The sequence below is a fragment of the Lycium ferocissimum genome, chromosome 10, assembly GCF_029784015.1.
Source record: "Lycium ferocissimum isolate CSIRO_LF1 chromosome 10, AGI_CSIRO_Lferr_CH_V1, whole genome shotgun sequence".
Classification (NCBI taxonomy): domain Eukaryota; kingdom Viridiplantae; phylum Streptophyta; class Magnoliopsida; order Solanales; family Solanaceae; genus Lycium; species Lycium ferocissimum.
Window position 1 is genome coordinate 45,916,416 of NC_081351.1, and position 72,089 is coordinate 45,988,504.

A 72,089-nucleotide genomic window follows, 5' to 3' on the forward strand; every position below is an offset into this window, starting at 1 on the left:
TTGGAGTATCAGAAACATGAGCGGCTTGAACCAGTAGAAACTAGAGTTCGGAGGGTATGACATATCCAAAAATCAAAGGAAAAATCCTTCCGGATTGACGGGAATCAATTTTTAAAGTTGAGCTCCAGATCTGCATTTTCTTCTGACAGTTTCACGCAGTCTCACCAAAACGTATGTATCTTGGTGTAGGAGAGTTCAAACTATAAGAGGCTTGATTCTGAAGATTCTGCACTCATAGGGCTACGACATATCCAAAAATCACCATTGAATTCCTTCTGGATTGACAGAAATTAATTTTTGAAGTTGAGCTACAGATCTGCGTTTTTTTTTTCCAGAACTGAGCAGTCTCACGGAAAACTCCATATCTTGAGATTGGAGTGTTGAAATGATGAGTGGCTTGATCCAATAGAAAGAAGACATAGAAGGATATGGCATATCAAAAAATAAAAGCGAAACTCCTTCCGGATTGATAAGAATTTATTTCTAAATTTCAGCTCCAGATTTGCGTTTTTTTTTAGCACTGTGCAGTCTCACGGAGACTCCATATCTTGAGATTGGAGTGTCCAAATGACGAGAGGCTTGATTCTATAGAAAGAACATAGAAATCTATGGAATATCAAAAAATCAAAGCAAAACTACAGGAATTAATTTTTCAAGTTGAAATACAGATCTACGTTTTTAAATTTTCCAGCACTGGCAGTCTCACGGAAAACTCCAAGTCTTGAGATTGGAGCGTCCAAATGATGAGAGACTTGATTCTATAGAAAGTAGACTTAGAAGGCGATGACATATCCAAAAATCAAACCAAAACGCCTTCAGAATCGGCTGGAATATATTTTCAAAATTGGTGACACAATCTGGTACTTCGTTACTTGGGACAGCATTCATGGACTCTTTTTTTTTTTGTTTTCTTTCTTCTTTGTAGGTTTGAAACAAGGGTATAAATGGTCTCGATATCAAACCGATAAGATACACAAGACTTCACAACCATTCTCTGTAGTTATAAATATCAAGAAAAATTTCCAAGAATAAAACGGTCTTCAAAGTTCATCCATTGTTTATTGGCGCGGAAATACTTAGAGCGTTCATCCATTCGACTTCAGTGAAACTTGTTGATTGGCGCGGAACTACATGGAGCGTTCATCCATTCGACTTCAGTGAAACTTGTTGCATCACTCTGTCTAGCTCTAATGAGAAACTACTTGGCGTATCCTTCCTTTGTGGGTTTTCTACTATGGCGAAGAACCACTTCGTGCTTCATCCTTCCTTGCGGCCCTACAACTTTGTCAAGACATCACTTGGTGTCTTTGTTGTCACGTATTTGGATGGACTTCACTCCTCTTGGGAACAACACTTTGTGTATCCACCTTTCCTAAGGCATCGGAGAGATCACCTAAAGTATCCACCTTCCTTGCGACGTTGATGGAGGAGATTACATTAGCCTTTCAACCTTGGTGAGCAAGATTTTGTCTAGATGGTGCATCTCATCCATGCGACTTGGCAAAAGAAGTAGATGTAATTTTGATGAAGACATACAAAGAGCATTTCATCCTTCCAACGACTTGACGAAAGAATTTATAAAACGTTTCATCCTTCAAGATTTGGTAGAGAAGTGTGTGTCACCATCTCGCGCTAAAGCATTATGGATCTTTTTATTTTTTTGTAGGTTTATGACGGAGCACAAATGGTCTCGATATTAGACCAAGAAGACGTCCACGTGATTAGTGAAGAACCATTTGGTGTGACCATCCTTCGAGTATTTTTCCCCAAAACAACTTGGAGCCTTGAATTTCCTTGCGATGTTCGTGGGACAATTACATGGTGCATCTCATCTTTGCGGCTTAGTGAGATTGACACTTGGAGTAGTCCCTTTCCAACTTTGGCAAGAAAGTCGATGGTGCATATCCCTTTTCTGCTTGGCGAGAGAGACACTTGAAGTACCTCATTTTATTTTATTTTGCAGCTATGACAAGCAAGTACATGAACTAAGTAGATATTCCCCCAGACATAGTGAGTTAACCCATTGACGCACAAAGATCCATCTACTATGAAGAAGTTGATGTAAGAAAATTGTCATGGAAAATCACTCCATCCTCCAAAGTTGTAGAAGATTATCTTTAGATTATCCAAGTGTGTGAAAAGTACCAACAGAAACTTCATGCAAGCAACTTTTCTTTGGCTCCGCGTTAAAGGGATGAGTTTTTTTTTACTCATGTGACTGCTCTTAGAAGGAAATTCTAAATTACCTACGTACCTCGGCGAAGAGGATCAAGTCATTACGTAGTTCAGAAAGAGTATTTTATTTGAGTTTTTTTTTATGCGTTTTTATACTCGTGCATCATGGAGTGTAGAAACGCGCAGTTTAAGCTCGTATGAAAAGGAATGTTGCAACTTGCATTTAAGGCTCGTGCGTTGAGGAGCATTGTGATGTGCAGTTTAAGCTCTTACATCGACGAGCAGTTTGGGAAAGAACTCCAATAGTGTAACCGGATTTCGAACCCTTTGTAATGAAATCATTGCACCAACTCTTGACGTCAGACTTTGTGCTTCTCTATGTTTACAGGTGATTTGTGTTTGCTTTTGCCTTTGGGATTTGACGCTTCAAAACTTTTTGATGCTTAGGTTTTTTGTGAGAAATCAATGTCCAAGTTTCACCATCCTATTTATTGGAGTAGCCATTCACCTTGCAAGAGTTTGGTGTTTTCTTTAATGCGAGAACTTCAACTGGTTTAGAGCTCCCTAATTGCAACATGATTTTTCCTTGTCCAACATTCAGAGACGCAACAAAATTCCTACATCTTCAAGTTTCTGGCAGTGATTTATACTTGTCGTAAAGATAAGCACTAGAATAGTTTGCCTCGACTTTATCTTCATCATAAATGATTATTTTTCCATCCCTAACCAATGTCATAATATTCTCTTTCAGGATGAAACATTTTTCAGTTGGATGACTGATGATATGATGAAACTTGTAATACTTAGGATCGTTGACTTTGCTACCTTCGTCAGGTCGCTATGATGGAGGAAGTTCAATGACCTCCATGGTCAGCAATTTGTCAAGAATCGAAGAGACATCAGAGTCAGGAAAGGATAAACTTTTGCTTCTAACTCCTTCAACATTAGAAGTTTCTTTTCTTTTAGAGGATGTTAACATGTATCTTTTTCTTTCATTTTTTTGTTTAGCAGCATTTTTACAGATGTTGCTCCTACCATCATGGTATCTTCAGTTTGGTGCTTTGATAGTCGCTTGAATTCTTTTTCTTCATTCCTTGGAATGAAAACTGGGGAAGCCTTTCCATTAGTCGTAATGCTCAACTCCATGTCGTGTGCTCGCGTTGCTAATTCTTCAAAAGTTCGTTGCTTAAGTCCTTGGAGAATGTATGCAAGGCCCCAATGCATTCCTTGGATGCACATTTCAATGGCAGACATTTATGAGAGATGATCTTTGCGGTCCAAACTCAATGTTTGCCAGCGGTGATGTAGTCAATCACCGGTTCATCCTTTCGTTGCTTGGTGGCTATCAACTCTATCATGCTTACCGTTCAACGTATGTTGTAGAAGCTATTGAGGAACTCCATTTTAAGTTTCTCCCAACTATCAATTGATTCTCGCTCGAGATCGGTGTACCAATCAAAGGTGTTTCCCTTCAACGAGCGAACAAACTGTTTGACAAGAAGATCGCCATATGTACTAGCATTGTTACAAGTCTTCACAAAATATACGACGTGTTGTCTTAAGTTTCCTTTGCCGTTGAATTGTTGCAGCTTCGATGGTTGATATTCAATCGGCATAGGTAGACAATTGATTCGCTTGGTGTAAGGTTTAGAGTAGTACAATGAGCTTTGTGATGGTCCACCATATTGAGCCCTGATGGTGCTTGCTATCATGTCTTGCAGTTGTTGGAGAGACAACGTCCCAACTGAATCGACTTGATTTGCACTTTGATAGTTGGGCATCTTGGTGACAGATTCAACCTCTTTTTCTTGTGGTGTTGGGGTGTGAGTTGACTCGTCAGCGCTGTAGAGTTCCATCTTGTTCATCAATTGAGCTACTTGAAGGTCTTTGTCCTTCACGAATTTCTTCAATGCCTCAATAGTTTGCATCATCACGACAAGTTATTCCTCTGCGTTGGTCGCATTGGTCATCATGGCACTCACCACGTTAGAAGTTGAAGAATCCAGCAAGTCCTGGGACTCGTAGAAGTTAGAGCATGCTTGAGAAACTTCTCCAGACGACGAAAGTGAGGTGTTGCCCCCAGATCTTGCAGTTGTCGGTTCGTTCTTGTCTAACGTCTCCAAGGAGATGAAACACTTCGATCCCTTCAAATCACAAGCTTTGAACATGCTATGAGTCATTGGGCAAGCAAGAATAATAACACTTGTGGACGAAACTCCAAGGCTTTTCTCTGAGGCCATCACAGCAGTAGATCTTAGGATTTGCAGATTTGATATTGGAGATAAAGAGATGAAGGGCAGAGTTGGTCCCCTTTGGGCGTGCCAAAAATCAGCGATAAATTTTGCTAGCAGAAAATTGATAACTACAATCATAAAACAAATGTGAGGAAAAATCATTTTATTGATTATTTTGTGAGTACAACTCTGGACGTATCCCTTGATTCTAATCTCCGTGTTGTTCGCCTTGATTGAAGGAACAATATAGCGTCTTTCTCAAAATGAAGGATGTATTTCTGTTGATGTGTTGAATCTTGAAAGAACTTTGAGTAGCGCTTTGGATTGTTCTTGAGGGAAGACGTCTATCGAACTCTCTTTCTTGTTGAAGACCTTTGGAGAAGACTAATGTGGATGTCGTTGCTCTCCTTTGCCTCCAGTTAAGATGTTGTGAAACTTTCAAGTCTTGAAGTAGGGGGCATCTGTAGACATCGAAATTTTAATTGAATTAATCCATACAAAATTTGGATTAAATTCTAAGTTATTGACATGTTGACCAAGTCAAATTTTGGTTAATAAAGTCGGATTAATTATTTAAGTCAGAATTACATGACTTGAATGAAATCCAAATTACATTTGGGTTAGTCCATTAAATTGGGCCTCTACAAAGACGAGCCCAACCCACGTCTTTCTAACCCAAGGTCCGCTAGAATTACTTGGAGACCAAAATACCCCCAAGCTCTAGCTCACACCTATATAAAAGGGTCACTCACATATCCCATTTTGAAGACATCTGGAAAGTGGCATAGTATCTTGACTAGAGGCAAAGGAGAGCAACGACATCCACATTAGTCTTCTCCAAAGGTCTTCAACAAGAAGGAGAGTTCGAGAGACGTCTTCTCTCAAGAACAATCCAAAGTGCTGCTCAAAGTTCTTCCAAGATTCAACACATCAATAGAAGTTCATCCTTTATTTCGAGAGAGACGCTACATTGGCTCTCGAATCAAGGGGAACAACACAGAGATTAGAATCAAAGGATACATCCAGAGTTGTACTCACAAAAATATAAATAAAATGATTTTTCTCACATTTATTTTATGATTGCATTTATTTATTTTCTACTAGCAAAATTTATCGCGAATAGATTTTTGGCAAATAACCATTTTTCGAAGCACTAATTAAATCAATAGTAAAGTTTATTTATTTTTGTATGCAGAAATAAAATTTATTTTCAGCTAACACGAAATAACGTTAGGTTAAAATACTTTAAATTTGAAATGTGTAGTACAAATTTAAAAAATTTGAAATCATGATTTGGCGACACGTGGCTTATCTTTTGACTTTTCTTGGCCTCCGATTCTCATTTGTTCACTTGGGCCCCTATAATTAGTGTATAGTGATGCTATAGTACTGCCTCCGTTTCAAAATGTTTGTCCTACTTTTCTTTTTAGTCCGTTTAAAAAAGAATGTCTTTCTCCTTTTTCGGCACCTCTTTAATTCCAACTCTACACATGACATGTTTAGGACCACTAGATTAAAGGGCATTTTGGTATTGTTCTACACATATTTAATTTAAGATCACAAGATTTAAAAGTCTTCTCAAGTTTTTTAAACTTCTTGCCAAGTCAAAACCAGACAAACATTTTGAAACGGAGTGAGTAACTTTCTGTGAATTTTTTTTTTTTTTTGCCTTACTTCCCTCGATTCATATTATATGGTACTTTTAGCTTTCATATTTAGTACAAATAAATGTATTTTATATAATTAAGAAGGTATTAATAGTTTAATATACCAAATTTATCATTATTTAGACAAGTGAATTTTTACACAGTCAAAAATCATATTAAATTGACACTCTTTAATTAAGGTGATTTAGTGAAAATGCTTCTTACTTTCTAAGGATAAGTGATTTCCTAAGGGGTGTGCCCACGCTAATATGGACCGAGTCGAATATTAAATTACGCTTTACATTATTTGACATTATACATTTTGCAAATTTTAAGCAACTTTGGAGCCATATCTTCGTTTCCAACTAGAGCATTTTATTAGATCTTACTAATCACTCTTGGCCTTGATTTCAATTTGTGTGGCGCTTTTAGTTTTCCGAGAGTCGTTTTTGACTAAACTTTGAAGTTAAATTAAATTAGATCAACTTAAAATGTTAAATTAAAATTCGATATAGAAATTTTTACAAAAAATACTATAATTGCAATTTGAATTTAGAATGCATATTTTTAAGCATAACTGTATATAAAAAACTAAAATTGATTCTTGAGGTTCTTTAATAAATTTAGATTTTTTTTTGCTTAATTTCGTCTAAAATTAAGCTTAAATCACTACAGTTGACTAACATAAACTCTTGCTACATGAAATATTATGAGTGAAATTAAAACTTAATCAGTACCAAAAATAAATATTTCTATCTATAAATACATAAATTATATGCTCACAAATTCATAAAAATGTCAATTTTTTAAAATTTATATATGATATTCACTGAGTTATAATTATTTTACATCATTTAAATCATGTTACTTCACAAAATATCGAGTCGCTCGTGTTCCTGTGGTATTTGATAATTCTTCTACCGAACTTTGTTCTTCCTCATAAATAATAATTTGTTTAAAAACTATCTAATTAGGTGACTGAGAAACTTTAATAATAATGAAGACTTATCAACAGTAAATATTTAACGTGCCACTGGATTATATTAATTATACGATAGGAAAATATGATACAGATTATACTTCTTTAATTAAAATTTTACTACTTTTATATCTTGAGTTTGGGCCTGGCCTTAGCACGGGCCTAATATAAATAGTATACTCTATACATTATTTTGTGTGGATTGCCCTTCAAAAGCACTGGTCTTTAATTTTTTCCCTTTAAATTGGTCTTTAAATTTTGCCCTTCGCTAGAAGCCCCTTGGTTCCTGGTTCGAACCCCTGCTCAGTCAAAAAATCAAAAAAAAAATCGCAAGGCATAAGTTGGGATTCGCGAGGCAGAGTTTTGCATGCCTCAGGCGGAATTGTGAATGCAAACTCTACCTGCAGGTAGGGGTGCGCATGGTACGGTATTGAAAACTTCGGTATGGTATTTTCGATTTTTGATTTTTTAAAGTACTATACCATTACCATACCAAATTAATTCGGTATGGTTCGGTATATTTAAGTTCGGTTTCAGTATTTTGCGGTACGGTAAATCGGTACCATAGTTTGTTCGACTTCGACTTACATATACTCCTATAATAGAGAATTATGACTTCGACTATTCAAGAAACGTCTCAATTATATCGTACTAACACTTTATACATGTAAATGTATTCAAAAGAAAGCACAACCAATATATCGTCTCAATTATATCGTACAAACACCTTATACATGTGAATGTATTCAAAAGAAAGCACAACCAATCCTTTGTAATTAATTACACAAAAAGGGCATTTCAATCAAGGATAAATTACTCAAAATTCTAATGTCTAAACAATTAATCTTGTACTAATATTTGTTGGAATTATAATACTAATATATATGAATGTATATTTGACTATGTACTTCGGTATGGTATTCGGTATTTCAGTATATTTTTTATAAATACCAAATACCATACCGAATACCAAACTTTTCAAAAATTTATACCAATTACCATAATACCAAAACCACGGTATGAAAAATTTCGATTTCGGTATGGTAATCGGTATATACCGTACCATGCCCACCCCAACCTCCAGGCATACAAAACGATCCCTGCAAGTAGAGTTTTGCATTCAAAACTCTGCCTGAGGCCTAACTTTGCTATGCCTCAGGCAAAATTTTGAATGCAAACTCTACCTGCAGGCAGAGTTTCAAACTCTCCCTGCAGGCAGATGTTTCAAACTCTGCCTTGCGATTTTTTTTATTTTTTTGATTGAGCCGGAGTTCAAACCCCAAACGTATTAGGCGAAGGGCAAATATTAAAGACCATTAATTTAATGGGCAAAAATTAAAGACCACCCCATAAGAAGGGAATTCCTGCGAATTGCCCCACTCTGTATAAATTGACTCCATTCCGATTAAAAACTCCTTATTATTGGAAATACTGTACAAATATATTCTTTTCTTCCTTAACCTTTTAGGACTCGTTAGTTTGAATAAATGTACTGTATGACATAATAATGGTATACATATAATTTGATTACTATTACTTTATGTTGTTCTTTTTGGAGCATTTTAATATTATAAAATTATTATTATTAAAGTGCCTTTTATCTAAATTACTCCTACACGTTGGTGGCCATAAAAATGGCCAAAGTGGTTTCATTTCTTACATTGAATATGGGTGAATGTGGCCATAAAACTTTTGTAACTGTTTTCACCATTAACTCATTATTCTTCCATATTCTTACAAATTGAATATCCCACTAATTCACTCTTTCGTCCAATTCAATATGAGGATGAATTTTTCACCTATAAATAGTTTGTCATCCTTACCTTATGGGGTGTAGAGAAAAATATAAAGTGCATGAAAAAGTGAGTTAAAAAAGCGAGTATTTTTTATGTTGACGGAAGGTGTTTTTTGGTGGAGCTTTGGATTATTCACCTAGTCCGGAGTTGTTTGAGTACCACGACTTTGACGGGTTGTTGTATCCTAGAGGAGACAATTCAAAGTTGCATTCTTTGGATCGGTGAAGGTTATGCCACAGTAGGCTTGAATCTCCTTAAAGAGAGCGAGATATCCGCGCCTCAACCTGAATATTTATTTATATTTTGTTCATTTTTATTGTATTATTCAACTGTAATTATTATAATCTGTGGTATTTTCACCAACAATTTTAAGGAGATTCATTTTTGGTGCAGTTGGAAAAATCGCGGATATCAAGGTAGGAGATGTCAACATGATTCCGCTTTGACATCGCTAGATATCTTTAAGAGATGAAAGGGTAAAGTATTTTCTACTTACTCAACTCAAGCGGAGAAAAGGTAAAAAATAAAAAATAAAAAAAAAATTAAAAAAAAAATTACCTAATATTTTTGTGAGTAAAGTGATACTACTTTTCAAGAGTATAAATTGTTATTTAAATTCTCAAAATAGAGGGGGCTAAAGAAGTGAGAAAATTATGTATCATGAAAAGTGATTTTTGCATCCTTGAGAATGTTTTAAAAAAGAGTGGCAAGTGCTTGTATTAGTTTTGAAAATTCACATGTTATTTTTGCCTAAATCAAGTGTGTTGTTAAATTAAAAGTGCATTTTGTATTTAGCCAATTTCATTTTTGAAAAATATAAAAAACATGATTTTTTTTGCCATTATCAATGGTAAAATTTTTGATCATTTGTTGATCTTTTGATTTGTTCATTACTAGTAATATTGGTGTTGTTAAATAAAGTATGTGTATATATAAATAACCTAACAATTTTGACTCTATATTGAGAAAATTATAAAACATACCAACAAAATTATAAAGTAGGCCAATTTCATGGGATACCCACGATTTTAGGCTTTTTTGAAAAAATATAAAAACTTAATTCATGTTACCATTGATAAAAAATTTCTCTCTCTCTCTCTCTCTCCCCTATGATATAACCTGAGTATAAATTTTCAAACCAATATTACATTTTTTTATAACTTGTGTATTAATTGTATATAAAAATTGATGTGTTTTGAGATATATAAATTTGTGTGGATATATACGTTTTAAAAAATGTTGAAAACAATATACTTTCTTGATTAAGTGATTTTATCATTATCATAATCACAATATACATACAACTTTTATACATATTTCAGTGAAAAATACATATTGCATGATTAATATATATTATTTTGGTGTAAAAGGAGTATCAATTACAAGTTTATTATACATATTTTCTCAAAATTTATACATACTTTGATTAATTTATAACTTTGTAATAATCAAAATACACATACAATTTTTATATATATTTCATATATAAAAATTATACTATGGTTATTCATATTGCATACGAAAATTATACATATATGTTTTTTGGTGTATGAACTTTTTATAAAAATTACCGATTATAATATATAAAAGTTAAAAGTAACAATATCTCTTAATTTTGAATGGTGAGAGAAAAGTGGATGAAATCAAAGTTGGAGAAAATAGGAACTATACAAACGTGGATAAAATAAGTAAAAAAATTTCCTTACCTTATTATATGTGTTTTATTTGCTTCTTTTTAATTTGGTATAGATTTTGTAACAAGTCTATTGATATATTTTAAAAAAAAATCGTCATGTTCGTAAATATACCCTCTTATCGTGTACATATATGATTTTTTTAAAAGTACTTGTACAAACAAACCGTATAAAAAAATTGTGGCTTATTTTATTTAAAAAAAAAAAAAATCCTACTGTACTCAAAGATTTTTTTGATGCAGTTAAGAATACTTGGTGCTATTTGTTGAAAAACATATTATGGAGGCTTTGAGAAATCAATCCTCTAACTTTGATTTATTGTGATAGCACTAATATTATTGGTAGAGTTTAATACAGTTATCACATGGTAAATTCAGACCTATGAGGAGAACACATATAATACTGCGAGATTATTTGTGAAAAGTGGTACACCATAAATAATTAAATATTATTGATTGTGTAAAATTGTGATAACCTTGCAGATTTATAGACAAAGGCCTTTGCAAGAGAGGGTCTGAAGCACATCGAGGGAGATGGGATTAAAGCTCAAAAATTTCTAAGTCATGTATGACAGTATGAGGAAACCCAACCTGGGGACTAGAGATCCTATAACCAGGTTCAATGGGAAAAATGAATCGTATGATGACTTCTTGTGAAAATGCACTATTTTATTTATTCTCTCCCTATGGTGTGAGTGCATTATTCTGTAATGATTTGTGGATGTTGAGTCTATGAACTCTTAATGAAAATTTGTAGCTCATCTGAGTGGGGTGTTAAAGTTACAGAAGCACCCCTTGACAGAATTTCACCTATATGAGTGTAGAGGTAGGCTGCTTCCTATGAGAATTTGGCTCGTTCTCAAAAGCATTTATGAAAATCGAGATAGCACAAGGCCGTAATGTGTTGACTATAAAAGCTCATGTCAACACCTTGATTATTATGATGTGATACTTTATTTCCCCTAAGCAGTCATAGTTCAATGCTGAGCACACTACTGACTCTGGAGTAGAGATCGCTGTTTTACTAAGTGAAAGCTCAATGCAGAGCACATCTTCATTATGCATAATAGTCTCCCTTCAACTAAGTTGGTGATAACTCTCTTATTATAATATTAAAATGAGTAGGAGATTGTTGTTCTTTTTGGAGCATTTTAATATTATAAAAATATTATTATTAAAGTCCTTTTATCTAAATTACTCCTACACGTTGGTGGCCATAAAAAAGGCCAAAGTGGTTTCATTTCTTACATTGAATATGGGTGAATGTGGCCATAAAACTTTTGTAACTCTTTTCACCATTAACTCATTATTCGTTCATATTCTTACAAATTGAATACCCCCACTCGTTCACTCTTTCATCCAATTTAATATAAGGATGAATTTTTCACCTATGAATAGTTTGTCATCCTTATCTTGTGGGGTATAGAGAAAAATATAGAATGCATGAAAAAATGAGTTAAAAAAGAGAGTATTTTTTATGTTGGAGGAAGGCGATTTTGGGTGGAGCTTTGGACTCTTCACCTAGTCCGGAGTTGTTTGAGTCACACATGTTGACGAACTATTGTATCATGAAGGATAAGTCGAGTTTATCTTCTTTGGACGGTGAAGATATCTGTGATGGGCTTGAATCTCCTTAAAGAGAGCGAGATATCCGCGCCTCAACCTGAATATTTATTTATATTTAGTTCATTTTTATTATATTATTCAACTGTAATCATTATAATCTGTGGTATTTTCACCAACACTTTACTCGTTAGGATTCCCTCATGTTCAAAAAGTGCTTCCACTTAGCCATATGTACACACCTTAAAAAAATACTAATTACTATGACTAAACTACCCCTAATTAAATAGGTATTAGGATTAATCACTTAGCACTTAATAAGAGCAAACCTAAAAAAATAAGATTAATTTTTTTTAATTTGATAAGTGGACATTCTTTGAAAAGAAAACCAAATAGAGAAAAGTGAAAAGAAAAGAAAAGAAAAATAAACAGAGAACTGAGGAACAAATTAACCAGACTGGCCAATCATTCCTCAGCAGCCAAGAACATCCCCCTTTTGCTCTTTGCCTTTCAAAAGCAGATGCAATCACTGAGAATTCTCTCAGTAATGAAGAGACCAATAATCATTCCTTCAACCCCATCAACTCCACCATCACCACAAACAACTCTCCATTCCAAGACAACAACTTTTAAATCACTCTCTTCCAAGAAACCAAGAAATATTCTAACAAATCCAACCCCAACAACAACAACAACGGAACAAGAACCAATATGGATACCCTTAAACTTATCAAGATCAGAACTTTACTTACCCCTCACTTTCCCAACAGGCCAAACATTCAGGTGGAAACAAACAGGACCCACACAGTACACTGGTGTTGTTGGTAGGTCCCATTTGGTCTCACTAAAACAGCTTGACAATGGTGATGTTGGGTACCATTTTTATTGCACTAGGGACAATTGTGATGCTAGTGATGCACTTCTTGATTTTCTCAATGTGGGTATTTCTTTAAATGAAGTTTGGGAGGGGTTTAAGGCTAATGATACAAGGTTTGCTGAATTGGCTATCCATTTAAGGGGTGCTAGAGTACTTAGACAAGATCCTCTTGAGTGTCTTGTTCAGTTTATTTGCTCATCTAATAATAATATTAAGAGAATTACTATGATGGTTGATTTTATTTCATCATTGGGGAATTATTTGGGAGATGTTGGAGGTTTCAAGTTTTATGAGTTCCCTTCACTTGAAAGGCTGGCAATGGTTTCTGAACAAGACCTAAGAGCTGCTGGTTTTGGCTACAGGTATGCCCATAACATATCATGATTCATGTCATAGTTTATCGTATTGTTTTGATGAACACAATGTTTGTATAGATTGTATCATTTCTCGTCGTTGCTTAATGCCACACATCAGCAATCTGAAGCAATATTATAAAGAAACATAGGATATGGGGTAGAGTTATTATAAACAAGGTAGGCTAAAGGATAAAATAGGATTATTAGATAATAAGTGAAGGCAATATGAGAAAAAAAACAGGTAACAACGTGAACACACCAAATCGATCGTTACATAAAATGAGACTTTTTATCTTTACATAAGGATGGATTTAACAATACGAAACAATAACATTTAAGTAACAATCAAAATAACCATTACATAATACAATACAATAGGTAATAACCATCCAAACAAGCTGTTAATTCACGTGTCCTTTGATATGAATAGGTCCTTGTGTCTTTCGTTTGAGAATGCACAAAAATTGTATATATAGAAGAGGTGTTGCTGGTATATGGAATTTCAGTGAATTGATGGGCTTATTTCAATAGAAATTGATGTGACAAAGTCTTTCTGAAATCCATCAAATCCCATTAACTTTCCTTTTTCCCTCTGTTTTTGTTTCGAATTCCCGCTAAAAGGTGCATGTATTTCAGATACTTAGATTCTAGTGGCTGTGAAATGCTATTTGGCAATAACTAACTCTGCTTGGTTAGCAATTTGAGGATGAATGATTTACGAAATGTGTTAAAGTGGTATCAAGTGACAGATGATGCTATAAATCCTATATCTTCAACTTTTGGGTTGTTTCATCTTTTCTTTTTCGTTGCATTTTCACTTAGGGCAATTTTGACAGGAACTTTGAATATTTTTTGTAGATGAGAACACTTTCAACTTTCTAGTCATAGTTGAACTGATGTCAAGTTGTAGTTACATTTAATAACTCACTCCATAACACTTACAGGGCCAAATATATAGTTGGTACCGTGGAAGCACTGAAATCAAAGCCTGGTGGAGGTACGGAGTGGCTTGCTGCACTTCGTAAAGTAGATCTTCCTGAGGCCATTGCTTCGCTTTGCTCTCTACCTGGTGTTGGTCCTAAGGTGGCAGCATGTATTGCTCTCTTCTCTCTAGATCAGCACCATGCTATTCCTGTTGATACTCATGTGTGGAAGGTTAGCTTTCAACGGCTTTATATTTTCTTGTTGTTTAAGAGATCAGAACATCTTCTGACATATGCATTTTCCTTTGATTACATACAAGATGTGAGATATGTTCTCTCTCTTCTATAAATATTTCGAATTAAGATAAACCTAAAGAAGATTATTGTTATAGTTGTAGTAGTTGTTGTTGTTCCTTTCTTGTTTGATATGTTCTAGGACCTCTATTTTGTTATGAAAAGAGTATGTAGATGGGTCTAATGAGCTTTTTCTGAAAAAAAAGGGGACTGAAGAAACAACGGGGAGAGTTGAAATCTATCGATTTTTTTTAGCAGACATGTTGGTGTGAATAATTATTTATGGATGAAGGGTTGTGCATCTTTTGGAACTTTCACTTCGGCATAGAAATTCTCTTTCCTAGATGTTATGCTTCTTTTTTGTTTTATATTTATTCCCCTGCCTACTCTGGGTGCATCCTCTTTTCCATTATTATTGTGAGGCATAATATAATTAAGTAATTAAATGTGTGTCCTCTCTAACAACTTAAGTTTTTAGCTGAGATGATCACACATTTTAACATGGTATTAGAGCCAGAACCATCGTTCCTTCTTGTTGTATTTCTCAATGTTGGGTGGGTCCCCATCATCCACGCTCTAGTTGTCCAGTCCTGGACCTGTGGGGGTGTGGGTTTGGGGGGTTGGGGGTAGTAAGGGGTTAAGTCCCACATTGGTTGAGCAAATAGGTTATGGTCTCCTTATATGGTCTTTGACAATCCTCCCTTTATAGCTGGCTTTTGAAGTTGAGTTAGGTCCAAGGTCTATTTATTCACATGGTATCAAAGCAGGCAGAGATCCTGAGGTCAAATCTCACGGTCACCTAGAAAGCAAAAAATATTCCATGTGTTTGGCCAATGAAGATGAATTAGGCCCACACTTGAAAGGGCGTGTTATGAGACATAATATAATTAAGTAATTAAAACTTTGCTCTCTCTAACAGCTTAAGCTTTTAGATGAGATGGTCACACACTTCAACAATTATCTTCTATTTCTCCATAAGAAACTTTTTCCTATACCAATCAAACAAAGCAGAAATAGGCTTCACAATAGTCACAGTTTAGCAGTTGATTAAGTATCCGTTTTTTTTTTTTTTTTGTTGCTAAGACAGTCTTACCGAGTACTAAGTTCGCTTCACGTAAGGCAAATAGGAGCCTGCATATTAATAGTTTCTAGCCTTTGTTTTCTTCCTAAATATACACCAGTTTTTTGGTGAATGTCCTTGAAAATTTCCACTTGTTTTGGGAAAAGAGTTAAGCTTTACTGTCTGTCGAAATGCCAGAATCTTGAGGAAGCAAATGGTTTTTGGGGATGCTTTTCCTCTGAAATAGCCTGTTCGGTTACTAATGAAAAGTGAAAATATAAGAGTCCTGATCCGTGCCGCTGAATATGAGATGACAAAAGTTTAGAAACCGAGTAGTCTTCTTCTACAATAGAATAGGTACACATAGTTTAGTACTAGAGCTTGTGGCACAGTTCATTCATGCGTGTACTTCAGAATTCAGAATGTAGACTGTGACTGCCCGCCCGTATGGTGCTTCTCTTGCTAAATTTTAGAAGGCAATCAAGATGTTACTTCAAGTCTGTTACTAACTAAGAGAGGTGGATGTTACCCCATAAGACTAATTAGTTGTATTTTACGTTTTAGTTCCTTTGAAATGAAGCCCACAACTTATGAACCTCGTCTGTTTATTACACTTCTCGGTTTAAAAACACTGGATGCTGGAAAGAAAGGAACAACAAATGTTCTGAAGCTAAAGCCCACTCATTCCAACAGATTAAGTTTAACTGTATACTTTTGTTTTCATTTTTGTGTAAGAAGGAATTTGTAAATGATGCAAACCCATACTTAGCCTCTTAGAATCCCTATAAGATTGCAAAGGGGTTGTACTTTTGCTTTTTGATCACCTGTAATTACTTCAGCATCTCTTTAGTGCTGCTTTTATAATACAATTACCTTTCTCCACCAAAACATGTGAACATGCGGCTCTCTTTGCTCTTTCCAGTTGCTTAAATTTCAGAAAATATACTTCTGTTCATATCTGTTAATATCATTCAACATTTCTTCTTGATCTTTTGCTAGATCGCGACCAGGTACCTCCTCCCTGAACTGGCAGGAACCAGTCTTACGCCTAAACTTCACAATCGTGTGGCAGATGCTTTTGTGAGGACATATGGAAAATATGCTGGTTGGGCTCAAACTCTGCTTTTCATTGCGGAACTACCTTCACAGAAAGCACTCTTGAATTCTACGGAAGAGAAGTCTCCTAATCCCAAAAAAAGAAAACTGGGTCGGATCACAAAGGTCCTTAAAGAATGATACGCTGTGCTTGTGTTTTCATGCTTGAAGTTAGATTTAGTCTACGTGCAGAGCTGATGAAGACTGTTCTTTCTAGTTCTCACCATTTGAGGTATGAAAAACATGTCACAAGATTTTGCGTCTAGAATTGCTGAGATTTTCGGTTTTGTGGTGTTAAAGTTGAAAAGAATGTATATTGCTAGAAAGTGATTCTAATTATCTTCTTTCCTAGCACCTGTTGCTTCTTGAGGTTTTTTGGCAATATCATGCCTAAATTAATTAGTTAATAATTCCTTTGCAGGCATGACAAAATGCATCTAGCTGGCGAGCATTTTACATGAAGTCTCTGTGCCATAATTATTTGATTGGTGGCGACTTACAGCCTAAATTTTGTAAGTTGGGTCTTTGTTATTGTCCTCCGTTAGTTCCAATTTGAACGTTGAGGCCGCTAAAGTCTCACATATTTCAAATGTGTAGGACTTCCTTCTGTAAGAATGTATTAATTTGCATTAACAACATGTCGTGTGTTAAATTGATTAAAGGCTTCAATTTGTATTGTGATTAGATCCATTTTCTCCCACCTTCCTCTTCATTGTTCTCTTGGAAATTTATAGGACAGAAAGACCATCAATAAAATGCCCGATTGATTTCGAAACCATAGCCTTCACTTGCTCTGTTCTTATCATTAAACAAATACGGGAAACATAGGCAGTAAAAGACGTGAAAATTGGAGGTTGAAAATTTCAATTGGGACCTTTTCATCTATGCAATTAAACTTCAAATTGGTGATAATATCAATGTGCCTGCAATTGAATGAATGAATGACCTGTGTGAAAATACAGTTCTGTACTTCTACATTCCTATGATTTTGAACATTTATATATAAATAATGTCTGAGCTTCACCCAAACAAAGAATGGTCAGCATTGTTCTTTTATCCTCACAGAGCATAAATTGGCAGAGTCTTATGGACACCTTATTATGTGGATCTCCCAAAGTTTTTATGAGTGAGGGATGGTGAGTCTCTTCATCCCTAGACAAGCCTGGAAAAGTTATATTGAAAAATGTAAATAAAGCGAAACGATAGGACAATAACCAACTTGATATGATACACTTGATACAATTATAATTTTGATGTACATGCTTTTGTTTGATTGGCATATAGTTGAATTTGGAACAAGTACACATCCTAGATCTTAATATTTGACCTATCACAGTGAAAACTGAAAAGTGCTTGCAAATTTGTGGGAAAAAAGTGCAAATCCTACTAGAATTCATTTAATTTGGTCTTTCAATTTCTTTTTATGCATATACTTTCATTAATTGAGTCTAACGATGTTAAAGCAAATGCTGATTAACCTAAAACTAGTAGTAGTCAATCTGTATGTGTATCAATGGTTGATAGACACACATTACAATATCCCAGAACCTTTAAAAAGAAACATGCAAATCAGGAAAAGATTAGTTTTTATAAACTGGGTGCAAATAGTGTTGATAGATTCTTGTATTTTAGTTAGTACAGATAAGATATGTAAAAGACGTAGTGTCTATCTTCCTGTGGTGTTAATTTCAGCCAATTTGAATCTTGAAATTGTAGCCTTGTGACCTATCATGGAATTTACTTTTGAAGAAATTCTATATATGGTGTTCATCGCCTTCTTTCATCAATTATCATATTTTAGTCAACTTGTTATTCCTTCATATCTTGAAAATTTCTTTGTTCAGATATAATTCGTGGAGGTAATAACTTGGTATAAAAATGAGGAAGAGTGGTTTACCTTCTCAACGACGACTTTGTGACTGAAATAGTATCTACGGTGATGTCAAGAGGATTGCCAGTTTCCTCTTCGAATAAGACTAATAAGTTGTCCCCTTGTTGCAGAAATGATCTTGGAATATTGTACCTGAAAATGAATAATTTTAGTCATTAGTTACTAAATATAAACAGAATGAACTTTCGTGGATAAACAAGAGTGCATGAGATCTTTAAGCGAAGAGGGTTATTAAGTAGATAAGAGATAAGATCGACTGGTTCTAATGTGGCCGTTATTCTTACCAAAGAACTATATTAATATTCAGTATAAAAATGTTTGTATAAGTATCAATCTGAATTAGTGTGTCCTTAACATACCAAGTTTGTGATGGAATGCCTGCAAGCGTTCGAAATGAAACCCAATATCGACCGATGCTTTGACCATTAACCCAAGCTTCACCTTTTCCCATGGAGCCAAGGTTTAATGCAATAGGATCATCACCCTTGGGTGCATCAAAAACTGACTGGCGAATTGCAATCAATCAATAAATCATAGGTTGAGCATAATAGCAAATATATTGGACAATAGGTAAGAGCTACATGATATAGAAAAACATTACCCAGAAAGGATCCATAGACTTACCTTGTACCATGTGAGGGGTTGAGAAGAGCCTAAGCTGCTCCAATTAGCACTCTTTGATCCTTCTAATGTGTAAATTTGTAACTTCTCCCCATATAATCCAACCTTAAGAAAATGTTTTATACTGATGTAAGCTTAATTATAAATTGCACTCACTTGTCAAAGAATTATGGTTGTTAGGTTTGTTATCCTCAGCCTTAAAAAATGCTCTACTGAAGACTGAGCTGTAGCTGATAGATTAACGTAGCAGAAAACGTTAAATTCCTTAAAGAGTTTTTGGTTAAATTACCAGTAGCGGTTTATACATTATATGGCATGAGCAAAACATCAATTACTAAACAAACAAAAGAATTAATTAGGCTATCTATTAGCCGACAATTACCTGATAACCCCATGAGAAATCGGTGATATCTTTGGCCTCTTTGCTGTCTTGAATAATTACCGACTTTACACCGAGAGCCCTGCGTTCAAGAAATGATCCTGAATCCTGCACGTTAAAGATAAAAAACATTTTTATCTTTATTGCAAAAGTATAGGGTAAGGCTGCGTACAATAGACCCTTGTGGTCCGGCCCTTCCCCGAAGCCCCCGGATAGCGGGAAGTTAGTGCACCAGGCTGCCGTTTTTTATTTTTTTAATCTCTTGCTTCTAAATACTTCTTTCTAAAATTAGAGATCATAAATCTAATAGTCTCAAAAAAAAAAAAAAGAGAGAGAGAGAGAGAGAGAGAGAGAGAGAGAGAGAGAGAGAGAGAGAGAGAGAGAGAGAGAGAGAGAGAGAGAGAGAGAGAGAGAGAGAGAGAAAAAAAAAAAAAAAAGAAGAAGGTGCTTCAGCAAGTCAAAGCAACAGAGGAAATGAAATACGTACCGGTAAGCCAACAGTTGCACTTAGTAATGAGATTTTGTTTGTCCCTTTATTTAGAGGAACTGTGCTCTCTAATGTAAATGATGTATCTCTGAATCGTCCATGTTCTGAACCTATAAAACTCGACAGTTAGAATACTTTTAAGAGATTTTGTAAATTGATGTTTTGAGCTGCACAAAGTGTTAGACTTGTGCTTCACATAGAAGCATCACTGGTTATGACCTTTCTGGAGAAATATCATTTGGTATGGGTTCTTTTATTCTTTTTGGAAACGGAAGCATTCTTTTTTCTTCACTAGTCAAGCCAGTCTCTACATTCACAAATTCCATTTCCATAAACAAAGTGTAGAATCTGGAAATCTAATCACTTTTGTAACCAATGGTACAGCTGAAATTTCTAAAAGTTCCAAATTTGCATTGGGAAATATGGAGTTTGTGTGTGTCTCTTGTCTGCATGTGTGTCTCTTTTTCTCATTATCATGTAGTAAAGAATAATTCGTAACAGTTAATTGTTTTCTGTATCTTGCTTGTCTTTCTTCCGTTCATTTTTTCTTTTTTCCTGATTTTCTACGAGAGAGGAGTGCGAATCAGGGGCGGGGGTGCATAATGACGTCTTTACTCATGTGTAGGGCAATTAATTTTCCCCTTGTTTCCGTCATTTTAAACTCCTAACAAACCCCAAAATTTTTAATTTGTTTATTGCATCGATGATTAAATGCTTACCTACTTGTTCTCCATTCACAAAAGCGTGTAAAACATGGCCTAAGGACTTCACACTTAGTTTAGCCTGCTGTTCTGTCGAATCCTGCTGGATACTGTCATGTGGATTTCACACATATTAGTAAAAGGCAACCATCCCACGAATGCAGTTATTATTTTGTTTATATCATACTTTGCCAGTAAATTTAGCTGCAAGATATCCTTAGTCCTAGTTTAGTTTATCTAATATTATTACTTTATTCTTCTGAGTTTAGTGGTACATTTACCTGGAAGTATACCAAAGATAGTCAGATACATCCTTTGTAGTATTCATTTGCTCCAGTAATACGTCTGATCTCAGTGGAGTAGCATCGAATTGTGGTATAGCCTCTTGGAATTGTTCCCATTTCTCAGCTGAGTCAAACTTAATGGCTGGTATTGCTGTTCTTTTGTTGAATTGTGTGCTTACCTATTACAAACGAATATTGGGACAGTTTAGTGTCTTCTGTGGTTTTAAACCAAATCTTAGCTTTCCTCTAATTAAGGATAAGGAGATGATTTGGCATGTCTACATTTCTTTTCATCATAAATGGAGCTATTTGGGAGTAGATTTGAAAAGGTTAGCTTTACGTAGAATTGAAAGAAACTTTTTAAGTATGTAAGAATTTACCTTTGCCGTATTGAAGGCTTCAGTCTTGCAGTCAGGTAAGATGCTTATAGATTGCCGAGGTAATTCATATGACGAATTTTGAAACTGCACTACTGCACTTTTTGAGTTATCTATGTTCACTAGAAATGCTGCACAAGCTCCAGAATCTCCACTAAATACATACGCCTGGTTTGCGTATTGGTGGTTGTTTTAGATTAATCAGTTTGGTATGTACATGATGTTGTAGATTGAACACGATATCATGATATTTGAAATATTGAAAGAGAGAAAAATTGGACTTTGTGACGAAGGATACTTTGTGGTCTGGATGGATTTTTACCTCTTGTTGTTCACCTAAGGACTGCATGGAAGGGAATACAGAAAGTATGGCCTCTGAGCTTGACTTCACCGCTGCATGTAACTCTTTCAGATGTCCATATTTTGGTTGTCTGATTAAACCTGTAGTAGAAATGTCAATCGGGAGCTAGTAAAAAAACTGGAAGTGTTAGTAGAATTTCTAGATTGCTTACCGTACTCGTCTAATGGAGCTTGATCATAGTAGCTGGTTATCATATATTCTGCAGCAGTCCTGCCAAAATTGGTTCCTCCATGATACTGATAATGGAGCCAGAGACCCTTGTTAGAGGATGATAAAGCTGCTTAAGTTTGATACACTGGACTTGGTAGTGAAGTATGTTGGCTCTATTTGTTGTGAGAGAAATACTTTTTCTTTTTGTGAAAACTGTTCTAGAAAAGAAATTACTGCACTTGGGATTGAATAGTATCTTCAGTTGTTTGGCATGAGACAACATATTCTAGTTAGATGAAAATAAAAAAATATGTTATATGTTACCATGGTGCTCTTAGAGAGTAATATGAAGAATGCTATTTTTGTTTTGAGTTTTGTGGGTGTAAAATTTACCATGTAATAGTTGATAAAGGTTCCATTTTTCCTTGCAATGAAGAGAGCAACATGATATGCAATGACTTCTGCTGATCTGATTGTTGCATTCTGACCATACACTTGATAGCTTTTAACACAAAAATGAAAATCTTTTAGCACTTCATTTGTTATATACATAAATAGAAAAGTAGAATAAAAGAAGCTTACAAGCTTGTCCAGTTCTCTGTCCAGATAGATGGTTTGTTTGGTGAATTAGGCCCTTGAAATGTTTCTCCACATTTCAACCCGTTGCATGCATTAATCTGCAGTAAACAAAGTTAGCTACAGTTCCTTGAGTACTTTCTTTTTTCTTCATTCTGTCCTTGAGTATCATTTTTTTTCTTCCAAATTTTATTAGTTTAGCTGTCTTTTGGGTTATAATTCTATAAAGCACGCAACTCAGAGCTTTGATTCAGTAGTAAGAGTACAATGTTTGATGCGTGGATTATGCACACGTCAAAAAATTGAACATTGTCCTGGACCAAGTAGTCTAGTTTTTAACTTGAGAAGGATGAGGATTGAGCACATTATCCATTGAGTTTTGAACCATGCATGAGCTGACAGTCGAGGACTTATAAGGTATCACAAATGGTATTTTACAAAACGTCGTTATCTGTGATAGAAAGTAAGAAATTTTTTTAGTAGTAACTTACAACAGGATCAGGAGCATCATCTTGCTTGCACATACACCATGGCACCCCTGTTTCAAGTCCGACTGCCATCTTTGCCGCCCATTCGACGTAAGGGGGGCCATTTTCTCCGAAAGCTTTTTCTACATTTTGATATTCATTCTCAATCTGCATGTATAATTAAAATGAGTTTTAACTTCTAAACCGGCAGTATGAAATTATTTTTACACTATCAATTCATCCGTAAAGTAATTATAAGTAATAGTTTATAAAAGTGAATTTAGTAGCATGAAATTTAAAATCAGTAAGAGTAAATATTTTTAGGTATAACTCTCGTTACTTGTACCTCATACTAATAGCTCCAAGTGAAGTATGTATAAATATTGTGATTTTGTTCTGTTCTTTGCTGCTCATACAACTACCAAAAACCACACACGTATTCTCCGGTACTCCATACCTCACTACCAGAAAAAGAAAAAGACCAAAAATAACTCAAGAAATTGATTTACCTAGTTGTTTAATGATAATCATCTTATGTCATACCAAAAGAATGTTTCAGTATAGTGAAAATTGATTCATCTTGTCATAACAAGAAAACTAACTTTTGTGCCAACAAGTTCACGACGCCAAACCTTCGTCGAGTTAAGCAAGTTGACTCATTAAACAGATCAGTAAAAAGCTACTTAAGTATTGAAAATCAAGCCCGTATAATATTTATGAAGTTAACGGTTCACCACTATGTACTCAGAATGACACAATTGATCTTCTCTACAGCCAATTAACACGTAAGAAAAAATATGGAGAATTCACCTGCGAGAGTATGATTGGACCTCCTTGTGAAGCGTATAGTCCTTCTGATTTCATTAAGTTCACTATCTTTGTTGTGAAGTTTTGCATGTAAAACTGTCAACAAGATAAAACACAATTCATTATCGCACTTGTATCTTCAAGAAAGCGAATAGTTAAGCTGTTTTCACTTTTCGAATTGTTAAATGATTCAATATGATACATGGAATGGGAGGGAGAAATTTTGAGAAGATGAAAATTACCTTGAAGGGTTCATTATTTGAGCGAAAAACAATGCCAGGGACATCATGTAACCAAAAGGGGAAACCTCTATAAAGATGAATATAGCTTAGTCAATTTTCCAAAAAGGGAGGGCCCAATAATTAAACATATACATAGAAATACACTTTGGGATTAAAGGTGCAAAAGATCATATGTGGCAGCATGTCAAATTACCCGTAAGTCCATTCACCCTCAATATAGGGTCCAATACGAAGGCAAGCATAGAGACCTTGTTTTTGAATTTGCTTCATAAATGCTACTATGTCATGCCTCCCACTGAAATCATACTGAAAATTAAATATTAATTACACTAAGAGACATTGGGTTAAACTATTGATATGAATTCACAGTTTGCGGTCAGTTTATTAAATATGCCTGTAAGCATATACATGAGTGTTATGTACATGTACTTTGTTTTTGCTATATGAAATTAGCTTCCATTGGAAAGCATAAAATGTAGGTATAGTCTGGGAGCTAGTCATATTTTCTTATCTTACATTTAGTTATTTGAAGATAGAAAATTTAAAAGTGATATATTGCAATTGTTAGGCAGTGAGAGATTTAGAATTTAGACGTTATAGGTTGTGAATTGAAAGAGTGTGTTTTAGAATGTATATCTAACTTTATTTATGTTTTCTAAGTATATATGTAAGATTGATCTCTAAGTACTAGATTCTGTCGAATTAGTGAACTTGTTGTGGGAGGATGAAATAATACCTGTCCAGGTTGGGGCTCATGAAAGTTCCAAAACACGTAGGTCTCAATCACATCTATTCCACCTTCTTTAGCTTTCGATATTAGAGATGGCCACATCTACAAGAAATAAAAAAATGGTTAGAACCCAAAAGAAAAGCAAAAACAGAAAGCAATAAATAAATAAATATATGGGAGCCATAATAAATTCGAACGAGTCAATGACATCCAAGTAAAGTGGTACTAATAATAATTACTAATGATAATAATAATGTGCTAAAAGAATAAAGTAATCTAAGAAGAACCAAAGATATATAAACGTACAGAACAAACAAATATAAATTCCGGAGAAGTTTATCAAATATATAGTAACGCAAGTACACAATATACAATAGAACAAAATATACTAGATCCACTATTTGTACCTAGAAATTCGAGTAACTATTCAACTTCAGTCCTTGGATTATATCTTACTCGACTGAGGTCACTGCGAAATTTTCACTCTTTAACTAAATTCTTTTGTGAATAGAATGGACACATACAGCAAGTGCCAAGTGGGTTGTGATGCACATAAAGGAAGAGGAGGAAGGAGACACAATTTTATTTTATTTTTGCTTAAACCGAAAGGTGTAAAGACAAATAAATTGTTTTCGTATTAATTGGAGGTGTAAAGTAAAGAGTCACGAGTTATATCTTACTATAACTATATGAACGTGAAAAGCACTAAAAAGGGGGGAAAAGGAGGAAGAAAGAACCTAGATTATAGTATGTCGCAGAATCCTCTAACATTGCACAAGCTATTAATTCTTCAACATTAAATATTATACGAAATACGACACGGTAAGAATTTGGATGTAAAAGAAATTTAAAAGAATTGTAGGTAACCATTCTACGTACGTCTTGAAGATTTATGTCTTTTAGATCTGTCGCCCCGTGATTCTGATTTATTTAATTCAACAATGAACTATTGACTAGTTAAGGATTAGTATGGGGATTCTCTTAATAAAACAATTGATGTTGTTTTATACTCAATCTGTCCCAATTTATATGATACACTTTTCTTTTAGTCTGTTCCAAAAAGAATGATACATTTCTATATTTAAAAATAACTTAATTTAAAACTTCTCCTTGTATCCTTAATGAAATGATTTACAAACACACAAATATCTAAGACTTGATTTAGACCACAAGTTTCAAAAGTTTCCTTTCTTTCTTAAATTCCTTGCCTTGTCAAATTATATTACTTTGGCGTACGGAGAGATTCAAATGTAGAAAGAAATTACTTGCACTCTTTTTAATAAACAAGTAGTAATAATAATGTAATGGAGAAGATGGTCGGGCAATAATACCGTTACGTTTAATGAGCTCTGTTACCTTAATATGGTTAAATACACTAAACTATGGTGAAATTAAATTTGGTGTTTATAGTTCGAACACTCACATTTTAAGGGCGAAATGGTAAAGATACAAAAACATGAAACTAACAAGTGCAATTAACCTATAGTGTAATCCAAACTATGTTTTTCCAGGAGAAAGAAAATCTAGGTAATGAGAATTTCAAGCTAGGAATAAGTAACATCTTGATTAATATACTGTTTTACAATCTAAACAAAAGAAAGTTGTTGAAACAACCTAGATAAAATATGATTTAAGATGCAATTCCCAATCTGAGTCTTAATCCTATCTAACTCCGGATTTAAAAGTCCTATCGACTGGAATATCTTACTTAAGTATTACTTTAATGGTTTGCTAACCTATTTTATACTGCTTATATTAATCCCACTATGCACATGGCTACAATAGAGACCTGCTAATGTCTTGTTTAAAAAAGAGTGATCTGTCAGTCCTTTTTTGGTTTTATCCTCTTAATTTCTTATTAATTAATTAACTGTTGTTTTGACATAAAGATGTTGTCAAGAATTCCACTTTTTGTGGTAGCATATGTCCAATATAAGTACACCTATGTTACTAATTTTATAGGTAGAGTTTAGTAATAATAAATAATTTTTTATATTTTTAGGTCACTTTATTTATTCTAGCGTGTAATATATGTTATTTTCAAAATTTCAAATCTCACATTTAAGGAGGCTTACCTATAAATATTATTTACGCTAGCAATGTATAGAACTTAAAACTATTATAACTACATACACATAAAATTTATATTATATACACAAATAATATAAAGATATTTTATACGCTCAATTTGTGCAAATTAACAGATTAACTTTCCAACGGCGCGAAGTCCGTGGAACCGTTACGATCAAATAAATTTCCGACAGTAATCTAACAAAAACTTCGTTAGAATTTCATGTTTTTTAGTAGTGTGTTTATCAGTCAGGTTACTTATTAATATCTATCACAAAATTTACTTGTAATTACTTTATAGATATCTTAATTATTATATAAATATTATTTTATATACTATCAGTGTATATAATTTTAGGTCATACAAATATAAAACTATACTGGTATAGTAACCGAGGGAGAGAGAGAGAAAGACATACATCAGGGGTGCTTCTTGGATAATGAATAGAACCAGAAAACAACATCTTCCTTTGTCCATCTATTATCAACGACCTTCCATCATATGTCACATTGGCACCGCCGGCAGCCACCGGCACCACCACCATCACCGCCATTACTGCCACCGTGACTAAACCACTCCGCCATAGCAGCCACATTTCCATCGTTTCTTCCCTCTTTGTGAAATTAAAACACCCTGAAACAAGCTTATATTTATGGTTTCAACAAAATACTCATTTGAAGCTTGGAAGCAAAGACTGACTGAAAGATACAAAAGAGTTAAAGAGAGAATTTAAGGAAGAGGCAATAACGTACTAGAGTGGGGATCATACATTCATGTGATTGTTAAGTACACTCAATGTATTGCCTTAACAAATGGGATACTTGCGTCCGTTTCTCATCTTTTATAGTAGTAAATGAAATTTCTCTGGTAACTTATTTCTTTTTTTAATGAAACTCACTTTAATAGAGTACTATATGTATTAAGATGCTTTACAGGAAGAAAGAAAGATAATTGGACAGGTTGTACAAAAAGACCATAATGATATTTTCCGTGGAACGCATGTGTGGGGGGAAATTTCATGACCCAACTACTAGTCTTGGAGTCAAAATGATTAAGTGGTTTTTTGACTTTTAAGTTATATATATGCAAACGGTACTGTAGATAATGTTGATATTTGTTATTAATACTATATTTTAAGTTGTTATATCAAATTACTTATTATTTTTAAAGCCATTAATCAATGTTTATTATATAAAGTTATCTGTTGTTACTTCTAAAATTAGCCTATTTGTATAATTTTTTTTAACATCATTACTATTTACATAAAACTTAATTTGTTTCTTCAAAGGCCAGAAATTACCATTGGAAAAGGACAAAATATGAATTTACCGTGTGTAAAGGACAAATTATGTACTTACTTATTCTAAGTAGTGGGGACAAAAATTCTCTCTCAAGATTTGATTAGGAGTTAGGACAAGGTAATTTTGGATAGTCAACCGCGAAATACTCACTGTGTCCCAATTTATGTTACACACTTATTTTTAGTCTATCTCAAAGAATATCACCTTTATATTTAGAAATAATTTAACTTTAAAATTTACATTTTACTCTTAATGAGATGGCCATACAAATTTAAAGCTTGTTTTAGACCACAAATTTAAAAAGTTTTTATTTTTTTCTTAAACTGTGTGCCAAGTCAAAAGGTGTCACATAAATGGGGACGGAAGGAATAGCAGTATCTATTCCTTACATCCATTTTGAATATCGATAAGAAATTAAACTATATATATCGATTAAATATTATATATATATATATATAATAATAATTTTTTAATATTCTTAACGAAGTTTTTGACTTCAAACACTATATTACTACTATATATAAGGGAGAGTACCCATTTTTTGTAGTTCTCACATGAATTTTATATTTTTTATCCCTAATTAAATTTTTATTGACTTACAAAGTCTTCATACATTTTGGTAATTTTAGGAACTTTAAGGCCTTTTTTCATACCATTAGGAGTGATGATTTCATGAAAAAGGTGATAATGGGCCCCACAAAGCACACTAATCATACAAATTATGATCTTTTTTTATTATGTGAAAATATTATATTAAACTTGTTTTAAATTATATTTTTTCTTAATAATTTATTATAGACACGTAAAGAAATCATCCGATCATTCAATCTATATCTTATATAGTCTTAATTATTGAATTAAAATATTGTTCTTATGATATTTTTTTTATTGATGCTATTTACTATTTATCTTATGATATTTTAAATTTTTAATCATCCGATTAAACGTAAAATATATATATATTTTCTCCTATAATTTTGTATTATACATGCTTGCAAGCAAACCCTCCCAGACCCCACTTTGCGGGATTTCGTTGGGTATGATGATGTTGTTGTTGTTGTTGTTACGTGCTTGCAAACATGCATAATTAACAAAGATTCCACTTAAGGTAGGATTGAGTTTTAAAGTAAAAGAATAAACACTAATAACTTATATCATTGTTAAATATTTTTAAAATGTATCAGAAATGTAAATTATAGTCTTTCTGTCTCAATCAAACAAAGTACGATAGCTAATTAATCTAAATTTACGTGCATACCTTTTTAACATAAAATTTTTCTAATAAATGACTATATTAAAAGAGGAACTATAAAATATTTGTTCATTTATATTATGAAAATCTTTGAACAAAAATGTAGTTAAAGAAAATACAATTGGATCTCCAAACAATAATAATACTGAAAAATTGTAAAAGTATATTTTCACTTTTTTAATATTAAAATATTTTGGAAAATACGGGATAGTCAATATTTTATATAATTTCGGATAAAATAGTTAAGTTCAACATGAAAAAAAAAATTAAAATGTAGATTCCATAAAAAAGTTCATTAAATTAAGAAAAAGGAAAAAGGATTTTTTTTAACCTGCACTTGTTGAAAGGAAAAAGAAAGCTTAAAGTTGAACAATTTAATTTCATTGTTTTTGCAGTATTTTTTCTATTGTTTCATTTGAAATAACATCTACAAAAGTATCTTGCAATACCAAAACTTTTAATATATTGATCTATAAGTTAACTTTATTGATTTCATTATACAACAATATTTAGTATTTTTGGACAATTAGTAGTATCTTTTTGTAAAAAAATAAATTAGCAAATATGGGTTCAATTCAGAGAAATAAATGAAATTAATATAGCATATGAAAAGCTCATTGGATCATCGGAGACTATTATCTCAAAAGTTCAGTAAAATAGAAATTAGAAAAGCTTTCATTTGTTAGTCTAATATATAAACTGAGAAAAATATTTTTCTTTAACTTTCATATACCTTATTTTTAATTTAATATTTTAGAATTCTTTAGAAAGTGTCAAATTACTATTAAAAAAATAAAGAAGCAAGAACCAAAAAAAAAATAAAAAAAAAATCTGCAAATTTAATTTTAACGTCGATTTGGCCATATGACACTAGTAAGGTCATACATTCTTCAACAGAGACTCTCTCAAGGGCATACTTATTCTTGTGCAAAGCCAAACTAGTCATAGATTTTAGAATTGTTATTGCTAATTTGCTATGATGAAAGTGAATTATAATTCGAAGAGCAAAACAATTTTCTTGTTTCACATCTATAGTTACTCCTTACATAATTTTTTTAGCCTTAACTACTTTAGAAGACATAGTTTTATTTTCATTTCATGTGATAGTTAATATAAAACCGATCATTATTATAACTTTCTTTTGTTCTTTTTTCTTTCTGTTCCACCAAAATATAAAATTGATTCTCTCACGGAAATAAAGTTCAACCGATATTTATTTTTCTCAAGAGCCATTCAGATTTCTACACACACATTTTCAGACGAAAATGTAAATTATGTCTAGATCTTGCTAATTTAAGTCAAAAGTAATATAGCCTTTGGGGGGGGGGGGGGGGGGTACTGTGAGTCTGCTTCTTCTACATAGTTATCTAGTATCCGAAATTTATTGGTATGATTAATTTAGACTTTTATTCACGTGGACTTTATAAACGAAAATTTTCTTACCTGATTTTTTAATTTTCAAGATTCAAATCTGGAACGTTTAATTAAATATATAAAAAAAAAATTCGCTCATTTCTGCCAAATCCCTTAGTGGGGTGAATCCACTAACATGTGAGTAGAGCAAAAGCGACAGGACTTGTCACATGAAGACATTTTGTTTTCTTTTCTTTTCTTGTAAAGCCTGACAATGTTAAAAGTATCCTCAGTAGTGTTTGATGGATCATTTGGTCAACCAGTTAACAGTATAATGGAGTACCAAAATCGATTCTGTGACTCACTACCGCCAACACAATTTAAAAACAAAATGGCCTTTTGGCGGAAGAATTTTTATTTTCTAGATTTTCGATTCAGACTTCTTTTATTTTTTTAAATTGCAATTCGAAACAGAATGGAATTTAGTTTGATTTGGTTCAATTTTTTTCTTTGTCAGTTATATTATTTCAACATTTGATTGTGACAAAGTTAAAATTCCCCTACTAAGTACTAACATGCTATACAACATCTTAGACTTTGAAAAGCCCAATGACAAACTTCAAATCTGCAATAGATCTAGTTATCACTTTTTGTTGTAATTAGCCAACCGAAAAGGGAAACGGACAATGTTTTTTGGGTTCATGTCTATTCCTAGTATGAAAACACAATTGTTGATTTCTCTGCTTTCCCCTTGTCCTAATTTTGTGACAATGTTTGCAATATCCTACTCAGGCCATTTCTTTCTATGTCCCAATTAGACATCACTACAAAATATTGTTTTACGTTTGCTAAGCAACATTTTTGCAAGCAAATGTTCTATCTTTGCAAAGATCCATCTTAGAAAATGAATGAGATAGGAAGTGTAACTCATACTTAAGCAAAAGTTGCAGCTGCTTACTGGCTACAGCTCCATATAATGAAACCAAAAAGACTTTCATTTGATAAGAACAACATTAATTGTGGAACTACATAGCATTTTATTTCTTTGATCGTTGAAGAATTGAACTACCATGAGTTGCCTATCTGTTGATTAGCTAACTGACTCAAATTTGACCTTTTCGTCTACAGAAATTCAACTTGTAATTATATAGATGTACACGTGATAATGAATGTATCTATGCATCACTTTAATTCTATAAATCATCCATTTATGAAGAAAAAAGAATCGTGAAATAATTAAGTTGTGGTCTCATTCACACTGAACATCAACCAGTAGAGACTTGGGAAGTCCTGGACAGGGATCACCACCGAACTTCTTATATGAATGAGCAATGGTGCATTTCCTCTTCCCTAAACAAGCCTGCAAAATTCATATGTATCATTCAAAACTTGTATCATGGACAACAAATGACTGCAATGTATTATGTACAGAATTATTTTTCTACTCAAGAAGAGAGATGAAGGTAAGTGGTTAGATAATTTACGGGTGGCAAAATGGGTGGTTTCCGCTGAATTTGAACTGGTCAAAATGGGATAAATCCATAAATAAGGCTACGAAGAACCAAGGGATTTCATATCAATCTTTACAACTACTTCAGGAGTACTCAACAGTCAACAAAATGCTTTTTCCCCTGTATTTTCTTAGAATGCTGGGAAGATGTACTGGTTCAATTAATTCTCCCTCTATGCATTGAGTAATTGTCTAATCCTGCACAAAAGGTAAATTTTTTGCCGGTTGTCCTTTTTCCAAATAACTGCTTAGTGAATATTCTTTATTTCTTTTGCAATTTATGAACCTTTTAGATCACGATCTAAAGATCTATTTTGGTAAACTGAAAATCTTACGAGGAAATGTTAAATCACAGTGTAAAATTTTGTAAACGTTAGACAACAGTCAGTCCCAATGGTTACATTTGCGCAACTCAAAATGAGAGAAAAATCTAAATGATGACCTAAAAAGGGGACATTTATATAAATCAGCCGCGCAAAAGTAGTTGGGTTGAGTGTTGAGTCAAAGAATGGATCATAGCTCAATATCCCAATTCTTACCAAAAAAAAAAAAAAAAAAATTCTTATTATTTGTTTATTTACCAAACAAAACTAATAACTTTTCTTCTTCTTCTTCTTCTTCTTCTTCTTCTTCTTCTTCTTCTTCTTCGTTATCAATTCTATATTTAACATATTAAATAATTTTTTTATTTAAATAACAAGGTTTTATAGGTCGATTTGGACTACATATTTTACCCAAATTGATCCAACTTGTAGATGGCTGAATTTGAGCAGGTGAAAAGATTTGAATTAATAAATGAACGGGTCATTAACCTGTCCGAATTTGAATGAGTTGAGCAAATCGTATTTTCGTGGACTAATTTTATTACCATGGACTGATATATAAAAATGGAGGAAGATCAAACAAAGCATACCTTTTCCGCAATGGCTTTAGAATTGGAGGAGTGGCATAACCCGGTGGCATAATCATCACAATTACCAGAAGGGTTACCGAAGCTTGCAAACAAAATCTTGGAAATATTGCTTCTTGGAGGACAATTAAGGTACACTTTTGGTCTTCTACCATGTTGCCTTTCACTAAGCTTATGAACATCCATAGAAGTGTCATACTTCCTCCAAGATATTACTGGTGGTGGGTTCGAATCCGTGACGTGCGCACATACTTTGGTGACTGAAACTGTGTCGATGGTGATGTTTAGAGGGTTGCCTATTTCCTCCTCAAATAACACTAATAGATTGTCGTTAGGTTTCAAAAATGACTTTGGAACATTGTACCTACAAATATACACACTTAGAACATTATTATATGGGACTCTGATTCCCTGGCTAACACATCTAATTGAGTTTAAGTTTGGTGCACCAATGGAGTATAATTTTTTTTATAACATCAGGTTAAGTTGACGTATAACGACAAACTTGACATGACAACCTGAGAAATAGATTAATAGCCTGCTATAACCAGTTAAATTGAACTGATGGTGTAAGAAAACTAATAGTATTGTCAGTGTAATCAACATTGTTTTTAATAACTTAATTAGAAAATTGATTAACATACAATTGTCTCCATCTCAATTTATGTAATAGTGTTTGACTGGGCACAAAGTTTAAGAATGAAAGACTTTTGAAACTTATATTCTAAAACAAGTCAAACAAATTTTTGTGACTATAAATCATCAAATTATAGGTAAAATAGAAAATTTAAAGTTAGACTGTTACTACTAAATATAAAAATACATCATTCTTTTTGGATTGACTAAAAAAAAAAAAAAAGAGTGTCATCTAGGACCATTACTACATACCAAGTTTGTGAAGGAACACCTTCAGATGTGTGAAATGAGATCCAATATCTTCCAATACTTTGGCCATTAACCCAAGCTTCACCTTTTCCCATGGATCCCAGGTTTAGGGCAATTGGATCATCACTTTTGGGTGCATGGAAAATCGACTGTACAATTGCAATTCACCGATTATTGGTCTAGTAAAATAACGAATATATTAATTTTGCAATAAAAAGTTTGTTCTCGATTATAGAATCCGATTGATTCAGGATATGCAAGACCAAATCCAAGATCATCTATTTTCTTAAACAAGTAGAAATACATAATATAGTGAACAAGTTAAATGAAGGATCAATACACTTACCTTGTACCATGTGAGCTGTTGAGTAGAAGAGCCTAAGCTGGTCCAATTACCACTCTTTGCTCCTTCTGATGTGTAAATTTGTAACTTTTCCCCTAACAGCCCAACCTTAGAACACCATTTTGAAACAACGTTAGCTTAACTCAAAAACATGCTCTCTAAATACAGACTAATTGGTAACTAATTAGTATGAATGTATGAATGACTTGAAGTAAAAAATCAGAGCTCCTCTGTTTTAAAAATAATCAGTGGAAGAGTTAGCTAAAGCTAACTGGTTTTAATGCAAGACTGTACATTTTAATTTGTCTTTGCGTTATTTGTTTAGTGCAGTTTCAGTTCATGAAATGAGATCTTGACTTCAGCACATAAAACGGTTTAGATACAATTTTTGTGACTTCTTTTCTGACAAAGAATTAATAGTTGAGTAAAAAAGTCATTAAGTTCTATTCTTTTTCATTTAGCAGGTTAACTGCCTTATTTTCAAGTTTACTATTTCCATGAGTCATAAATGGTTGGTTATCTATAATTATCTTTTAGCTAACCTGATAATGCAAGATTTTGTTTACCCTGTTAGTGTTTAAAAGTTGAACGAAGTGTGGTTATTACCTGATAACCCCATGAAAAATCAGTGAAGTTTTTGACCCCTCGACTGTCTTTAATCATCACTGAACGTACACCGAGACCCCTGCGCTCAAGATGTGCTCCTGAATCCTGCACATTAAAAGAAGAGTAAATTTGTTTGTCTATTTTTGGCCTGGTGAATATTTTCTTCTTATACTTGCTGCTACAATAATTTTTTCGAGAACAAGAGATCTAAGAACTGCAATCTGAAAAAGAAGTGCTTATATAAGCAATAGTAGTAATAACACATAATTCCAAGACAATTAAACTACAATATCCAATGATCCAAGATTAAGTACTAACTGGTAAGCCAACTGTTGCACTCAGTAATGAGATCTGGTTTTTCCCTTTATTTAGAGCAACCGTGCTTTCTGCTGTAAATGATGCATTTCTAAATTGTCCATGACCATAACCTACAAAAAGAAAAGACAATAAATAGTCCAAAAATATAAATGAACAGTCAAAGCTGTAAAACTATGCATGATTATGATGCGATAATTATAGAGAAGTGCTCACCTACAAGATGGCCATTCACATAAGCATGCAAAACATGGCCTAAGGACTTCACACTTAGTTCAGCCTGCTGCTCCTCTAAGTCCTGCTCCAAACTATCACATAAAAATTGTGGCTTAAGTTAGTTGACAAAATAAAAGAATTTGGTGACAGTCCTTGCTATTAAAGAGATTTTCGTTTAATTTGCTACTAGAAGCAATTGCAAGTTATGTGACATATATACTATAGTTATTTGAAATTCAATTACCTGGTAGTATACCAAAGATAATCAGAGGCATCTTTTGTAGTATTCGTTTGCTCCAGCAATGTTTCTGATCTCACTGTGGTTGCATCAAATTGTGGAATAGTCTCTTGGAATTGTTCCCATTTCTCAGTTGAATCAAACTTGACCACTGGCCTATAAGTTCTCGTGTTGAATTGTGTACTCACCTAATATCACACATGAATTATCCTATTCAATGACTTTAATGTAATTAAAACATATGCACTTTACTGTGCCAAAAAAAAATTGTTCTATTACTTTATGCTATTCATGAGTACGTGAGATTGCTCGAAAACTGACATTCCAAATGAACCTACATACGTACCTTAGCTGTATTGAAGGCTACAGTCTTGCAATCAGGCAAAATGCTTATAGATTTCGGAGGTAATTGATATGTCAAATTTCGGAATCGCACTGTTACACTTTTATTACTACCATCTGTGTTCACCAGGAATGCTGAGCAAGCTCCTGAATCTCCATTAAATACATAAGCCTGCAGGTTTGAACATTTTCAAATGTTGGTGCAGTTTGTCATTGAAAAATAGGAATCATAGCTTTGTACATTCTTGAAAAATGTAGGCAAAAAATACGGCTTGTGTAATGTGTTACCTCCTGTAGTGGACCTAAAGACTGCACTGTGGGAAAAGCAGAAAGTATGGCCTCAGAGCATAACTTTACTGCTGCATGTAATTCTTTCAGATGACCCCATTTTGGCTGTCTAATTAAACCTGCATCACAATGCTTATTTATTGAGTTTAAGTTTTACGCACTGGCAGTGTATAACTAAAGTAAATCCCAGTGATAACCATTAGTAATAGGTAATATAAAAAAAAATGGTAATTAACTTGTCATCACTTAGCGAAAAAAGATTATCGGTGCATGTAACTTAAATTTTAAAAAAAAAAATGCTAGGATAGCTTACCATACTCATCAAGTGGAGCCTGATCATAATAACCTGTAATCATAAATTCTGCAGCAGTCCTGCCAAAATTGGTGCCTCCATGATACTGATTGTGAACAAAGAAAACAACAAAAGCAACGCTTCAATTTCAAATAATTTGACGTCGGCTGTATGAAACTCACTGACCGTATTTCACTATTTAGATTCGTCTCAGGCGAAAGGTAAAACATTTCCAATTACTAAAATCTTTTATTGACAAACATGTAATATAAAATTAATAAGATCAAAGTACTTAGCATTAGATCAAAGTACCTTAATATTTTATGAAAATTTACCATGTAATAGTTTATGTAAGTTCCGTTCTTCCTGGCGATAAACAGAGCAACCTGAAAGGCAATGTCTTCTGCTGATCTGACTCTTGCATTCTGGCCATACACTTGATAGCTACAAATAAAAATAAACTTTAATTTCAGCATGTTTTAGTTATGAATTAATAAACCTGAAAGCAGAGTGCTTAGATTTTGCAGAGTTTGACAATTCTTACAAGCTAGTCCAGTTCTCTGTCCAGATTGATGGCTTATTTGGAGAATTAGGCCCTTTAAATGTTTCTCCACATTTCTTTCCATTGCATGTGTTTATCTGCACAAACAATGTTTTTATGGTTTAAATGAAATATAGCAAAACATGCTACTAATGTTAATTACCATTTTTACTACCATGCTAAAACTGGTAGCAAACATTTAATTTTGCTAGTTCTTTCTAGCATCTCTAAGATGTTCCCAGTAAAATTAAATGATAAAAAGAAAAGATTAACATAATTTTAATAAGATTGTAGTTTAACTTGACAAGAGAATGAAGGAAAGAGACAAGGTAACTTCTAAGAAAATAAATAGCAGTGAGTTTAACTTTTATACATCGACATCGTGCAACTTTTTACGATATCAGATCACTTAAAAGTGAGATTAGCAAACTGAAAAAATAAAGCAGCTTTTGTGCTAAAACTAGTTAAAATACATTGATGGTGCAAACATATTTTTAAAATGCCAATGTATTATAAGTTAAATTCATTAAAAAAAAAATGAGAGAAAGAAAAGGAACATACAATAGGATCAGGAGCATCATCTTGTTTACACATGACCCAAGGCACACCTGTCTCAAATTCCACAGCCATTTTTGCTGCCCAACGAACATAAGGGGGTCCCTTCTCTCTAAATGCTTTCTCTATATTTTGATATTCATTCTCAATCTGCATATGTTAATTAAGCTTATCATCACTCTAAAAAGAATTAAATAAAATGAAATAGAAGAAAGAGACCACTTTACTTACAGAATTATTGAATAAAATTACAAAAAAGTATCAATGTGGTGGCTTTCTGGTGACAAGGCCAACTTAGAAGAAATAAAGGGAAATTGAGTTAAAACGAGTTTACAGGCACAAAAATAGTTTCTTTAGAGATATTAGAATGACAAATAAATATTATACCAAAATTGATGAAATTAAAAAGATAACAAATAGTACTACAACTGAAACATGCAAAAAAGTTGTCAATCGTGAACCCAAAGGAATTTAGAAGTGTTGTATAAAGATTTTGAATTGTCGACATGTATATGTATATATATATATGCAAATAATGGCATGGCACATAAGAATGTTATCTATATCGAACCTGTGAGAGTATAATTGGACCTCCTTGTGAGGCATATAACCCTTCTGACTTCATCAAGTTCACCATTTTCGTTGTAAAGTTTTGCATGTAAAACTGTCACAGAAGAGAGAGAGAGAGAGAAAAAAAAGTTAATGTTCCTACCAATTCAAGCAAGCAAAGTGGTCAAATTGAGAATTGGATGGTAAATCACTGATAAAATTATTACTTTGCATTTTAGAGGTGAGATTCAATTCTGTTCAAACATTTTATTATTAGAATAATTTCCAAGAAAAAGGGATTATTACCTTAAATGGTTCATTATCAGATCGATAAACAATGCCAGGGACATCATGTAACCAAAATGGGAAGCCCCTGTGAAATTCAACAAGATTTTGCTTGATACCATCAAAAGGATCAAAACATAATACTTAGGGGTAAAAACGAATTAAAGTTGAACAATGTAATTTAATCCCTTTGTCCAAAATTGACAGTTAATTTAGCTCAAAAATTGTCCCAACATAATTGTCACTTCAGATATTCAAGACTAAAGTTGGCAAGTAGTTTTAACTCTACCCTTAACATTAAAGAAGAATACATTGTACTTATTGATTTTTTAGTGAATGTGAAAAAAGTTAAAACGACAGTTAGAATGAGACGAGTAATATAGTGTTTTACCCATAAGTCCATTCACCCTCAATATAGGGCCCCATGCGAAGGCAAGCATATAGACCTTGTGCTTGAATATGCTTGATGAATGCTACTATGTCACGTCTTCCACTAAAATCATACTGATATCATAATAAGAAGAAATTAGTTAGTGTATTAGAAGAAAAGAAAAAAGAGAAAACTTTAAAATTCGGGATGTTTTTAGTTCGATAAAAAGTCATTTTCAGAAGAATATTTTCAATGAGAAAAACATCGATGACACAGCATTTTGTCCAATACCTGTCCAGGTTGGGGTTCATGAATGTTCCAAAATACATAGGTCTCAATCACATCTATTCCACCTTCTTTAGCTTTCGATATTAAAGATGGCCACATCTGTCATAAACAAAAAGCAAAATCGAAAAGAGAAAGTTATCACATTAGACATTATGTTACACATGATATTTGTTCTTTACGGAATGTCATAGAAACTTGAAAATGATAGGCAAGTACTACGAAGTTAAAAATAAATATAGTTTTACTTAATTGCAAAAAATAAATCTCTGTACAACCTATAAGGAGTTAAGCCATTCTATGTACACATATTTTTGGTATTTATAAAACTTCCACTCGGAAATTCGATTTCGTAACCTGGGTGGTTAAAAAAAAAATCATTTTCCAATAACTAAACATAAAAAATAAAAATAAAAATCATCTCATGGAAAATATTTTCTTGGAATACAACTTCCGTCGTATCAATTGAATCTTTAGTTAGTTTTCTTTAAAAACCGAAAATGATTCAGGCAGGAGATCAGTCGAATACGGGCTAAAGTCTGGTAGCTCGTGGATGTTGTTGGAGAATTGTTTAAGGGCTTTTAACATATTTGGCCCCTAGCCAGAATAATTACAACTGCTAGCCAAATAGAAAAAAACATATATATTAATTATGTATAGTATATGTATGTACACATTACTATATATAAATATAATTTTCATTATTATTTTGGTGAGCGGCTATACAGTGTAAAAATATTTTTCTTTTTTACTCTGAATTCTTATAGTTAAATTGGAAAGGTGACAAGTTTTCCAGCAACCAAATAAAAGAAGAAAAGGAAGCAACTATATTAGCGGTGATCATGACTACATGAAAATCTTGTTGGAGGAAATTCTGGTTGTTATAATTGTTAGTTGGGAGGGAGGGTAATGATGTAATCATCCTAGGGGAGTAGTTTTAGCTTTTTGCATTGACAAAGTTCTTTCCTTCACGCTTCTTTTGAGGTGGTCTTTCGTATCTTCTTGCGCACAATTTTATTATTAGTACAATTATTAGTTAATTCTAAATGGAGGAGAAACGAGAAATTGAATTTTTATGAGTTATAAAATCTACGTAATAGTGATATTAGGTGTTAACAGTTGAATTCTGAATTTAATTTTTGTATACATTTAGTATTTATTTAAGTTACAAATTTTAAAAATCTTTCTTTTTATTCTTGTATTTCTTACTCCACTAAATAAAATCACATAAATTGAAATGGGACGAACGGAGTATTTATTTTGTAATTTTACAACAATAAAATATGAAGAAATTGAAAAATTGTGATGAAAGTTGGTATGTTTTGTGATTGATTAGAAACTTTAAAAAAATTCAATTATTAAGATGTTAAGTAAGCAAACCCTTTACGAAATTCTAGAATCGTTTTGTTGTTTCCCTTGGAGTTATCACCAGAGCCTTTGGATTTCAAATGGCACAACCGAATATAGATTCGTTAATTATTGAGTCTAATTATGTTTGTTTATATTACATTTACAATTGGACAAATGCTAGCGACTATCTATTCCAATCTTTTTAATAAAATAATTTAGAAAGCAAGAAATCATCTATTGATTATTGCACTAAGTTGTTTTTGTTGATACACAATTAAGCGCCCTAGCCCATTAAACTAGTACAACTCTATAATTCAACAAACTTAAATGCAGGTAGATACACCCACTGTCTTAGATTAGAGTTGTAGTTTTGTCATTAAGAGTCGACTAAATTAGATGACTGAACTTGTTTATCGAAAAAGATAGCGAAATATCATCAGTAACAATACGTGATATTCATATGTGATATATATACTATTTATTAAAATCAAATAAAAAGTTTTAACTAAAACTACTTATATGAAAAGTGAAACCAAGGCATGTAATTCTTCTCTCTTCCCTCCCGGACACAAATATATGCACCAAATATTCATTTCGAGTTTAAGTTCTATCAATAAATATTTGTATATAATTAATCAGGTCACTTAAAAAATAATTACATATAATCTTTATATTAGTGTTCATCGGTAATCTGGAAAAAATGATAACAAAATTACCTATTATAACAAATTAAATTAAATTGATAACATAATAAATCTCTAAGTTGCAGTAGTACTGTATAAAACTTAAATATGTTCCTGTAGATGTTAGTATATCATATCATCATAAATCTGTCATAAATATACATAAACAGAAATAAAGGGGGAAGATTTACATTATTGACTTTGAGTTTGGCAAAATTCAAAATTCAGTAACTTTAACTCATACATGTAGAGATGGATTTAGAATTTAAACTCTATGAATGAGTTCAACATTTAAGGTTCTTATCTTATTTTATTTTTAAAGATATGAGTTCATATCTGCTCTTTATTGCAATTTTAGTAAATGTTTACATAACTTTATAGTCGCACCGAAAGTACAGGGTTCATATGAAGCATTCGCCACTGCATATATCAACAAATAATCTATCTTACATCAATAAATTGTCCCATATATCCTAAAATTCAGAACCCATAAACATTAAAATTTGTATCCACCACTGAGTTAACACGCGTCTTCATATGCATGTGGGGATAATTAAGCATTCAAGGGTGTGGCCTAGTGGTGAATGAAGTGAGTTGAAAACTATAAGGTCCCAAAGTTCAGTTTCCAGCGCGTAGGTAAAATTCGGTTGTTGTTTTCTGTCCAGCGCCCCTTGGGTGGATAGGTTGTCATATCCAAGTGGCTTGTGAGACAGATCGATATCCGTAAAATTACCAAGACAAATCGATCAGTCAGACACTACGGTCATAAAAACAAAAAATGCATGTGGGGATGAATGCACAACACAAATATACATGAGCAAATATATGGCAACTAAAACAGAGAAAGACATACATCAGGGGTACTTCTAGGATAATGAATAGAACCAGAGCACAAGAGCTTCCTTTGTCCATCTATTATCAACGACCTTCCGTCATATGTCACGTTTGCACCGCCGGCAGACACCGGGACCACCATCATTACCACCAATAATGCCGCCGCGACTGACCAGTTAGGGCATAGCCACTGCAATATTCTCATCCCCCTTAATTTATTTCTCTCTTAAGAGAATAAGACTTAATTTATTGTGTTTGAAATTTATTCATTCTTGGAAGCAAAGAGTACTGAGATTGACAGGAAAGGAGGTTATATGAGAAGGCAAGCTATATAGGTGGAAGGTGTTCTTATATATTAAGCATATGATGCAAGAAATCTTGTCTTCAAGTGTGACATGTAGTAATAATATAAATGGTTAACTTGTTCACATTTTCTAAAGGGAAATTTCGAAAAGTTTTGTGAAAGAAGAAAACTAATAGATACTCTTTCCATTTCCATCATGCCATGATATATATACTTATACGATTTTTAGAGCATGTCATCAATAGTTCTACATTTGAAAATACAAATTTATAATGTTTCTCAATGTAGAAACGTATTGTATTATTCTTTTTGAAATAAATTAAAAATGAAAGAGTATCATATATATATATATAGAATAAAATCGAAAAAGTATATGGTTAGAACAAGAATTTAATTTCTTTCTTAAGATATTATGCGGAGAAAATTTGAAGAGGAGAAGGACACGATAATGAAAAAAGAAAGATAAATGGACGGCAGCAAGGGCATGGTATAATTTAATTTAATTTAATTAATGTGAGAAAAAAAGGCTGGACGGGTATTTCAGTGTGATGAGTTTAAAAGGAAAAGATTTTCGTGACCTAACTCCAAACGTCATGGACTTACCATGACGGATTCTCTATTTATTCCTTTCTATCTTCCTTGTGTTTTATTTTTCTATTTTTTTGAAAGATAATTGTTAAATACTTACGTCTATTAAGGGCCTGTTTGGAAAGCCACCTAGGAAATTGGAATTGGATGTAATTAGGCGTAATTACACGATTTATTTATTTGTTTGTGAGGTAATTACGATTAGGTGGGAATAGGTGTAATTATTGACGGTGTAATTAGACTCTCAATTACTCGGGGGTGGGTGTATTCTGTAGCTGATTCTTTTACTTATTTATTTTTTTATTTTATTTAATTTCTTTTCTTTTTTAATTTATATTATTTAATTTCTTTTTTATTTTATTTTAATTTCTTTGCTTTTCTAATTTATTTTTCTTTGCTTTTCTAATTTATTTTTTATTTCTATTAATTAATTTATTTTTTATTTTTACTTTTTAATTTTTTTTAAAATATATTTTTCTTTTTATATTATTTATATTTCATTTACTTTCTTCTCATTCCCAACTTTTACTTCTTGTGGGTTCATGTAATTGCTCGTATTTTTTTTTATTATTTTATTCATTTAGCCTATTATTCTAATTTTTGGAACTACATCTCTTAATATTAGAAAGAATGAGTCATTAACAAACTTGACATATAATGAGTGACGTTATTAAAGTAGAATTTCATTGTGAATGTGGTTATAGACTTATATTTTGCCTTGCTTTTGAATTATAGGAGTATTACTTATATTACGTTGGAACTTAATTATGTAATGTTGGAATTTGACATAAGAGTATTATGTTAAAAAAATTTCTTTTGGATTTTGAATTTGGTTATATTTTCGACTTTAATTTATTTGCTTTATTACTACTGACTTGTTATTTCGCATTGCTTGTTGTTTATTTTTCACTTATAATTGATAGAATTTTTTTAAAACATTTGAATAATATTGTGGCATTATATTTATAAATATTCTTTTTTTTTTCAAACATCAAATCCCATGATGTTCTCACAAAAAAAAAGTATTCTTTTAAGTTTTATAATCAATTAAAACAAAAATATTATTAATTTGAAATTATATATCAACTATTTTTTTACAATATTAGTTACAAATATATGATTATTAATTAACGTATTTTCAAGAAACAATGTGTTATTAAATAGCTAATTTAATATCATTTATAAAGGCACATATTTTTTTTAAATATTAATTTTAAATTTTTTATAGTTAAGTTTATTTTTTAAATTAAACTAAGCTGTAATTACACTTGTGCAACCAAAACAAGACGCTTGTAATTACCGTAATTACATTACGACAAACAAAAGGTGCTATTGTAATTACAATAATATGTAATTACTAGGCTGTGTAATTACTAGGATAGTAATTACACCAATTCCAATTACCAGGTGGCTTTCCAAACAGACCCTAAGTCTACAATATTTTCACGTTATTTAGTGCAACAAGTTTAACACTTACTGGAATTCCGGAAAGAATTTAATGCAAATTTACATATTGAGATATTTTGCAAAACTTCTCATGAGAATGTGGGTTTTCCTTTGTAAGTGCTGCATATAATCGAACAAATGTCAATATAGATGAGGGGTCATGGACAGAATTTGAGGATTGACATGTTACAAAAATCACAACGTAATCTGCATTTTGACCATAAGCGGTTTTGGTCCTGTACTATTATTATACTATCATTTAAATTTAGAAGGAAAAGAATTATGACTCATTATTAATTCAAATTTAAGTTTAGGGGGAGATGGTAGTTTGGAAGATACAATTAAAACATTGGCCGGCTTAAGAAACTTTCATTACTTGGCGTAACTGTTATGAGGACTGCCAATTGAGGTGATTTCACCTTTTCTTCTTTTTTTTCTGTTGTTGTCTTTTATGATCGAGAAATTTTTCTAAGCTATTATTTTATATCAATCACAACTTTAAAATTCACGGATGAAGAGCTTAACGTTTTACCTTTGTTCACTTAAATACTAAAATTAACTCGGTTAGCGTACACCTCAAATTGAACAATGGTAAAACGTTAAGCTCCTTATCCGCGAATTTTAAAAGGTGTGATTGATACAAATGGTAGCTTAAGTTAAATTATCTTTAACAAATTTTAAAGGTCACAAATTTGTGAACTAAGACAATTTGGATTATTTAACTTTTGCTCCATTCACATGGTACGATATCGATTTTGTTAAGATATCTGTAAAGTTCCCCATCAATCTTCTTTTCTTTGTTGGCTTTATGCCATTTTGCAGTGAAAGGGTGGGCGAAATGACATTCTTTTTCTAATTTTTTATGGAATTTTATGTCATCAATCTTGTTACTTTAACTGTCTTCCATGTGATCAATGTAGTGGCCAAAATTCTTACATTGTCCTTACAAACCATTTTAAATGACTGCAGGTTTCCACTGCAAGCACCAGAGAATTCTCTAATTCAGCACACATTCCGGGAAGCGAACAAGGTGGCACATAACCTGACTGTTCAAGCAAACTCTTGCACGGACATCATGCATGGAATGGGAGAAACTAGTTTTTGGAATGTTCCTCCTATTTTTACAATATCGTTTTTAAACAATGATCTTTTAGAGGTAGCATCATAATTAAGATCTACCTCGATACAACAATGACTATTTTAGAGGATGCATCATTAATATCTTCCTCAGCACTATAATGCCTTTAATTTCTGTCTTTATTTATAAAATCCTTCGTTTAGTTAAAAAAAAATGTAGTGGCGAAATTCTGTTTGGACTATGTCCATCAACTTTTGACTAAGAAATTACACCAAATGATCTTAAAAATGGATGGTCTTGAATTTTTTATCCCTATTATTCCATGAAAAAATTATCAAGGTGAAATTTATGAAATTTGAGGTGTATACCTGTTTGAGTCAAAATTCGTATTTTACCCAAATAGTTCAATTTGTTCTAAGGTTAACCATAGTTGGTAGTAATTTGATACGGATGAAATAATTAACACAAGCAAAATTATTATTTATCGATAAAGACTAAGTAAATAAAAGGAAGAAGTAGACTTATGCCAATTGTGATGAACAGTAGTAATGAATTTCCTCCTTTCCAAGAATGAGTAAGAACTTAATGATCAGAGAATAATGATGATGAGAATAAGAAACACAATAATCAGTAGAAGTATCTTTTTTTTTTCCAGTCAGTACTGGATGCCTAGGTATACAAGTGAAAATCCTATTTATAGGTATATGATCTTATTTGGTGCCCTTCCCGTTGTATGTAAGTAAGGGCAATCATTAATTACTGAATTAATGATTGTCATTTAATTCCTTGATTCTAGCCGTTATGAGCCGTTTTGTCATTACTGCATTAATTCCATTTAATGCGTAGTAAAGAAGGTCTTGTATGTTGTTTCCGTTGATGTTCTCTTCGTTGACCAGTTATTCGGTATTAGCTGTCTCTCCGTAATGCTATACTCAGCATTACCATCTGATATCTCTACGTTATTGTAAAAATCGACATGTGTCGACTACATGTTGATCCACGTGTTAGATGCATTTTTAACCCATACAGATAGTCCCTCAATTTTTCGAGTTCATTACAAAGATGTTCCCGAGAAATTGTCTTGCCGATTTTCATCAATCTTCTCTTGATTAGACATTTGAATCTTCTTTCCGTGGAATAGGCACTGTTGTAACTGACGACAGATCGTGGCCCACTGACGTGATGAGTACGTGGCACAATCAGCGTGCTGAAAAGACTCGCATTAAATGATGAAGTCAGACGTGGGCCATATGGCCGTTGCCGTGCCCTTCATTTTCTCGCCGTTTCCCAAGGTAATGATGGCGGTTTTACCTTTTCTACAAAAATTTAAATTTTACCTTTTCATTATCTCAAATTTTTCGCTCCAAAACCCTCAATTTCAAATTCCTTTGCTTCTGTTTCTTCAATTTGTTTGATTTCTTCAATTTATAATCATATCTTCTCCTTCATCTTCTCAAAATATTTCATCAGAAAAGATCGTTATTGTTGACGCTTTTTACGCACGTGGCGCCGAAAACCTAAGGATAGAACGCCCCAAAAATTCTATGGGTGATCTATTATTCTTTACGTCGTTCCAGTGCCTTCATCTTCATCAACTTCCGATGTTGGTGATGATGAAACTAATACGGTTAATGTGAATTTACCTTTCCGTTGATAGTGTAATTCGAAAAATCCTTCCCATACTACGTATCTAAACCGTTTCTTCCGGTGCGATAATCGAGATATTTCGTAGTTGGATGGGGAAAGAATGATTTTTGTTTCTTCAATTATTTCTCAAAAGTACCGAGGAGTCTCTTGATTCGTAGGAAAGCGTGTCCTTTGGACAAATCCCAATCTCGATATCGTAGTCCCAGGAAAGGATATGCCCGCAATTGCTCATCTTCCCGGATATTCGGCGGTGTACATCTACCCTTTTACTATTGGCTTTTCTTTGCCTCTTCCGCCGTTGATAGAAGAATTTTACCGACGCTTGAATATTTGTGTGGCACAAATTACACCTGGGGTCTGCCGACCGTTTCAGTGCACGGAGCATGTTGCTCGTCCGGTCGAGCGGATATTACTCTCGATCATATTTTATATTTGAATTCGATTCATTTTATCCGGGCTCTATGATTATGTTTGGTAGGCTCGGGGGATCTAGTAAATTGTTCGATGATCCCGAAAGATGGTCAAGATTAGCACTTTGGTTCCGACGAGTTCGTATTTATCTCCACCGCTTCGTATTTGGTGAACCAGAGAACGGGGTATCTTACCGAGAAATGGAATGTGAGAGACAATATTATTTTCCTTACTAAGATTTTTTATTTCCTCAATTCTTCTCTTTAAACTCCTCCTTTGTTTAACAGCTTTTAATCCTGGATTGGTTAAACCTTCAAACATAAGGGAATTTACTGAAGCTGTGATTCGAGCTTCAGTGAGTATTCGTATATGGGCGACGTATGCCGTTTCTAAGGGTATTCGTACTCGTAAAGAAACGAAACCAGATGGAGTTTCTACGAAAGGCAGAGGTAAGGATATTTGAAGAAATATCTTACTTTGCAATGGCGAAAGAGTTTATCTTATATTCATTTTATTTTTCTCAGGTCCTTCGAAAAAGGTGATAGTAAAGAAACGACTAACTTTTCCGAGTGATGATGAGTCAGCGTTTGAAAAAATAAGATCTCTCACTAGTGGTCTAATGCCGAATTTAAGGATTCCAAGGCTGTTGGTGAGCCTACCTTGAAAAAGAAAAAATTGAAAAAAATAATTTCTTGTGGAGTTGTCAGATGCTGTTGCCGAGAAGATAGGAGGTACGCCTAGTAAATTCAGGCTGATTGATAAGAGTACTGATTCTGAGGAAGACTCTCCTTATCGTCACAAGGGGGTTGAATTTCCCACCTCTTCTGATATTGTTGTCATTTCAGATGAATCTCTGGTGAAGGAGATAGAAAACTTACCAGTTGTTACTGAGTGCCACAATGAAGGTGGTATTGCGGTTCCTGAGGTGGATACCATTGATAATACTGTTGCCGATAAAATTGAGACCTGTCTTCCTGGTACTGTTGATGAAGCTGCGGTTGAGGTTCCTTTTTGCGAAACTTCTGTAGCCGATGTTGAGGATTTGGTCGATACTGAAAACATTGATGCCAGTGCTGCTAATATCCCTACTAATACTCCTACTTCTCCTTTTTGAAGGCGAGGAACAAGTACCCATACTATTCCTCATAATACATCTCAACCCGTTTTCCGCTTTAATGTTGCCGATAAAGGGAAAAACGTTTGAAAAGAAGGCAACACTTTGCACGGGGTTGATTCTCGAGCACAAACTTCGAGGCAGATGATCCCCGCCACCTATGTGGATGAATACTTTCATTCCTCTCATCGTCAATCGTAGTCGTTCTTTTGAATTGTCAGATGAGGACAATCTTCTGGCCAATCCTTACGTGATGAGCCGTTTTGCTCATAACTATATTGGTCCCAAAGAGAATATGATTTTAAAAGATATGCCCACTCATCAAATGGACATGGTCGCTCTCGGGCTTATGATTCGGGCTCAAACATATTTATGTGGGAGTCTTAAACGTTCTGAAGTGTCACGACCCGACTAGGAGCGACGGAAAATTCGAAGTCGACTACCAAGCACCACTAATCATGCTAACTATCATACTCAACTGGGACATACATCAATCTCAACACGAGACTTATCATGAAATAACCACCAAAAATCTCCCAAAACACCTATATATACATATACGTAAGCCTACGAGGCTACAAAAAGGATGTACGGAATATACACTAAAGAAGCCTCATAACATGTAATACCCACACATAAGGATCTACGAGCCTCTAACTGGAATACTGAAATTTTAAGGACGGGACAGAACCCCGCCATGCCCCAAATATGTACACAAAAGAATATACGAATAGGTTTTCTCAGGAGTAAGCCGGGTGCTCCCGTACTGTTGCGAGTAAGCTCCTGAGCGTCCGCACCGTTTCCCTCGTCTACCTCGCGGGTACGAACACGGCGTCCATAAAGAAAAGGACATCGCACGAACAATGTACCGAGTATGTAAGGCATGTATGGTAACATAATAAGGAAACAGAAAGCATAAGCAGTAAAAGATAATCATGAATCGTGCCGTTTCGAGGTGAATCACGCATGCTCACTTTTACCTTTAAACGTATCATACATACATACATAAAATGTCTGAATCAATAACATCATTAGACCGCATCCGGGGTAATCATCTCACGCCGCCCACTATGGTGTCATGCCCGGCCAAATAGGCATGGTGTTATCATCAACCATAAGCCGCCCACCAAAGTGGTGTCATGCCCGGCCAAATAGGCACGGTGTAATCATACATATAAACTTATCATGAAGCATGCATAAGAGCTCAAATAAAAGTTGTACTCTATCGGAGTGACGTAAGGTCGGTAACCTCTGATTACGTTATGGAACGATCATCATTGCTATGCCTCGCCCCGAAAGAACTAATAACATGAGGTGAAGCAACAACAAGAAATAACATCAATGAAGTCATAAACATAGAATTATCGATCTCGTGAACGCATTATTATCATCATCATTATCATCTCTATTTCATAAGGAGCCCTTAAGGATCCCTAACTTTCACTTTTAAGGATGTAAGAGAGTCATGGGAATATAGAAAAGAAATCATAATATAGAAATCATGCCTTTGAAAGAAGGGGACTAGCCTCACATACCTTTATATCTCTTTAACTTTATCGCCTAATTGATTGCCTTTCAAGCTCATGATTCTACCTTCAAGAGAATTTGTACTAAGATTAGATAATCGAAACATACTTAAGCTTAAGCTAAAGCAACTAAGAGTTAACGACAATTTGGTGACATTTCCTTTGTTTCGATAGCTTCTTTCATAAAATAAGACAACTCCCCAAACAACAATAAGGACATCCATAATATCATAATCAATGGATTATTTAAGTTAAACATTGCTCACGTCTCAAATCCATCTTCAAGTCATCCATAGCCATAACTATAATACAACACCCTATTCACTCTCATATAATACTCCTTTAGCATCATTTGTAGTATTCATCACAAGATTATACTCATAACATGTCAAGAACTATAATTCAAGAATATCACTATTTCCATATTTGCACCCCATATTATTCTTCCTTCCATAATCCAAGTCTTTCAACCACTCAATATCCTTAATAACATGAAATAAGTGCAAAACTCACCTTTGAATATGCAGGAATAGTCTTTGGATGAAGATATTCCACTTGAGAAAACCCCAACTTCAACACTAAAGAAGTTCTTGATTTCCACAAACCCTAGTGAGCATCCACACCTTTGATTTTCACTAATCCTTGGTGTTTACTCCTTGATTTCCCTTGGATATATGATAATATGATGAGAGGATTATTCTAGAACCTTCAAAACTTAGAGAGAGAATGAAATCTGAAAATTTAGAGCATGATTCGTCTATTTATAGCTAAAACTGAAAGGTTCCAGAGAAGCAGTTCAATGAGCGGGTCGATGACCCGTCAACGTGTCGACGGTCCATCGACTTGCTCCGTCGACTCACGTCTGTAAAATGTCTGATTGCAGAAACACAGGGACGGTACACATCGACAGTCCATCGACATGTCGACGGCCCGTCGACCGTGACTGGTGCCTGCAGACTTTTCCCAATTCAGTTCAGATTTCGCCGATTTGATCCATTCGACTTATAGTCTTGTAACTACACGAAACAACTGTTGGTACATTCGTACATAGGGTAAGACACTCCTTGCCTTAAATTTCTCCAACGAGCTCTCATCTCTCTCTCTCTCCTCAAGTGTCTTTGAAATCTTAATTAGAATCATTAAGTATCCCTTCTTACTTGTGTAGGACATCATAACACCGTGACTTGCGTTAGTCTGTCTAGCGCACAACAACCTGAAATTTCAAGCTGTAACATGAAGTTTAGGTTAAACTTATCCAAAAGCTTCGTGAGGAGAATGCCGTACTTGCTCGTAGAAGTGAAAATTTTCAAGGCGGAGCGCAACTCTTCTGTTGCGGTGTTAGACAGGGCCAAAGATGAGATAGTAGTGCATCGGGCTGAAGAAAAGAATATTCGAAACGAACTGATGAGCTCGAAAAAGAAAAAGTCGAGGCTTTTCGCATAGCAAAGCAGGAAGAGTTGGTTATCGGTTATCTGAAGCAAAAATTAGTGGAATCGAATCAGCTTCAAATTGATCTCCAAAACAAATTGTGTCATCAAAGTACCAAATTCAGCAAACTTGATCCTCATTTTCATGCTTTGGAATTGAAGAATGTCAAAGATTTTGGAGAGCTTGCACAGGCTTTGATTTATCTAGATCAAAGTAAACATGATATCCATGCTCTCCGGAAAGAGTTGGCAGATAAAGAACGGGCTCTCAATAAGACAAGTGTTTCCTTGGCGGAAAATCATAAAAAATTCTCAGAGTTTATGGGTCGTTCTAAGAAATTGCGTGATTACTCAAAGAAACTCCTGGAACGGAAAAACATGTACAAGAGAAAAATTGAAAATATGGAGAAGGATTTTGAGGATGAAAAACAAAAGATTCTTAGTCAATAAGCATTATCAAAGCTCGTCATGATTTTTTGAAGACTTTCAACCCTTCTTCTTTCGATCACGCCTGTGCTCTCGCCGTTGCCGAGCGAACATGAAAGTTAAGCCGCAGAATTCCTCGGATATGATGCGGAGGATGAATCTATAGCCGAAGAAAAAATGAGCGAAGAGCAAGATGACGCCGGTACCTCGATGGCGGATATATTATCCGGACATGCATCAATTCTTGCTTCTGAGGATACCGTAATCGAGGAAGATCCAAACATTGATTCAAATGTCGGGGATGTTCCCAAGAGTGCTCCTGCGCAAATTGCCAAAGATTCCCTTCTCCTCTCTTCTCCGATAGTTTCTTCTTCTCATGTTTGAATTTTTTGTACTTCTTGTCCTTGTAAGGCATTGTTTTTTAAATAAAATTTCGTTTATTCATGTTTTGCCTTTATTATAAACAATCTCTTGGAAGTTTTCTTTAATTAATACCTTTCACGGGTGATCAATCCGATTAAGAATTTTAACATCAGAATCCTTGTAAGTAGACTTGTAATTTTAATTTGGGAAGTTCGACTTATTGGATAAAGAAGTCGTATGTCAAATTCCATTGTTATTAACTAATGGAATCGGAAAATTCCGGCATTAGTATGTATGATCGGAATCATGAATACAACCAATTAAAAATAATAATATGTATGTATGATCCGAATCATGAATACAACCAATTGAAAATAGTAATATGATCGGCATCATGAATACAATCAATTGTAAATAGTAATATGATCGGAATCATGAATGCAATCAATTGTAAATAGTAATATGATCGGAATCATGAATACATTATACAAACTTACAAAGATCATGTAATAATCAACTTTATTGCTAACATGATTATAAGTTTATGAGTTGAGCTCGGAGGCCTTTTCCGTACATTCCTGGGGCGATAGCCTCTATTGTAAGTCCCTGGTGATAGTCCCCATTGTTTTGTTGTGAAGTATGAAGAACTAAACAATGATGCCCGTAGTCCATTTCCCGTACATCCTACTTACTGCCTCGTTAAAAACCTTCCCGGTAAAACCCAAACGGGATAAAACCCGGGTAAGGGAAAAAGAGTACAGTTTGTCGAATGCAACTAAATGTTAGGAATGGAAGAGCTTTAAGTTGCTTATGTTGTAGTTGTTGGAGACAATCTTCCCATCCAAAGTTTCTAATTGAAATGTTCCTTTCCCTGCATCAGCTACAACCCTATAGGATCCTTCCCAATTTGCTCCTAGTTTGCCTTCGTTCGGTATCTTGGTGGCTGGTGTTACCATTCGCATGACCAAGTCTCCAATTTTAATTTGCCGTAATTTGGCCTTATTTTTGTAGTATCTTTCCACTTGTTGTTTCTGTGCTGTTAACTTGATCAGAGCCAATTCTCGGTGTTCTTCTAGCAGATCAAGTCCATCCTTCATTGCTTCCATGTTTTCTGCATCTGTTGCATGTGCATATCTTATGCTTGGCCCCATTACTTCAATTGGCACTAATGCCTTAGCTCCATAGACTAATGAAAAAGGCGTTTCTCCAGTACTAGTTTTGTGCGTAACTAGATAAGACCAAAGAACTTCGGGAAGGACATCTGGCCAACTTCCTTTTGCATTGCCGAGTCGCCTTTTCAATACTCTGAGTATCATTTTGTTTGTTGATTCTGCTTGTCCATTGCTAGATGGATGATATGGTGAAGACATTATTTGTTTGATCCCGAGATTTTGGAGAAAATTTATTATCTCCGTTTCAATAAATTGCTTCCCATTATCACAGCTTATTTCCTTTGGAATTCCGAATCGACATATGATGTCTTTTCGGAGAAAGTTAATAACTTGCTACTGTCCAACCTTTGCAATGCCCCTGCTTCAACCCACTTAGAAAAATAGTCAGTTGCAATAAGTAAGAATTTAACTTTACCTTTGGCTTCAGGGAATGGTCCCATGATGTCGAGTCCCCATTTCATGAACGACTATGGGGTAATGACAGAATGAAGTTTCGGTTCTCAGGGCCGATTACGAGATGTATATCCTTGACATTCTTTGCATCGTCGTACAAAGTTTTGTGAATCTTTGCCCATTGTGTTCCAATAATAACCTGCACGCAGCAAACATCGTGCTAATGATCTCCCACCGGAGTGGTTTCCACAATATCAGCTATGCACCTATTGCATAGCGGCTTCTGTGTCTGTTGGGCCTAAACACTTTGCGAGTGGCCCTCCAAAGGTCCTCCGATATAGCTCTCCGTAAACTAAGATATATCTAGCTGCTTTTACTCTTAATTTTCGTGCTTCTTTCTTATCTGCGGGTAGATTCCCTTGTTGCAAATAATCAAGTATCTCATTTCTCCAATCATACGCTGATCCCGTTGTACGTACTTCAATTTCGCAACTAATTGGATGCAATAAATGGATGACACTTCTGCTTTCTGGTTCGGCGGGATCAGCGGCTGATGCTAATTTTGCTAAGCCATCGGCCTCGACTTTGCTTTCCAGTGGGACTTGCTCTAATTCCCAGTTTTTGAATTTTGCAAAGAAGTCTAATATCTGCGTTTGATACTTCTGCATTCTTGATTCTTTTGTACTGAAAATTCCATTTACCTGGTTAACCACCCATTGCGAATCATAGCGTACCTTAGTGCTTTATGCTCCATATTCCAAAGCAAGTTTTAAACCTGCAACAACAGCCTCATACTCGACTTCATTATTAGTAATTTTTTGGGCATTTAATGGCTTGGCAGACCATTTCTTCAGTGGGTACTTTAAGTACTAAGCCTAATCCCGACCCACTTTCATTAGATGCTCCATCAGTGTATAGGGTCCATATCCCGGAGGATGACCCCGAATTTGTGATGGTTTCCTTTTCCGCTTCTAAAGTTAATTTTGAACAAAAATCCTCCACAAAATCGGCAAGAATTTGCGATTTTATAGCATTTCTAGGTTGATAAGTAATATCTAATTCACTAAGTTCAATTGCCCACTTAGATACGCATTCGATAACTCGACCGTTTTATGGAGAATACTTCGTAGAGGGAATGTCGTTACCACGACGATTGGATAGCTTTGAAAATAATGCCTTAATGTTCTAGCGGCATGTATTAAAGCTAGAGCCAATTTTTTTAAATGCGGATATCTGGTTTCACCATCTAAAAGAGTTTTACAAACATAATAAATCGGAGTTTGCTTACCTTCTTCTTCCTGTACCAGAACTGCGCTTACCGATACCTCAGAAACGGTAAGATATAGAAACAACTTCTCCTCGGGGTTTGGTTTTGATAGCAACGGTGGACTTGAAAGATACCTTTTGAGTTTTTGCAATGTTTCTTTACACTCTGGCGTCCACTCAAAATCTTGCTGTTTTTTCAGTACAGTGAAGAATTTGTGGCACTTCTCCGATGATCTTGAAATAAATTGAGATAACGCTGCTACCCGACCAGTCAAACTTTGCACCTCTTTTTTGCTGTTAAGATCATCGGGAATGTTTTCTATCACCTTTATTTGGTCTGGGTATATCTCTATTCCTCGCTTTGAAACCATGAATCCCAAGAACTTTCCGGAAGACACGCTAAATGCGTATTTTTCGGGGTTCGCCTTCTTACTTTCGAATCATTTTAGTATTGCAAAGGCTTCTTTCAGATGAATCAAGTGATCTTCAGCTCTTTCTGACTTTACAACCATATTATTAATGTACACCTTCATTATTTTTCCCAGTTGATCTTTGAACATCGTTGTCACTAACCGTTGATATGTTGCTCCGGTGTTTTTGAGTCCAAATGGCATCACATTATAACAATGCAAACGCCTCGGTCTATATTGTTTTTGTTTGATCTGCAGGGTTCATCTTGATTTGATGGTATCCTAAATAAGCATCAAGGAAACTCAACAATTCATGGCCGGCTGTTGCGTCTACCATTTGATCTATATAAGGAAGTGGAAAAGGATCTTTTGGACATGCTTTGTTTAGATCTGTTAAATCTACACACATTCGCATCTTTCCATTTTTCTTTGGCACTACTACTACATTCGATACCCACTCCGTATGCTCTAATGGTCTTATAGATCCGGCGTCTAATAATCTTTGTGCCTCTTCCTCTATAAATCTACTTCTATCGTCAGGGAATCTTCTTCGAGGTTGTCTCACAGGTCTGTGATAAGGATCAATGTGCAATTTGTGTGTTTCTACCTCCGGTGCTATTCCTGTCATGTCAGCATGCAAAAGGTAAAAATATCTATATTGTCACATAAAAATGAAATATACTTACTCGGTTGGTGCAGTTTGCATCTGACGAATTTACGCTTTTTTGGGGATGTGTCATCAAATGACATTGGGTCGAGATCCTCAACTACCGCCGTTGATTGTTCCTTTGTTAAAGGATCTTGTATATTGTCTCTTTCGACATCGTCGATGTTTGATTCCGTTTGATGCAGTATTTGGTAGACTTGTTTATCCTTTTTACCTTCTCTTTCCGGTTCGAAAGGTTCTACCTTTGGTACACCTTTCTTTATCGCTACGGCGTAACAGTCTCTGGAAATTCTTTGCTCTCCACGAACTTTTTCGATGCCCCACGGCATTAGAAATTTGACCATGTGATGATATGTTGATGGTACTGCTTTTATGGCGTGAATCCTAGGACGTCCAACTATCACGTTGTAAGCCATCGCAGGACATGATTGAAAATGCAGCATAGCTCCACCCAATTGCTACAACCTGGTAAAAACGATTTCACCTAGAGTTCTTTCGTTGAATTATTGAACCCATGGAGCATGATGGATTTGTGGATTATTTTGCTCGTCAATTTCATCTCCTCTATGAACCGGATGTTTATGATGTTGTGCGCACTTCCCCCGATCAACAAAAACACGTTTAATATCGCATTAAGATACGCAAAGTAATTACTAACCCATCATTATGCGGAAATTGCATAACGTTTGTCTCGCCGGCCGTCGAAGGTGATACAATCTTCGACGAGAGCTAGCCTATCCCTTTTTTCACTTCTGGTGGTTATTCTTTTGAACTTCACGCCTGAGGTGTAAGTGACTTTGTTGACGTCCAGTCCTCCTGTAATGTTGATATCTACACCACCTGTAATAAAATTCACTACTTGCTTTGGCTCAGGAAGTGGTGGTGGCGCTCCTTGCTCTCTATTCCGATAATATGTTTGCTTGCCTTTCTCCGAAAGCAACTCCATCAAATGTCCTTGCTCTAAGAGATCGGCAACTGCTAATCGCAATGCATGGCAATCCTCAGTCTTGTGACCATGTCCTTTGTAAAATTCACAGAAATGTTCTGGATTTCTTTGACTTCGATCTGATTTCATTTCCCCGGGCCATTTGACCCTATTACCCAACTTATCCAATGTTGCAACTACTTCTGATGTCAAAACATAGAAATTATAGTACGTGAGTTTTGGAGCTCCGGTGTTACAATTTCCTCGGGAAGTCCCTGCTACCGGCGGTGATCTATGCTGATATTGATTATTTCTTCGTGTACCTTCATGGCTTCCTCGTGGATAATATGAATCATAACGTTCTCTTCTATGCGTTCTATCTCCACCGTTTTTTCTGGAATTGCCTCTACTTGACGTATCCCTAGTTGATGCTGTTGAGTTCCTCGTGATCGGATTGATGATATCTTGCTCTATCTGAATTTTTGAACAGTATTGGTAATATATATCATCCCATGTCTTTGCCGGGTACTCAATCAAGTGTTTGGCGAGATCCTTTGTTGCCGGCGTTCCATCGGGATGTAATCCATGTCGGAATGCAATTCCAGCCTATTTGTCGTCAATTTGCGGCAAGGTGTTGCGGTGTTTTTGGATTCTATGCACAAATTCTTGTAGGGTTTCATCTCTCCTTTGTTTGATGTTGAATATATCTTCCATTCTTTTCTCTGCTTTCCTTGCTCCAGTGTGTGCTTCTTGAATTTATCTACTAAATCCGCAAAGGATTCAAGTGAATTTGGGGGTAATTTTGCATACCAATCCAGCGCTCCTCCTGTCAAAACTTGCCCAAACTGCTTAATCATAACGGATCGAGTCATTTTTGGGCCCAAGATCATAGGCCCGAATTGCGGATGTATACGCAGTGATGTGATCTTGAGGGCCGGTGGTTCCGTCATATTTTTTAATTTTTGGTAATTTGAAACTTTTTGGAACGTGTTCCAAATATGCAGAATCTTTCCATGAATGATATATGTAGTCACTATCGTCCTCTTTTTTGATAGCGGGTGGTGCCCCGGGTATTCTACTGATTCTTTCCTCATGTTCTTTGAATTTTTTCATACGCTCCTCGAACCGCTGCAGTATTGGAACAGGTTTGATTGGATTGATATCAACATCGCCATGACCTGTTGCCTCTGCTGCCACGCCGAGATCATCGGCATTGGTTGGCTCTCCGTTTAAGTTTCTTTGCTCAAGGGATACTGATCAACTTGAACCAGCAATCCCGTTCATACATACATATTATTATTTTTAATTAGTTGTATGCATGATTTGGATCGAGGGGGACTGGGAGAGGGGACTGCACCGACGCATATCAGGACACGTGGTGTCTCCCAAAGTGTCCGTTCTTCAATTTTTGTGTCTGCTTAATAATTTATTTTTTTTTAAATGATCTTAACTTGAAAAAATTCACTGGGAAGAACTTTTGTTGCTCATCAGACATAATTTCTAGCTTTTGCATATAAGGAAGAACTTGTGGTCAATTGAGCAAATTCTCTATCTCACATGCAAAATTAATTTATGTCCACAACTTATGCCCGATGGGCAACAAAATGCCTAGCTAATTTTCTGAAGTATAGACTATTTTTCAAAAAATTTGTTAGGCGGGCCAAAAAATCAAGACTACCTCTTATGGAGGCCATTTGTGAACTTAACCCGACCTACATCTCGTTACCTGATGGACCGGGTTTTAGGGGAACGGGATGAGGAATCTAGATATTTTTTAAATGTGTATAAAAACTTGAATATTTGAACAAGAGTGTGAAAAAAAGATTCCAAAGCTAAAACCAATAATTTATTTAATAGAAATTTAAGCTTTATATTTTTTTGATATAATTTTTAATTTACAACTTTGTATTTTAAATTAAAACCGTGCAAATTACATAGTCTTAAAGCTTTTTTCTAATTTTGCTATGATTTTGTGAGGCTCTTCCATTGAAATTGGAATATTTTGGTCAAATTTCTCGCACTAGCCATTGCCGTTTCCGCTTCCCAATGATAAGGATGAAACGGTCTTTGTAACTAAATATTGGCTATTTCCTAATCTATATTATCTTTTATTTTTATTATTAAAGGGAGAGGAAATCTTTTTCTCCTTAAGTCAAGTGACATCAGCAGAAAAAAACACATATAACTTAAGTATTAACTAATTTATCCTTGTGGCATCATATTAAATCTACATTCCAAATCACTGTTATCCATTTAAATTGAGGACATCGCAACAGACCAACAGTTGAACTTTTGAAGTCAAATTTGAGAAGAAGTAAACCGTATGTTTTAAGACTATACAAATTGCAGATTTTTAAATTAAGTTTAAAATATCAAAACAAATTTTAATTGAACTTGTGCTTTCAAATTTTAGAAGAAAGTTAACCTTATTTTTGCATTTTATTTTATGTTATTTTTATTTTTATCTTTAAAAAGAAAAAGACAAAAAGAGCAAAAGAGTAAACTAAACAAAACCAACCTATGCACGTCCCTTTTTTTCCCCATTCCCCAACTAACTCACAAACACAAATATACACGGTTTAACCCAAAAAAAAAAAAAGAGTAACTTGCTGCTTTTTTATAACTAGTGGCGGATTCAGAATTTTCATTCAGGATATTCGGAAAAAAAAAAGAAGCTAAATATACACTGTAATTTTTTGCCAAGGGTGTTCAAAAGTTAATATATGCACAAAAATACAGAAAATTTATCCTATATATATACGGTGAATTTTTTTCGGGGTGTTCACCCGAACACCCTCGACAACACGTAGATCTGCCCCTGTTTATAACAACTAAACAAAAATTTTTATCTCTCTCTCTCTTTTTTTTTTTTTTTTTTACTTTATTTATTGTTAATAAGTATTTATGTAGACTTCATAAACAGTTACTTCTGCTTGCAACAATTTACACCATTTCGTTTCAATAACTATAAAAATCAAATCGTCCCATGTTTGTTTCTCCACGTTGATTCATCATTCCATCTCTCTGCATTTTTTCTGAGAATCCACAAATATTATGTGCAAACATTAGCTCTTTTTTTCCTCGTGGAAATCGAGGTACGCATTTTTGTCTATATCTATTTATACTACTAAGAAGGAAACTGTATTAATTTTACTGTCTTCCGTACTATACGCATAATCATTTATAAATTTCTCAATTTTTGGCATAACTTTTTTTTTTTCAACCACAAATATAAAGAGATTTTATTTAGCAAGATTGTGAGTACAAATCTGTTCATCCATTGATTCTTCTTTCCTATTTTTTCTTCGTAATTCGATCAGTGACGTATTTCTCGAACCCAGAATGACCTCCTTGTGATGTATTTTATCTCAAAGAACGTTCATGACGGGAATAAACTTCCAATTCCTCTTGCGTTAGAAACAAAGAGATTTGAGATATTTTTCAATGTTATTGTTAATTGAATTGTGAAAGTCAATTTTTCTTCTTACCCCTCTTATTTAATGTTTAGAAAATCGACAATTATTATTTTAACTTACGCCATATAACAAATATATATTAGAATATTGTAGTGCAAAATACAAAATAATAACACTTATTTAAATTTGAGTTGAGTTATTGAAGCCAAAATTTCATTAGAGAATATATTTGGTGAAAAAGTGTCATCCCTATAATGATATTGGCTCAATCTGATTCAAGAATACCTTTCAAATTCAAATGAAGATAATTTTTAACATCGTATTATTTTCAAAAATTACCACTAATAAAAATTAAGCTGATTCATTATCATGTGGGGTATTTCTAAAGAAACATGAAGTGAAAAACTTTATGACTCTTCACTAATGAAAAGTAGAGAAGGGTTGGAGACTTTAATGACGACGATGGCTAAATAACAAAAAAAAAAAAAAAAAAAAAAAATGAAATTGAACAAATAAAGAAGTTTTTCCTAATTTCATTTGAGATATTACTAATCACGTAATACTTATTAATTCAATTATAATATATCATTGTTCGTTTTGAATCATGTTATATTTTCAGGTTATTTGTCTCAGATTTATATAATTATGCTACTTGAGTTTCATTTAAAATTTATTTCATTAGTGTATGATTCATTTTACTTAAGTTCACAAAGTGATATTGCATTGCAAACAAGATGACAAATTGCGATTTTGTTAGAGCCTGTTTGGCCTAGCCAAAAGCCTTTTTTTTTTTTTTGGGGGGGGGGGGGGGGGGTGGAGGAGCAAAAACATTTTTACGGGATATTTGAGGTGTTTGATCAATTAGTAAAAAGCTTTTTAAGTAAATAGAAATAGTTTTTTCAAGTTGGGGAGAAGTTAAAATTTCTCGCTTCTTGAAAAAAGGCATGTTTAAACTTATTTTTTTAAAAGACAAAAATATTCCTACCATAAATACATATTACCAAGTATATCCCTCATTAATCCATAATTTTTAATTAATGATTCTTTAGCTTTCACTTTTGTAATATACTTTTATAATTTGTGAAATGATTTTGAATTTTATTTTGGTTGTAGATTTTTAGTATATTTAAATCAACGTGTTGATATTATATCAATATTAATAATTTTGTTCTATTTATAAATGTATTATATTAATTAAAAAATTTAATATGTACTTTTGAAGTTTAATTAAATAAAAATAAAAACTTAATTAAAATCTTTCATAATAGATATTTAAAATAATTTCTTGCTGTAAAATAATCTTGATAGTAAACGTTCATTGATAATTGTTCTTTTTTGTAATTTGACACTCAAAAGCACTCTTTTAAGAAGATTAGCCAATCACAATCTTTCAAAAGTACTTTTCAAATGAATTAGCCAAACAAAAATAATTTCTCACCAAAAGTACTTTTCTAAAAAACACTTCTCAAAATAAGCATTTTTAGCCACTTGGCCAAATAGGCTCTTAGTTCCATCCGCGCATCGCGCGGATCCTAATACTAATTACATTTTAAATGGTAGCTAAACATAAACTAGCAGTTCGAAAGTGGCTAGTCCACCTGTCATTGGCACGAATGCCCTTCTATTGGGGTGGTCTTTAATTTTTGCTTCTCAAATCGCTGATCTTTAACGTTTATTCTTCGGCACTTTAAGTAACAAAAAGTGGCCGAAAATACCTTTGATATCGAAAAAAAATTGGTCTACTCACCTAATTTTGCAAGGCATAAGTTTATAGAAACTTTGCCTTGTCCGGCATAATTTCTGTAGGAATTATATTTTTGGGCATAATTCGCTCGGCACCACACACCTTATGCCTGAAAATTTAATTCCTATAGAAATTATGCCGATCAAGGCAAAATTTCTATAAACTACGCCTTGCGAATTAGTTACCACAAAACTTAGGCAGAGTAATTTAATTCCTACAGAACTTATGCCTGACAAGGCAAAGGGTCTCTAAACCTATGCCTTGTGATTTATTTATTTTTGGTAAGAAAACAACGAATTCATTGCCTTTGCTGGGGATCGAACCCCCAGTCTCTCGTTTCTTAGACTAGCAAATAAGAATACTTTGGCCCACAAATATTCATTAAATGAGAAGCATTTTTTTGTGCAGAGTGCTGTTATATCCCATTTAAACCGGGTTAAATTAGGTACAACATATTGGAGATTCCTACTTTTTGCTTCATTTTAGGAGTCGCCACCTAATTGATTTTAAGGTGAATTAGGGCACCTAATTATTAACTAAGGTAAAGCTAACTAATCCTCCGTTAATGGTCTGCTTAATTTTCAACTCTAGGTAAGGGTTCTAATTATCCTAAAGGGAAGGGGTTAGGCATCCTCTAGGATCCGTTAACTACGGTTTACCGGCCAAACTTAGGTTAGTATAAAATATAGTATTTTAATATTTTATAAGTAATACCTTTTAAGTATTTGGATGGTTAAATAATGAGATGTCAATCTAAGTTTAAAAGATTATAATAAATTTTAGCAAATGACAACCAAAATCATTTTCTTTTTTTATCTTTTTTTTTTTTTAAATTTATTAAGTTTTAATTTTTATTTTATTTTATATTAAAAAAAAAAGCCTTAAAATATAAGTATAGCATTTTAGATATTTTACAACCATTTGAGAAAAATAACTTATAACTAGCAAGCTTATAGCATTAAAACTTAAATAAGAGCAGTCAGCTTTATAGTTTTTGAAACGGGAATAGAATATAAAAGAAATCTTTACAAATCTTTGGCACTTTCACATATTTAAATATTATTGAATTCGAATGATTCGAAATAAGTTATATAAAACAGTATTCTTTTACCTCAAAATATGTCAAACTGAAACGGAATTTTTAATCTAGTTATTTGGAAAGCCGCGATATTAGCGAGAAAATAAAATAAGATTTGCAAAATAATAATAATAATAATAATAATAATAATAATAATAATAATAATAATAATAATAATAATAAGATACCTGTTCAAACAAGGCACTAATATATTTTAGCGGATATAATACTACCTTCGGAATTGTTTCCATTCACCTTCGCTTTCTTATATAAATATTTACCTCTCTTTATATGATGGAAATGTTACTTTATTAATAACAAATGATTAGGATAGTCTAAATGATAAAATAAAAACCTACTCTAACTAAGTTTATCCTAAAATCCCAAAACAGGGATATACCAAGCATAAATAAACCAGCGATCGTATCTAACAACTAAAATGCAATGAAATAAAAAAATGAAAATGGAATGATTGATAATAGAAAGAGAGCCAAAAGAAGTCCCGAGCAATTTTGCTCGTTCCTCTTGACAGATTTGAGGCATTTAAGGAAAATCTGCGGAATGGACTCCATGCTCAGTAATAGGAGAGTCTTGAGTTAAGATTCCGAGTTTGCAAGAATCCCGAATTAAGACTCCATTTCTCCCAAAGTGTACATGCAAAAAAAAAGGGAAGATAAGAAATTAATGAGACAATTCAAATATTTAAAGAAGAAAATTCCCGAAATTGGATACATCCATGCTACAAATATCATCGAGAACATCTTCTCTTATAATGAGAACTACTATGAAATGAGAAGAAGGCATAAACTACTATAAAATGAAAAGAAGGAGAATAAACTCCGTCGCAAGACATTCATGCCAAATAACTCACTATTGAACTAATAAAAGAATCTACCATAATTAAGAAGAATACAGCGAAAGGAAGCAAAAGTACTGAGATACCAAAACACGAGATCCCAAACATACGAGCAGTGACGACTCACTGCTATGTCTTACAGTTATATGCACTAATAATTAATTCACGAAATGGGCGCAATTAAACAAAGGTGAAAATATCTTTGTACGTTAAGACTTGAACGCTAAACATAGGATATGTTATTCATTAGTCTCAGCACTTTAGACTTAAAACTCAAAGGGAAGTAGTCATTTTCTGCAGAATCATCACCAGATGCACATAAACTCAAATAAATATAAATCAACTAGTTTCCAAGAAAACGACCAGCTAAAACAAAGAAAGCTAGACCCCTTTTGTCAAAACATATTTGACGTCTCAAAAGGGAAAACTGATTTAAAAATAGGATAGGAAAGGATTGGTAACATGTTTAAATAGCCACACAAACCTATAAATGTATGTCGATCCAATGTAGAGGAGGGAAAACAGATAATAAACTATAACTGAAAACTCTAACATTTGGTGCAATTCAAGTAGCAGGAAGTTGAATATTAAAGGGGAAGAACTCAGTTAGAGATGGGATCTGGTGAACTTGAAAACCATAACATGTTAACAGTCAAAGAAAAGGTGACCAGAAGGCATATTTCTGAATTATTTTCAACAATAAACATGAAAGAAATGCATTCTTTGGATTGACACGCTTTCACTAAAACCGAACTTAAATTCCCGTAAGAACAGGAGAAGACAGCCCCAAACACGCGCTAATACAAACTAGAGCTTTTGCGATACTAAACGATGTCTACTGTGACGGAAAAGTGAAACCTCAATCCACAAAACTACTAGACTCTTTAGCACAACAATAACATAGAGGATTAAATACTTAAATAGTCATTTTTTGTTTTTCAAACAAAGAGTTAAAGGGCTGGAAAACAAATTGATTACTTAAAATAGCGAACTACAACGACATAGATGGAGTCTAAACAAGAAAAGAAATGCTGAAAATAAATATCTAAGCTTACACCCTTATACTTTCATCATAACTTAAGCAGACAATGAAACCAACAGGGAAACAAGCACAACATCATCTAAATTTAATCCTTATGAAACTAAAACAGGATCATAAAATTCCATACAAGCTCATTTTCTAACATATGAAGAAAGAGTAAACTAATCACTTAAATCCGAACAACATTTTAAACTAAACACTTATACTAATGACAGAACTAGAAAATGATAAAATAGACCCAGACCAAGAAGAACATAATTAATCTAAAGATTTAGTCTACTTGTATTCACAAGCTAGCATAATTCACAACGGGCAGCAATAAGATTAGGAGAAGCTAAATGCTGAAATAACGAGAGAATTACTGACCTTTTTCGGGTGCAGCGAACTAGGGCTTTCAAGTCCCGGATCCACGCTCAAAACACGACGAACCCGAACCCAATTAGATTAATCAAAAATTTCAAACCGAAAAGTGAAATATAGCTATCTAGAATGATACACTGGTTATTTTGCTTTTTTTTTTTTTTTTTTTTTTTTTTTCAGTGAGGCTGTTTTCATTTTTTTTTAGGGGGGGTCAGGTTGTAGCTGTTCGACCCCCCTAAATGAATGCTAAAGGGTGATATTTATAGCTGCGAGCTAGGGTTCTAGGATCGACTTTTAGGCGGGATTTAGAAGTTAAGGATTTCAAACGGTAATAAATCTCTAAGGGCAAGAATCATAGCTACTTTTTGGACAGAGCAAAAAGCTTTCATTCTGGTTAGAAAAGGGAAATATAAACAGAAGTACGAAGGTAAACGTTCGTCAACCTTGCTCGAACTCATCAATGTTTGTCTTGTATTGAAGATTCGATTTCAGATTTCACCCGAAAATGGAGAAGTCTTGGTTTGAATCGGAGATATTTGACTCTCTTGATGCATAACTTTGGAAAATCTTCCTGTAAGGTACTGAAATCAGTAGCAAAGCAAAATCTTTACTCGAATTGAGAAGGGCAAAATCTGAACTTGGTTGAGGGAAGGGTGAAAATCGATCAAAAATGGACAAAAAGACAAATGTTTTCTGCCATGGAGAGAACAAGAAAAGAGGCGTCTAGGGAAAAAATGTTAGGGTTTCCAAATGGTAGAAGGTTATTTTAGTCATTTAGGACAACTAAGTTGGGGTAGAATGGTATTTCCCAATTAACTAGCCAATAAGGGGGAAACACGTGGCAGAGGCGTGTGTTGGATGTGGGAGGCGTGTCTTTGGTTAATTGAGAGGCGTGTGCCAGCCTTATGTTGTGACCGCTTGGCGCCTTATGTGGCGCTGACGGGGCGCTCGCGTGGCATCCGCATGGCAAGGCGGGTATGGGAATGGGCTGTGTGGATTGGGCTCTTTTCTTGGGCTAATATTAACCAAAATAATGATCAGATTTTTTTTTTTTTATATATATAAATTGGGCTAGTATGAAGCCTATTTATCTTGGACTTAACATGCTTTCTTCCTAATATTTATTTGGGTTTCTAAATTAAAAATGAAAGACACTCTTTAGGTAATTATATATCGCACGATATCGTAATAGCCGCGCGATAACACTTTTTAAGGTCTGAAAATAAGTAGTAAAATAAATGCGATGCATTTTCGCGTAAAATGATAAATAGGAATGTTAAAAGCGATCATGACGATCATAATATTAAGTGATGGCAATATGACGAAAATAATAATGATAATGACAATAATGATAATAATAAATGACAATAATAATAATAATAGTCACGGTAATAAAAAAATGATAATAGCCAATGACTATAAAACGACGATATTAATAAAAGCTAAATCGTAATAAAATATAAATAATCGTTCTTAAATTATTAAAAATATTAGAAGCGCAAATAAATATTTCGAAAGAAAGGCGGGACAAAATCGGGTGTCAACAAATGCCCCTCAAATGCCTTTGGTCTTTAATTTTTGCCCCTTAAATTGGTGGTCTTAATTTTTTTCGCTTCGCCTAATACCATGAGGTTTGGAGTACGAACCCCGGCTCAGTAAAAAAAAAAAAAAAAAAAAGATAATTTCGCAAGGCAGAAATTTATAGCAAAGTTAGGCCTATTCGGGCAAAATTAGGCCTTAAGGCAGAGTTTTGAATGCAAAATCTACCTCAGTCAGAGTTTTGCATACAAAATACCTTTGCCTGAGGTAGAGTTTTGCATGCAACACTCTGCCTTAAGGTAGAGTTAAGGCATGCCTGAAGGCAAAACTCTCCCTGATCAGGCAGAGTTTGACTCAAACTCTGCCTGAAGGTAGCAAAACTTTGCGTGCAGGCAAATTCCTGCTTTACAAATCCAAACTGTACCTTGTGATTTTTTTAAAAAAAAATTTTTTTTACTAAGCGGGGGTTCGAACCTGAAACCAAGAGATTCTAGCGAAGGGAAAAAATTAAAGACTACCCCGAATAGGGCAATCGTGTAAATTGGCTAATGAAAAGCAGGACAAAAATTAAAGACCAATTCGTATAAGAAAGGGAAATCCGAGTAAAATATTGATCACTAACTAGCAGTCCCAAAGTGCCTAGTCCACCTAATTTTGACATGAACAAAGCCCAATTTCTAACACAGAAGTATATTAGGCCCAATCAAATTCATTTTTTTGGTCGGATTGTCCTTCTTTTGGGGCTGTCTTTAAATTTTGTCCCTCAAATTAGTGGTATTTAAATGTTGTCTTTCGCCTGAAAAGGTGGCCAAAAATACTGAGGTTTTGGGTTCGAACTCTATTTCAGGCATAAAAATAAAAATAATTTCGCAAGATAAGGCTTTGAAAAAAATCTGTCTTATGCGGCATATGTTGCCTTAAGGCATAACTAAAAGTTTGCCTTATAAGGAAACTTATGCTGAATCTGGCATAACTTTAAAGTTATGCCTTAAGACAACTTATGTTGTCTTTGGCAGAGTTTACCTTAAGGCATAGCTAAGTCTTAAGGCATAAAAGTTTGCCTTATAAATTACCTTAAGGCCTAAAATTTATGCCGGATCCGGCAGAATTTTAGTTATGCCTTAAGGCGCTTATGCCGGATTCTGCATAACTTTCCCCAAGGCTTGCCTTGCGAAATTATTTTTTATTTTTATGTCGAAGTCGGAGTTCGAACCCAACCTCAGGAATTATACTCGATGGACAGAAAATTAAAGACCAGCAATTTGAGGGACAAAAATTAAAGACCACCCCGAATGAGGGCATTCCTGCGAATTTTCACAAGCCCAAAACTTCTCTTATCTATCTGTTTTGTTAAGACAACCGCCAATAGCATTTTTTTTAAATCCCAAAAACCTGCTACTCTACGTCTTGGGCGAATTCTTCAAATTGTGAGTGATTTCCCTTCAGTCTCTCTCTCTATATTTTTTACCTCTTTTATGGGACGAGAATCATGATGTTTTTAATAGCGGAATACTAATTTTGAGTTGGCTACTAATCCGTTCTTAATCTTCCTTTGAATTTTTCAAATCAATTTTCTTAACTTCTTTGTAATCACTTCCCAAAAACTTGGTTGATCAGAAGAAGTTGTTTTCTGCCTTTTGTATGATTCTTATACCAAATATTATTAGGAACAGACAACTGACAATGATAAGAACAATTAGAAAAAAAGAATAATCGTTTTCCTTGTTAATAATCGTTTTTCCTTGTTACGAGGTAGTTAATATATTGATGGTTATGCTAAATTTCACAGGCCATGCCATTACACTTGATTTCTCATGATAAGATTAGCAAGCAATTTAATTATAAGATAACTATTATAAGAAATTTAAGCTTTATATTTTTTTGATATAATTTTTAATTTACAACTTTGTATTTTAAATTAAAACCGTGCAAATTACAGTCTTAAAGCTTTTTTTCTAATTTTGCTATGATTTTGTGAGGCTCTTCCATTGAAATTTGAATATTTTGGTCAAATTTCTCGCACTAGCCATTGCCGTTTCCGCTTCCCAATGATAAGGATGAAACGGTCTTTGTAACTAAATATTGGCTATTTCCTAATCTATATTATCTTTTATTTTTATTATTAAAGGGAGAGGAAATTTTTTTCTCCTTAAGTCAAGTGACATCATCAGAAAAAAACACATATAACTTAAGTATTAACTAATTTATCCTTGTGGCATCATATTAAATCTACATTCCAAATCACTGTTATCTATTTAAATTGAGGACATCGCAACAGACCAACAGTTGGAACTTTTGAAGTCAATTTGAGAAGAAGTAAACCGTCTGTTTTAAGACTATACAAATTGCAGATTTTAAAATTAAGTTTAAAACATCAAAACAAATTTTAATTGAACTTGTGCTTTCAAATTTTAGAAGAAAGTTAACCTTATTTTTGCATTTTATTTTATGTTATTTTTATTTTTACCTTTAAAAAGAAAAAGACAAAAAGAGCAAAAGATTAAAAAATAAGACGAGTAAACTAAACAAAACCAACCTATGCACGTCCCTTTTTTTCCCCATTCCCCAACTAACTCACAAACACATCTACACGGTTTAACCAAAAAAAAAAAAAAAAAAAAAATTAACTTGCTGCTTCTTTATAACTAGTGGCAGATTCAGAATTTTCATTCAGGATGTTCGGAAAAAAAAGAAGCTAAATATACACTGTAATTTTTTGCCGAGGGTGTTCAAAAGTTAATATATGCACATAAACACAGAAAATTTACCCTATATATACACTGTAATTTTTTGCCGAGGGTGTTCACACTGTAATTTTTTGGCGAGGGTGTTCGGGCCTCGACAACACGTAGATCCGCCCCTGTTTATAACAACTAAACAAAAGTTTTTATCTCTCTCTCTTTTTTTTTTTTTTTTTTTCACTTTATTTATTGTTAATAAGTACTCATGTAGACTTCATAAACAGTTACTTCTGCTTGCAACAATTTACACCATTTCGTTTCAATAACTATAAAAATCAAATCGTCCCATGTTTGTTTCTCCACATTTATTCATCATTCCATCTCTCTGCATTTTTTCTGAGAATCCACAAATATTATGTGCAAACATTAGCTCTTTTTTTCCTCATAGAAATCGAGGTACGCATTTTTGTCTATATCTATTTATACTACTAAGAAGGAAACTGTATTAATTTTACTGTCTTCCGTACTATACGCATAATCATTTATAAATTTCTCAATTTTGGCATAACTTTTTTTTTTTTTTTCAACCACAAATATGAAGAGATTTTATTTATCAAGATTGTGAGTACAAATCTGTTCATCCATTGAATCTTCTCTCCTATTTTTTCTTAGTAATTCGATCAGTGACGTATTTCTCGAATGCAGAATGACCTCCTTGTGATGTATTTGATCTCAAAGAACATTCATTTCGGGAATAAACTTCCAATTCCTCTTGCATTAGAAACAAAGAGATTTGAGATATTTTTCAATGTTATTGTTAATTGAATTGTGAAAGTCAATTTTTTCTTCTTACCCCTCTTATTTAATGTTTAGAAAATCTGCAAATGTTAGATTAAGGAAATCTTTTGAAGACAATTATTATTTTAACTTACGCCATATAACAAATATGTATTAGAATATTGTAGTGTAAAATACAAAATAATAACACTTATTTAAATTTGAGTTGAGTTATTGAAGCCAAAATTTCATTAGAGAATATATTTGGTGAAAAAGTGTCATCCCTATAATGATATTGGCTCAATCTGATTCAAGAATACCTTTTAAATTCAAATGAAAATAATTTTTAACATAGTATTATTTTAAAAAATTACCATTAATAAAAATTAAGCTGATTCATTATCATGTGGGGTATTTCTAAAGAAACATGAAGTGAAAAACTTTATGACTCTTCACTAATGAAAAGTAGAGAAGGGTTGGAGACTTTAATGACGACGATGGCTAAATAACAAAAAAAAAAAAAAAAAAAATTGAAATTGAACAAATAAAGAAGCTTTTCCTAATTTCATTTGAGATATTATTAATCACGTAATACTTATTAATTCAATTATAATATATCATTGTTCGTTTTGAATCATGTTATATTTTCAGGTTATATTATGCTACTTGAGTTTCATTTAAAATTTATTTCATTAGTATATGATTCATTTTACTTAACTTCACAAAGTCTGCCTTATAGATTACCTAAGTCTTAAGGCATAAAAGTCTGTCTTATAAATTACCTTAAGGCATAAAATTTATGCCGAATCCGGCAGAACTTTAGTTATGCCTTAAGGCGCTTATGCCGGATCCTGCATAACTTTCCCCAAGCCGTGCCTTGCGAAATTATTTTTTATTTTTATGCCGAAGTCGGAGTTCGAACCCAACCTCAGGAATTCTACTCGAAGGACAGAAAATTAAAGACCAGCAATTTGAGGGACAACAATTAAAGACCATCCCGGATGAGGGCATTCCTGCGAATTTTCACAAGCCCAAAACTTCTCTTATCTATTTGTTTTGTTAAGACAACCGCCAATAGCATTTTTAAATCCCAAAAACCTGCTACTCTACGTCTCGGGCGAATTCTTCAAATTGTGAGTGATTTCCCTTCAGTTTCTCTCTCTCTATATTTTTTACCTCTTTTATGGGACGAGAATCATGATGTTTTTAATAGCGGAATACTAATTTTGAGTTGGCTACTAATCCGTTCTTAATCTTCCTTTGAATTTTTCAAATCAATTTTCTTTAACTTCTTT

The 72,089-nt window shown here is 33.7% G+C and overlaps 4 protein-coding genes across 6 annotated transcripts; 1 reads left to right on the plus strand and 3 right to left on the minus strand.

The window, feature by feature from the left end:
- Positions 1-12,501: 12,501 nt before the first annotated feature.
- LOC132034072 (N-glycosylase/DNA lyase OGG1) lies at positions 12,502-18,672 on the plus strand. Of its 2 annotated transcripts, XM_059424294.1 has the most exons (5): positions 12,502-13,325; positions 14,264-14,474; positions 16,596-16,923; positions 17,113-17,203; positions 18,536-18,672. In XM_059424294.1, the coding sequence occupies exons 1-3, from the start codon at positions 12,607-12,609 to the stop codon at positions 16,830-16,832; spliced, it is 1,167 nt and encodes a 388-aa protein (XP_059280277.1). In that variant the 5' UTR covers positions 12,502-12,606; the 3' UTR covers positions 16,833-16,923; positions 17,113-17,203; positions 18,536-18,672. The 2 variants fall into 2 exon arrangements, with proteins under 2 accessions (XP_059280277.1, XP_059280276.1); XM_059424293.1 differs by lacking the exon at positions 18,536-18,672 and having other exon boundaries at positions 17,113-17,375.
- Positions 17,559-27,726, minus strand: LOC132034071 (beta-galactosidase 16-like). 2 transcript variants are annotated; one of them, XM_059424290.1, is made up of 19 exons: positions 27,254-27,726; positions 24,771-24,866; positions 24,228-24,340; positions 24,035-24,101; positions 23,796-23,888; positions 23,010-23,153; positions 22,525-22,619; positions 22,336-22,444; positions 21,944-22,028; positions 21,754-21,872; positions 21,435-21,599; positions 21,052-21,233; positions 20,789-20,880; positions 20,070-20,179; positions 19,586-19,690; positions 19,207-19,308; positions 18,942-19,087; positions 18,589-18,714; positions 17,559-17,853 (listed from the first exon to the last, which is right to left on the minus strand). In XM_059424290.1, the coding sequence occupies exons 1-19, from the start codon at positions 27,434-27,436 to the stop codon at positions 17,844-17,846; spliced, it is 2,142 nt and encodes a 713-aa protein (XP_059280273.1). In that variant the 5' UTR covers positions 27,437-27,726; the 3' UTR covers positions 17,559-17,843. The 2 variants fall into 2 exon arrangements, with proteins under 2 accessions (XP_059280273.1, XP_059280274.1); XM_059424291.1 differs by having other exon boundaries at positions 24,228-24,329; positions 27,254-27,392.
- A 4,032-nt stretch (positions 27,727-31,758) lies between these two features.
- LOC132034070 (beta-galactosidase 16-like) lies at positions 31,759-42,595 on the minus strand. The gene is made up of 19 exons (XM_059424289.1): positions 42,158-42,595; positions 39,278-39,373; positions 39,008-39,120; positions 38,638-38,704; positions 38,354-38,446; positions 37,789-37,932; positions 37,231-37,325; positions 37,022-37,130; positions 36,708-36,792; positions 36,395-36,513; positions 36,111-36,278; positions 35,771-35,952; positions 35,527-35,618; positions 35,314-35,423; positions 34,996-35,100; positions 34,393-34,497; positions 34,050-34,195; positions 33,165-33,525; positions 31,759-32,101 (listed from the first exon to the last, which is right to left on the minus strand). The coding sequence occupies exons 1-19, from the start codon at positions 42,341-42,343 to the stop codon at positions 31,991-31,993; spliced, it is 2,487 nt and encodes an 828-aa protein (XP_059280272.1). The 5' UTR covers positions 42,344-42,595; the 3' UTR covers positions 31,759-31,990.
- Positions 42,596-55,941: 13,346 nt separating this feature from the next.
- Positions 55,942-56,792, minus strand: LOC132034962 (uncharacterized). The gene is made up of 2 exons (XM_059425285.1): positions 56,396-56,792; positions 55,942-56,330 (listed from the first exon to the last, which is right to left on the minus strand). Exons 1-2 carry the CDS (start codon positions 56,790-56,792, stop codon positions 55,942-55,944), a joined length of 786 nt encoding a protein of 261 aa, XP_059281268.1.
- Between the last annotated feature and the right edge of the window lie 15,297 nt (positions 56,793-72,089).

Excerpts from the sequence above, each read along its gene's own strand:
- LOC132034072 (XM_059424294.1), top strand. The coding sequence starts at position 12,607 with ATGCAATCACTGAGAATTCTCTCAGTAATGAAGAGACCAATAATCATT. Across the intron at positions 13,326-14,263 it reads GCTGCTGGTTTTGGCTACAG|GGCCAAATATATAGTTGGTA; the intron begins GTATGCCCATAA and ends TAACACTTACAG. Across the intron at positions 14,475-16,595 it reads TTGATACTCATGTGTGGAAG|ATCGCGACCAGGTACCTCCT; the intron begins GTTAGCTTTCAA and ends ATCTTTTGCTAG.
- LOC132034071 (XM_059424290.1), bottom strand. The coding sequence starts at position 27,436 with ATGGAAATGTGGCTGCTATGGCGGAGTGGTTTAGTCACGGTGGCAGTA. Across the intron at positions 23,154-23,795 it reads GTCCAATCATACTCTCGCAG|ATTGAGAATGAATATCAAAA; the intron begins GTGAATTCTCCA and ends TTATACATGCAG. Across the intron at positions 22,029-22,335 it reads CCTTTATCAACTATTACATG|TATCATGGAGGAACCAATTT; the intron begins GTAAATTTTACA and ends CTCCATTATCAG.
- LOC132034070 (XM_059424289.1), bottom strand. The coding sequence starts at position 42,343 with ATGAGAATATTGCAGTGGCTATGCCCTAACTGGTCAGTCGCGGCGGCA. Across the intron at positions 35,953-36,110 it reads TAGCCTTCAATACAGCTAAG|GTGAGTACACAATTCAACAC; the intron begins GTACGTATGTAG and ends GTGTGATATTAG. Across the intron at positions 35,619-35,770 it reads TATCTTTGGTATACTACCAG|TTTGGAGCAGGACTTAGAGG; the intron begins GTAATTGAATTT and ends TTTATGTGATAG.
- LOC132034962 (XM_059425285.1), bottom strand. The coding sequence starts at position 56,792 with ATGGCTTACAACGTGATAGTTGGACGTCCTAGGATTCACGCCATAAAA. Across the intron at positions 56,331-56,395 it reads ATGCAAACTGCACCAACCGA|GAATAGCACCGGAGGTAGAA; the intron begins GTAAGTATATTT and ends CTGACATGACAG.